The sequence below is a fragment of the Simochromis diagramma genome, unplaced genomic scaffold, assembly GCF_900408965.1.
Source record: "Simochromis diagramma unplaced genomic scaffold, fSimDia1.1 OVJJ01000768.1, whole genome shotgun sequence".
Classification (NCBI taxonomy): Eukaryota; Metazoa; Chordata; class Actinopteri; order Cichliformes; family Cichlidae; genus Simochromis; species Simochromis diagramma.
Window position 1 is genome coordinate 204,857 of NW_024387035.1, and position 72,089 is coordinate 276,945.

The 72,089-nt window shown below is 42.1% G+C and overlaps 2 protein-coding genes and 1 long non-coding RNA gene across 4 annotated transcripts; 2 read left to right on the forward strand and 1 right to left on the reverse strand.

The window, feature by feature from the left end:
- The first annotated feature begins 28,951 nt into the window (after nt 1-28,951).
- On the forward strand, nt 28,952-34,897 carry LOC120740786. The gene is made up of 6 exons (XM_040043269.1): nt 28,952-29,098; nt 30,721-30,762; nt 30,843-31,109; nt 32,871-33,110; nt 33,424-33,660; nt 34,396-34,897. The coding sequence occupies exons 1-6, from the start codon at nt 29,068-29,070 to the stop codon at nt 34,491-34,493; spliced, it is 915 nt and encodes a 304-aa protein (XP_039899203.1). The 5' UTR covers nt 28,952-29,067; the 3' UTR covers nt 34,494-34,897.
- Nucleotides 34,898-36,443: 1,546 nt separating this feature from the next.
- LOC120740758 lies at nt 36,444-57,691 on the reverse strand. 2 transcript variants are annotated; one of them, XM_040043232.1, is made up of 10 exons: nt 57,567-57,691; nt 49,291-49,647; nt 47,258-47,371; nt 46,491-46,835; nt 45,574-45,912; nt 38,216-38,557; nt 37,808-38,143; nt 37,195-37,279; nt 36,767-36,833; nt 36,444-36,649 (listed from the first exon to the last, which is right to left on the reverse strand). In XM_040043232.1, exons 1-9 carry the CDS (start codon nt 57,607-57,609, stop codon nt 36,791-36,793), a joined length of 2,004 nt encoding a protein of 667 aa, XP_039899166.1. In that variant the 5' UTR covers nt 57,610-57,691; the 3' UTR covers nt 36,444-36,649; nt 36,767-36,790. The 2 variants fall into 2 exon arrangements, with proteins under 2 accessions (XP_039899166.1, XP_039899167.1); XM_040043233.1 differs by lacking the exon at nt 49,291-49,647 and having other exon boundaries at nt 57,567-57,675.
- Nucleotides 57,692-69,978: 12,287 nt separating this feature from the next.
- LOC120740800 lies at nt 69,979-70,631 on the forward strand. Its single transcript, XR_005697497.1, has 3 exons — nt 69,979-70,224; nt 70,299-70,388; nt 70,468-70,631. It is a non-coding gene; the product is annotated as an uncharacterized LOC120740800 (long non-coding RNA).
- The last annotated feature ends 1,458 nt before the right edge of the window (nt 70,632-72,089 follow it).

Consider the following 72,089-nt stretch of genomic DNA (forward strand, 5'->3'; position numbering starts at 1 on the left):
CTGGCCAATCCACCACCTGTTCATGCGTTACAAAAAAAAAAGTCATCAGCGGTATGCCCGATGGCCAGTCCAGCTATGTTAACCTGCAACCAAATCTGCAGCTCCATACAGCAATGTTACGACTGGGATTATATCTTATAACTCATAACTCTTATGCTAGCTCCCCCCAGGTAACCTACTTTCTGAAATATTCGAGGGCTGCAATAATTCTTTAAGTGTTATTTTTCCTTGGTATTCTAATTTCCACCGAATTTTACTAAACTCAACAAACTTAATATTACTTACCGGGACATTTATTCTCTCCTCATTTTATTTCACCGAAGAATTGTTTTCTGTCTGTCTTTCTCCTTCCTTTGCTAACGTGATCCTCAGAAGCCGATCCTGCATTCAGTACACTCGAATATATGAGCTTCACTGAGAAAACATAATCGTACATTTGATAGTTGATTGAATTTTATTGTTTTAGCTTCGGTGGTGGCACCTGGGGTGGCCAGTCTGGCTGGGGGTGTGGCCACCCCGCTGGACACACCACTGAGTACACACAAAGTAAACTACACACTTTAGTTGTGAAGCGAAAGTGCTGAAATCGGGGTAATAAAAGTACGAGGGGAACGATAACGAAGACAAGATTCTTCCGATCGTTTACTCTGTCTGTCCTGTGAACAACATTGGCGTGTTGTTAATTGTTTTCTGTTTTTGCAATAGCCTCGTAAATGAGAATGTCACCAGGTAAACTCGCGACATTTTTAAACATTTTGTTGGTAAACAGCAACAAGACTGACAGAGTGTGTTTGACGTAACCTCACAAAGGTCACAGATGAAAGATTTGGTGTTTATTTGCTGGTTTGTCGGTAGCGGCTCCTTCAAAGCAAGTCTGCCACACATCTGTTCAACAATGCCACTTGATCTGCGATGCTAGTTAATCTGGAACATCGGTGTTTCAGATTAACTGGCACTGACCACATCCTCTCTTTCTCTTGTCAGTTTCATCTCATGCATCAGGAGTGGAGGTATTTGTGGGGGTGGATTCTGTCCTGCTGCCCTGTCAGGTACCAGCTAATGTTTCCAGAAGCTCCACAGCAGTGGTCTGGGACCGTGATGAGTTCAAGATCCCAACAGTCCACATGTGTCTGCAGACCGGAGATGATCTGAAAGATCAAAACCAGCGTTACTTCGGTCGAACGATTAATGAGTGACAAAGCCCTGCAGACTGGAGACCTCAGCCTCACTCTTAGGAATCCCACAGTCTCCGACAGTGGAAACTACAGCTGTATCGTCCGCAAATAATGGACAAGATGAGAAGCGCACTGAAGTAGAACTGATGGTCAAAGGTCAGTGCTATAGGTAGACTTCAGATTCAAGTGAATTTATAAAATTATGTTGCGTGACGTTCAGGCTTTGATGTTTGTGTTGATTTCATAACCTCCACCAAGAGATTTAAACCTAAAGGTTATCTTAGGTGTCCCGATAAGTTTGATTCTCCTTATTGCTGCTGTCTTTGGTTTCTGCAAGTTCCGCAGAAATCAGAGGAGAAGAGGGGTGAAGGTAAGTAGTGTGTAAAGGCAGCTGGTCTAGATGATGTACCTGTGGAAGTATGATGCATAAGAGAAGGCAGTAAAATTAAACACACCAACGATGCTAAGCATGTCTTTGAAGATACTTGTTTTTCTATGATTTTTTAGATAAAGGTTGAAGAAATGCAATAATTTTCTTTTTCTATCAGCTCTCCAGGTGGATATGGTGGAAGTGACAGAATGGGAGAACTCTGTCTGGCTGCCCTTTAAAACCACTGTTTGCTTGCCTGATGATGTCACAGTGGAGTGGAAACACAAAGACAGGAAGATATTCGTGTATCAGAACAGCCAAAACCAGCATCTCTTACAGGACCAGGTTTATAGAGGTCGCACTGAGATGAATGAAGAGCCTCTGAGAACTGGAGACTTGAGTCTGAAACTGAATAACCTCCAAGTTACTGATCACGGTGTCTACATCTGCACCGTCTGTAACAAGAGTAAAAAACTCCTGAGGCAGAAAGTAGTGACGCTTAGTGTTAGAGGTGAGCAGAAAAGCTGTTTTTTCTATGGTCACAAACCATCGAATCAGATCCAAATCAAGCTGCTGAGAAGTCAAAGAACCTGTGTGAAGTTGGATAGAAACAGAAGAATTTTCAAAACACAACATACTTTAGCTCTAGATAATTTTTATTTTATATATTAAATACGAATTTTACTATTCATTTTTACATTGTTTTATTAGGCAAGATGAGATGATTAAAAAATGGCCTGTAGCCTACACTCTTTACAAGAGTGTGTATGGAAAGTGTTTAATTTTGAAAGAAAGTCACAGTTAAAATGTGATATACTTCTCATTAATATTAATACTGTATAATTAATGCCTGTTCTTCATTTTAATGGAATATCTATTTAGATGTATATAAAACTATTTTTTTAGCAACATGCGTTTGAAGTAAAAATATATGTTTTCTTTCTAATACAAGGACTTTGTTAAGGACCTAATAACTTGAACTAAACATTATGTATGGTGGTGGCAAGGTGGCACAGGGATTAGCACTGTACCTCACAGCAAGAAGGTCCTGAGTTCAATTGTTTGCTTGGGTTCTTTCTGGGAATGCTGGCTTGCAGTATGTGGGGTTCGGTTTACTGGCAATTATAAATTGCCCATAGGTGAGTGTGAATGGTTTTCTGTTTTTATGTCTTAGCCCCCACATAGAAGCAGACATGGAAGAGAATGGAGGGATAACCACTATATACTCTATATACTACCACTAACTGCTTTAGTTAGTGATAAACCAGCTATCATTAGCATCCATTTTCTGCTGTGTATTTGGGCCCTTGTCGGTTTTACTGCAAATTCAATGACGATGAAGGATCAAACTCACTGACATCTGTTTGTCTGTACACTTTATGTTCTCAGATAGACAGGTGGAGATGGTGGAGGTAGCAGATTGGGAGAAGAACGTGAAGCTTTCCTTTACAGCCACAGATGACCTTCCTCAGGATGTCACAGTGGAGTGGAGACGCTCTGACTCCAAACAGATGATGGTCTACATGTATCCGAGCGACCAAAACCAGAGAGACGATCAAGACCAGTTTTACAGAGGTCGCACAGAGATGAACATGGAGCCACTGCGAACTAAAGACCTCAGTCTGACCCTGAAAGACCTCCAGCTTGCTGACAGGGGAGTCTACACCTGTACTGTCTACAACAAGGACAGAAAAATCTTGCTTCAGAAATCAGTTTCACTCAGTGTCAGGGGTGAGTGTAACAGTTGGTTCTGCACATTACAGTCCTCTAAGATAAGTTTTAAATTGTATCTTACAGCTCTTTTTTGCAACCAGCCTGTTACAAAAAAACATAGTTTGTTCCCATTTCTTTCCGTTGAATCTATGAAAAAGAAAACATTGTGATACTTAAAAAAAATACCAAAAGTTGATTCTGTTCATCTGGACGTAGCGTTTTCAGTGGGAGAAATGTTTCGTCACTCATCCAGGTGACTTCTTCAGTCTCAGCTGACTGCAGGTTTCCCCAAATCTTATAATGGGGGACAGTTAAAATTTGACTTGTACCATAAACCTATGCATACGGATCAGTATTTAAGGTTTGATTCCCCAACTCTCTGTGAATCAGGCACGTGCAGAGGGGGGGGGGGCTAGGGCTAGAGGGGCTTGAGCACCCGCCCCTTTCCTGATGGGTGCCCAAAGTGCCCTTTTGTTGAGGCAACTTTTAAATTTTTTTAATTAATTAATTAATTAATTAATTTTTTTATGTGTGGGGCGTGCGGAGTCCTGTCTGTGCCCCTCAACAATAATATTTAACTATTAATCGCAAGTTTTGCTAATAAAAGGATACTGGCTTGCATCAGTCACATGATCACATTTAACGAGCTCACAAAGAGCACGCGCATTTTTAGCGGTCCGGAGCTGGAGGAGAAACACAAGTTAACTCAGAGACACAGACTGATGCGACACAACCAGTAAGTAGGTGTACAGCGCACATTGTAAGTGTGTAGCACCCAGGAGTATTAGCTTATTACGTACACGTTGGTAAGCTGTCTTGTTGCAACTGACGAACTGAAACAAACGAGCGTGCTGTGTGTGCAAACAGCGCGACAAACATTACCTGTCCTTTTATTAACTGCACAGGTAGTGCTGGTCATAGCTGCTGGCTACCTGGCTGTCATGGGTCTGTAGCTCTGTCACCGTTTTAGGGAACATGTTTAGTTTTAAAGTATTTAGAACATATTAGTTTTAAAGCAAGTTCCGGGCTTTTCCTGCCTTTCTGGAGGGATTATATTTCACTAAAAAACGATGTCCACATAATTATGCATTATTATAATTATAATATATTAAAAACACACGCTGTATTTTAAAGAACATACATTAAGAAGCAGATTATATTAGATTTATATTTTAATAGGACAAAATTTGGATTTTACAGCAGTAAAATGATTGTATCTCTACAGTTTAAACATGTAATAAGCTTTGCCCTGCACAGAAGTGGATAGTGAAACAAATGGAATCATCATCATGACATTATTTCATATTTATTACTTCCCCCTCCTCATTGCTTTATTATTGTAGCTCTAGTAATAAATAATAATGTAAGGATTCTGGATCAGCTCCATGATGCCCATAGTATATACAGTATTCTGAAGAAGGTCTAAAGTGTCACTGTGTGTGTTTGTGCATGTGTGAGTTTTATTTAGCTGGATTTTTAAAAAAAATATTACTCATGATATAACATTGTGCAGACATGGCTGGTAAGGACATGAGGAGGAAACAGCAGGAGCTGTGTGAGGCTACTAAAGGCAGGGCTATAACATTTTTCTGTCATCATTTTATTATAGATTAAGTGCTGGAGTTGTTAGGTGTGGATAATTAGATTATAGTTTATTGCAATAACAAGTTGTGCCTTGTTCTCACATAGACAGCAAGTGGAGAGTGATATATGAAATGATGGGATGGAAGGAAGAAGAGAAGCAAAGAGTAATTCACAGGCAGAGCCTAAATTATTTCTGACAGTTTTTGTTGCCTTATGGTTCCAAGCGCTGTCACCTTGAAGACGTTTCACCTCCCATCCGAGAAGCTTCTTCAGTTCTAAGGTCAAATGGTGAGAGTCCCAGATATAAATTTGACCATTTGACCTTAGAACTGAAGAAGCTTCTCGGATGGGAGGTGAAACGTCTTCAAGCAACTTAAAGAAGTCCAGACGCTTTTCTTTGCAAGCTCCTTTGACTGTGTGTTGTTGTTATTCAGCCTGGTTCAATGTGCCCCTTTTTAACTTTGAGCACCCGCCCCTTTAAACCTCTCTGCACGGCCCTGCTGTGAATGGTACTCATGGTCATTGATCAGTGACCTTTGGTCAGTGGTTGTTGATCAATGGTCATTACAGTATGCATATTAATGATCAAGGAACTGACCTCCCAGCCCATTGTTCCTTCAGTGGGCTGGTTTCCATCACTATGCAAATGTACTGTTTATAAGGTTGGGAAACCTCAGCTGACATGATTTTGCATGATGTGCAGTGTGTCCATAAGAAGTCTGAGAAATTCAACAAGTGGAATATGAAAAGATAAGAGACAGATCTAAAAATTATCTACAGCAGATGAACAGTGACTTATCATAAGAAACAGGAAGCAGGTTGGAAATTACAAGAAAGCTTGCCATAGGCTATGTTCTCACTGCAGGCGAAAGCGCATCAAATCCGACTTTTTTGACCCTATGCGACTCATATCTGATCATGGTATGACAGTTTAAACAGCACAAATGTCATGGTCCTGCGGCCATGACTCAGTGACTTTGTGTTTGTGTTCTTTATTGTTATTTATTTCATTATTATTCGTGGCTGTTTTGGGATGGTTTGTGTTTTGGGAATTAGATACGGGGTTCTGGGTTGTGCTCCCTCTGTTGGTCCCTGGTGTTAGTGTTCCCCTGTCTCGTCAGGTTAATCAGGTCCAGCTGTGTCTCCCACCTGTGTGTGATTTCCCAGTGTCTCTCTGTGTATTTATAGTGTGTGTTTGCCTCTGTTCCTCGTCGCGTCGTCTGTGTTGATACTCTGTGAAATCCCCTGCGTGCTCTCCCTGCTGTTCTCCCTTCATGTTCAAGTTTGTTATTCCTTGGTGTAGTTTCTCCCAGTTTAGTTCATCCTTAGTTCTGTTTTGCCATCTCCACTTTATGTTTGGTATTGTTAATAAATCGCCCTCACGTCTAAATAAGTACTGAATTTGAGTCCTCCTTTCCACTCCTCACACGGCCACTGACCCGAACCGTGACAACAAATCCGATATTTTCAAATCCAATCTGGGTCACTTTCGTATGTGGTACTGAATCTGATACATATCTGATTTTTTAGAAAGCGACTGCTATTTGATGGCCATGTCGCATTAAATTCATCTTTTACATCACTGACACAAGACAGACGCCGATTATCAGCACCGGAGAACACAAACGAGAAAGCATGGCGGCGGAAACTGGAGACGGAGCGAATCAGTGCACAGAAACTGAAGTTTTGGACTTGATTAGCGTATGTGGAGACAGAACTCTGTTGGTTACGACTGTGCAGAAATTGATAGACTGCTGCAACAACAACTACTAGCTCTGTAGCCGCCATTTTTACTTCCGTAAACAGAGCGCGTTTGTGTGTGACGTCTTCTTTTGTGCATGCAGGCCGCTTTGAGGGCCTTGAACCGTTCACATTAGAGCGCGTTTGCTGTCACATTTTATTTCTAGTGTGAACAACCAGACAAAAAAAATCAGATTTGATCAAAAAATCGGGATTGAGCATTAAGACCTGTAGTGTGAACGTAGCCTAAGAGAATTCAGGCTGTGTGATTAAAGGTGGTCATATCAAGTATTTACTTTAACTTTATATATTATTTTTCCATGTATGCTTGCAATTTTCTGTCAATTACTCCTCTTGTTTCCCATTTTCTAGCAACATATGAAGAACTGACAGGGGTTAAAGAAATACTTGAGCGCTTGACTCTGGTCTCTCCCCCCCCCACCCTTCAGTTAGTCACAGCACAAGGCCACCCGTTCCTGGTCCTGCTTCTGTTGGAAGCTGTTTAAATTCTTTTTTTCTTTCCACTTTTTCAGATCATTGTCTAATTGTTAGGCTTTTCGCTCATTACCTTACAGCAGGGGTGTCAAACTCAAATACACAGTGGGCCAAAATTCAAAACTGGAACAAAGTCGTCGCGGGCTAACATTAATATTTATTGAAAAAAAAAATCTTCCTCCAGATATAAGAATGAATCTTTTCTTATGGACTCAAGGCAAGGCAAATTTATTTGTATAGCACAATTCAACAAGAAGGTGATTCAAAGTGCTTTACAGAGACATTAGAAACAAAAACAGATAAAAAGCATGATTTAAAATTGACTCAAACACGTTTTGCTGAAAAACTGAATATGGAACAAGCAAAGCTTAATACTAAACAATATATATATATTAGCTGTATAATACCAGTAGGCCAGCTCTAATAATAATTTGGTATGGCTTCTGCGGGCCAAATGTAATTAGGCTGCTGGCCAAATTTGGCCCGCGGGCCAGAGTTTGACACCTATGCCTTACAGCTGCATAATGCAACTGTTGTGACACTATATGTTTTCTTTCCAGTTGCTCAGCTGCAGGTGGTGGTGACTAACAGAGGGTGTAGAGTTTGTTCGGCTGCCCTTTAAAACTACCGATGATCTTCATGAGCACATCAAAGTTGAGTGGAGACATCAAAACATGAAGGTCCACGAATATCAGAGTGGCCAGAACCAGCCTTCCTTGCCAGTTCAGGATTACAAAGGTCGCACAGAGATGAGTGAGGAGGAAGTGAATAAAGGAGACTTCAGTCTGGTCCTGAAACAACCCAAACTAGAAGACTGTGGTGTCTACACTTGCACCGTCAAGAGCAGAGATGGAAAAATTCTGAGAGACAAAATAATTGCCCTTGGTGTCCGAGGTCAGTAAACACATCTGTGAATGTGTCTGCTTATGTGCTCTGGTCTGACTGGCATAACTTTTGTAAATAGCAGACAGATTTTTTTTTCTAAGCATACATCTGTGTCCCCTCAAAATAAAGTTGCTTCACTTCAATAAACCAAATATGCATGGAGACTATAAATATCCATCCATCCACCTTAAGCAGCTTAAGCAGAGAAGCCCAGACCTCCCTCTCCCCAGCCACCTCCTCCAGCTTATACGGGGGAACACCAAGGCGTTCCCAGGCCAGCTGAGAGATATAATCTCTCCAGCGTGTCCTGGGTCTGCTCCGGGACCTCCACCTGGTGGGATGTGCCCAGAACACCTCACCCAGGAGGAGCAGAGGGGGCATCCTTGTTAGATGCCCGAACCACCTCAACTGGCTCCTTTCGATGTGAAGGAGCAGCGGATCTACTTTGAGCCCCTCCCGAATGGCTGAACTTCTCACCCTATCTCTAAGAGAGAGGTTAGCCACCCTTTGGAGAAGGCTTATTTCCGCTGCTGGTATCCACAATCTCGTTCTTTCAGTCACTACCCACAGCTCATGACCATAGGTGAGGGTAGGGATGTAGATTGAGAGCTTTGCTTTTACACTCAGCTCTCTCTTCACCACAATGGACTGGTAGATTTGGAGGTGCTGAATTTCATTCCTACCGCTTCACACTCTGCTTAACCCCATATTCCTGAAGCATCTCCCAGAGAACACTCCAATTTGCCAGAATCTCTTCACAAAGGGCAACTCCCCAGAAGACTGGCTTCAGAGCCCAAAATGTGGGTTGAGGTGAGCTCGACTATATCTAGCTATCTATGTCTGCTCCGATTACCACTGGGTCCACTGTTACCTTCATGCTCTACGTCTTCTCAAGCTCTTCTCTGAGCCCTTGGTACTTCTCAAGCTTTTTGTGTTCCTTCTTCTTGATTTGGTATTGCTACAAGTATCACTACGGCTGTCTTCTTGTGCTTGTCTACCACCACTATGTCGGGTTGGTTAGCCATTAGCAGATTTTTTTTCTAAAAGTCTCATAACATCTTAGCGTGGTTACTCACAACCAACCTATTTTGACCTCGGGACTTCCAGGCCATACTCAGCACAGATGTTCCTGTATACTATGCCTGCCACTTGGTTATGGCCTTCCATGTATGCCCTGCCTGCTAGCATCTTACAGCTACTGTCATGCGCTGGATTGTCTCAGAGGTATCTTTACACAGCCTGCACCTGGGGTCTTGCCTGGTGTGATAGACCCCAGCCTCTTTGGATCTTGTTCTTAGAGCTTGTTCTTGTGCTGCCATGATTAGTGCCTCTGTGCTGTCTTTCAGTCCAGCTTTGTCCAGCCACTGGAAGGATTTCTGGATATGAGCCACCTCCGCTATCTGTTGGTGATACATACCATGCATGGCCCTGTCCTTTCATAATGGCTCCTCCTTTTCCTCCTCATTCTTGGGTTTCTGCTGCCTGTAGTATTCACTGAGCACGCGATCGGTTGGAGCCATCTTCCTGATGTACTCATGGATGTTCGTTGTCTAATCCTGGACTGTGACGCTGACACTCACTAGTCCCTGGCTTCCTTACTTCTGTTTAGCATACAGCCTCAGGGTGCTGGGCTTAGGGTGAAACCCTCCATGCATGGTCAGGAGCTTGATGTTGGTTGCTTCCATCTCCTCCTTTGGCCAGCTTATTATTTCAGCAGGGTACCTGATCACCGACAGGGCGTAGATGTTGATAGATGTTGATTTTTCTTCCCATTCTGCTGACTTCTCAGGACATGCCTTACTCACTGTAGGTAATTTGTAATTGCAGCTTTCCTAGCGGCCTCTTCGTGGTTCTCATTTGCCTGTGGGATCCCCAGGTACTTGTAACTGTCCTCTATGTCTGCAATGTTGCCTTCTAGTAGTTCAATCCCCTCAGTTCTGACTACCTTCCCTCTCTTTGTTGTCATCTGACTACACTTCTCCACTCTGAACGACATTCCAGTGTCGTTGCTGTTTATCCTGGTGGTGTGGATCAGTGAATCGATGTCTCATTCACTCTTGGCATACAGCTTCATGTCATCGACGTACAGGAGGTGGCTGATAACTGCTCCATTCCATAGTCGGTATCCGTAGCCAGTCTTTTCAATGATCTCACTGAGGGGGTCTGGCCTATGCAGAACAGCAGTGGGGAGAGAACGTCTCCCTGATAGATTGCAAATTTCATGGTGACTCGTGTAATATACTTGAAGTTGGCCTCTAGTGTTGGTCGCTACATACCCATTGAGTCCCTGATGAAGGCTCCAACTGTCCTTTTGATTCTAGGCATTCAAAGGGGCACAGGTAAGTCTGGGCTTACAATCTCGGGCAACTGCTCTGTCTGCCAGCACCTTGTGTTTTGCACCTCTGGTATTCTAACCTACCCCTAGGTTTTTTGGCCAGTGCTGTCCAACTCTTCATACTGAATGTTTGCCACTGTGATGGTGACTGGAGACCATGTTAAGGGAGGTTGCTGCCACTAGCCACTGAGCATGTTTATGGGTTAATTAAGTTATGGGTTAAATACTTCTCACATATGCTCTTCCAGTATTGTTCTGTCTCCAGCTTGGGTGGTGCTGTACTCATATTGTTCCCCTCCCATTAAGTGTGCATCTTGGATGGTTCAGTGGAAATTAGCTGGTTTATTTTCCTGCCATTTATTTATCTGGTGTACTTCAAGCCAGGCCAAGTCTTTGTTTGGCAGTTTCCAAGGCCTCAGGTATGGACAGCTTAAGAACCTCTCCATCGCACTCTTTCCGCAGCTCCAATACTTTGCTATCCTCCCTCCGTGTTACCTTGATCTTGGCCTCTAGTTTCCTTCTCCATGAAGGGTACTGCTCCCTGTTGCTTTTAATCTTGTAGCCAAGCATCTCACAGATCACTGGTACTGTGGTGTAGATCAACTGATTTGTGTCTCGTTGATGGTCGCAATAGGAATTGTCCATAGTGGTGGATTTACTTAATCTAGTAGACCTTCAGAGTATACTTCACATAATCTTGGTAACCGGCTACGGTGGGTCCAGGTTCCAAGCTTCACCATGGTCCTGTCTTTCGGGTGTGTTCCTCTCGCACTGAACACTCCACTTTCTATCATGCTTGGGGCTTATTACCCAATTTCGGGTGGGGGTGGTGATGATGTTATGTCCGCCCTTTTAGGTAGACTTAATTTATTCATCCATGTGATGTCACTGAAACCCTGCTAGAAAGGGGGGAAAAAAGAGTTTTCCCATGAGGTGTTTGGAATGAATATCTGAATTCTGTCCGTGAACAACAGTGTTCCTTTTGAATCTTTCAACAAAAAAAGTCATGAAATCACTATACTGGTTCTTTTTTAAAAATCTCGATGTTAAAAACAGTGTATGTTACTCTTGTTAAAATGGCTCTTAAAATCCCATGTTGATCTGCGTTGAGTTTGACAACCAGTCAGAGGATATTACAGACATATGATTATCAGAAGCTGACCATAGTGTGTAGCTGATTTCAAGGTTCCCTGAAAAGTTTTCACATGAAATTTTAAGAAAATCTTTGACAATTTTGTGTATGATCTCTGATCTATAATATAAATTACATGTGGGGGAAAAAGACATTTCCAAAGTCACAGGATGTGTTTATGTGCCTGATGTAGAAATGACATCAAGAGAAGTGAGACTTGCTTTTACTTTTCTCCTCTGCAGGAAGCTTAAAGAGAGGCAACACAGATTTGGACTACTTCATGAGACATATAGTATCATCAAGTCATCCACAAGTTTCTTCTACTGAGTAATGTCTTTTTCACCACTCTTCATCTACCTCCGAATTTGTTTTCACATTCCTCCAACTCTTCTGTTCACTTTCACTCAATCTATTTTCCTCTCATCTCCACTTATCTGTTGTTAAAGTTCTATGACCAAAGGCTTGAGAACAATTTGAAGAAATAAAACTCTTGTTGAACAGGAAGAAAACCTGGCTCCGGATTGGGGCTATTAACATTGACTGACACATGACTAGAGGGGTCTGAAAACTGAAGGCTCTCCCTCCCATTCTACGTTTAAATACTCTAGTAACAACAAATAGGCCTGCAGTGTGATAGTGAAGTGCTCTAATAGGGTGATATGGTACTACAAGGTCATTAAAATAAGATGGGGCCTGATTATTTAAGACCTTGTATGTGAGGAGCAGGATTTTGAATTGAATTCTGGATTTAACAGGAAGCCAATGAAGGGAAGCCAAAACAGGAGAAATCTGCTCTCTCTTTCTAGTCCATGTCAGGACTCTTGCTGCAGCATTTTGGATTAGCTGAAGGCTTTTCAGTGAGTTTTTAGGACTTCCTGATAATAATGAATTACAGTAATTTCTGTCCTGAATCAGTCTTATTAGGTAATATTCACATAATGTTATCATCCCAGTGTTTCCAGTGTGGGAGAAAGTACTCAGGGCCTTCAAGTTACACACTATGAAAGGCAGCAACAAGTTTAATGTTCAGAAACCTAAAGTATGTATCAGCAGCAGAATGTTTCAGGTTTCAGTTCTATGAAGCTTTGAGTATTTTGGATCAGTAGCTGCTGTGTTTGTTGCATCATATTGCTTTAACTGTTTATATGCTTTATATATTCTGAGGTAAGTTGATCTATAGTGTAACATCATATTCTATAAGGATGTTATGTGTTTGTAGACTTTCTGCCCAGTTTGACCCATTTAGCAGAAGTCAGCCTGTTTAAGGCTCTGATATCTATTCTGTATGACTTAAAGCAGTTATGACATGGTCTGATTTTCTCACCCAATAAAGGAATATTTAATATATCAGTCTACTCTTCATTCTATCAGACACAGTTATCACAGCTCGTACATTTGCTTTTTACACATATATGTAAGCAGTGAGCCAAATTTAGTAATGCCAACATACTGAAGGAACAACATTTGTCTCTTATATATGATACACCTATATATGCACTGTCACAGATACTTGTCTTTGAGTGAAGATTTAAGGTGATAAGACATAAATAACTGCAACTTGAATCTGTACTGAGGCTCAGTATTTGACACAGAGTTCATGTTCACTGCTGTAATAGCTAATAATGATTAATATAATAACTATAATATTGGCCATATTATATTTACATTACCACAGTGATATGGCTTTAGTCTCATGAACAACATTAGCTAATTGTTATTTACTAGCTAATCTTAAATGACTGTTCAATACAGAATTGAATCCCAACAATCATGTTGTAGAAACAAACAAACAAATGAACAAAATATGTTCTCCTTCATTTCTGTCAAACAAAGTTGTATGACACGTTTCCAGCAGTTAGTATCATGGTTGCTGGGCAACCTGGGAAGCGCGACGGAGACTAGACCGTCCCATACAGACAAACTTGCCGTTTATTTTGCAAATCGAGCTCAACACTGCCCCTAGCGTCCTGGAGCACTTCCGTTGTGTTTTGGAGTTTGCAAGTGTTTTGGAGTTTGTACGTGCTTTGTCTCTAGGGGCCACCGTAAATGGCAAAACAGAACTGAAACTAACCTATACTGAAACAAACTAAACTACAGAACGGCAAACCTGGACATGAAGGAAAGTGGGTGAGCAGCGGTATGTGTAGGTGGACAGCAGGGTGAACACAAGGTGGATACACAGTAGATTCACAGACAGACCAGCAACTAGTACACAAGTAGACACGACTTAAATACACACAGAAGAACACAGGAAGATTACACACAGGTGGGGGGACACAGCTGGAAGTAATTGACAAGATGACAGGGGAAGCAAAACTGAATACACTCACATGAGACACGGACCTTCACAATAAAACAGGAAACAAGAAACAATTCACAAGAACGCAGACTTGATGCTGACCTAAACCTGCACTAAACACAAGACACAAAACCTAAGAACTAAAACCCTTAACCAGAATGAACTGAAACAAAAAATGATATTAAAAGAAGATAACAAAGGAAACAGAACCTTAATTATAATATAGAAGTATACCAAAATATAAGTAACTGAAAATGCTGGGTCAAAATGACCCAGAAACATGACAATTTCAGTTCGATCATCTGACATTTGACATTTTGTTGATGCACTGGTTGGTTCTTTATGACTGTCTAGGTATTAGAATTGCATTCATTTGTTAGCATGTACACAACAGATGAATTGGCATTGTCCACGGTATCATGCTGGTGAACATGGGTAGAGCTATATGCTTGGCAACATGCTCCCATCCCCCTCTATCTTTCGGTTGGGGAACAGGATTTCTCTTCTCATGCTTCTAAAGTTAAAGTATGTAGATGAGACTTTTCTTTTTTCTGAAAAGTAGGCAGTCAGGTTGGGGTAGACCCAAAATCAAAAGTAGTCAAATTGGCCAATGATACCCTGGACCCCAGAGGGTTACACTTTTTTTTAAAGTACCACAATAGTTACTTTTCCTTGTAATTAGTTAGTTTTGTAACATTGTAACACTATTACTTTTTTGAACGAGTAACTAGTAATGATAACTAATTACTAAAAATTAAGTAACTTGCCCAATGCTGAGAAGCACAGAGGAAGCTGCTGATGGTCAGATTGAACAGAGATCATCACAGGAAGCAGACAGACAATCAGCACTTTACACTGCATCAAAGTCAGCAGGGTCACCATCAGCTGATGTGATAAAGATGTGGATCTCAGACTGCACCAGTGTTCCTCTCCCACTCATCAGGATCCACCCTGAAGGCTGCAGCATGACTGGAACAGGTTATTCTGATCATTCCTCCTCTGCTGCAAGACCAAAGATGATCATCATGTAGCTGTGAAGACAGTAGTGGAAATTTTACAAATGACTGAAATCACCTTCCTGTAAAGACCGCTGACCTTCAGCAGCAGAACAAACACTGGTCTGACATCCTGCCAGCTGACACAGCTGGATTTATACCTGTGAAGTAGTCAGACTCAAACATTAAGGAAGGTGGTAGGGAAGCAGACTTTGCAGACATTTCAGGTTTCCAGAGGTGAGCAATTTATTTACAGTGAACTTAATTTAATGTGTAACTTAACAAACCTCAAAAGTGCATGGATCTGGTAACACAGCTCACCTCTCCTCGTTGTCGTCTTCTTCTTCTTCTTCCTCCAGTTTAACAGCAGCTTGCATCCATCGAAGTTGCATTACTGCCACCCTCTGGTGTTACTTAGACTGCACTTAGTTCTTTAAATCCTCTTAAACAACCCCGTTCTTCTCAGAAACCGAAGAACCACTCCTTTCCGTTCATGATATCCTGGCCAGTCAACCACCTTTTCAAACCTGAGTTCCCCCCTAATTCCCAATTCTACCCCCATCATTCCCCTGTGGTTATCATACCTTCTGCAGTTAAGAAATGCATGCTCAATTGTTTCCATAACACCACACCAATACACAGCCCCACTAAATGTTTCCCCATCCTAAAAAGAGTGCCAACTGGGTAACAATGCCCAGTTCTTATTCTACACATGACAATCTCCTCCCGCCTATTCATTTCTTTATTTCTTTTAACTTCTACTGTATCTGTATTTTGTACCCTATACAATTGTCTCCCTTTAGTTTCCTTATCCGATGCCATTTCCCACAACTTCTTACTTTCACTCCAAACAATACACATTCCCTCAGATTTAGATAATGGTATCTGTACCTCAATATCTACTCTTTTAACAACTTCCGTAGCCATTCTATCTGCTCTTTCATTCCCCATAATGCCTATATGAGCTGGTGTCCACATTATTACTACACTTTTGCCCTGCTCACACACTCTATGGTGAGCAAACATAACTTCATACAGAATGGTCTGATTACTACTTGTATTTCCATTTTCTGTACTTAACACAGCTGACAATGAATCAGTGCATATTATTACTTTTGGAACTCTGCTGTCTTCCACCCATTCTAAGGCCATCAATATGGCATACAACTCTACTGCATACACACTCAAAAAGTTTGATGTTCTCTTCCCAAACTTGATATTTAATTCCGGAATTACCACTGCCAAACCAGTTGCTTCACTATCCGGATCTCTCGATTCATCTGTGTACACCTGCACATAACCACTGTACTTGCCTTCCAATCTACAGGGTGGGCCATTTATATGAGATACACCGTAACAACATGGGAATGGTTGGTGATATTAAAGTCCTGTTTGTGGCACATTAGTATATGTGAGGGGGCAAACTCCTCAAGATGGGCGGTGACCATGGTGGCCATCTAAAGTCGGCCATCTTGGATACAACTTTTGTTTTTTCAATAGGAAGAGGGCCATGTGACACATCAAACTTATTGGTAATGTCACAAGAACAACAACGGTGTGCTTGGTTTCAACATAACTTTATTCTTCCATGAGTTATTTACAAGTTGCTCTTTGTTCACAGCCATTGACATGTCGAAGAGGTTAACACGTGAGGAGCGGATCAAAATTGTGTTGATATCTGGTGAACGCAGTAACCGGGTCATTGCAGCAGATTTCATTGCACCTGACCCTCATGAAGACTGAAAAGAGAACAAACTAAGTATGAACAAATGACGTCTGTACAAATGATGTGGGACATCTGTAACATAATAAAATATAAAGAAACATGTAACTGAGTATTTGCCTTAATTTGCAACAGAACGTTTACACAAACAAACCCGGGAAAGTAATTGCAGCAATGTTACTTGAGAAACAGCAAATCAAATCAAATAAAGAGAAATAGAATAATGTGTATAATGTGCAAAAAAAAGTCAACACATATGGGACAAATGGAGAGCACTGCAACTGCTCATCCACTTTGTCACAATACCCCTGACGAATTTCATGTTCACAGAAATGACAGAAACGCAATAATAACACTGAGATTGTGATTTAATTGTGATGTCATCTGCAACACAGAATCATTAAGCAAGCCTGATGTGACCTTTGATAAAACTGAACCTGAACCATGCTGTGTACACATAAAGCCATCCAAGAACAGTGTGGTGTTGAGTACTGATTCAAGGGTTTGCTTTATCAGGTTGTAACCTCTTTACCACGTTCTGTAGTCCTCCAACCTTTATACAGTATATAATAACTTTATTTGTGTAGTTTTTATATGTAAACATTTTCAAAATTTCTTTTAGTAAAAAGGAATAAAGTGATGTCTGTACTCTATAAAGTCAAGGTCCATGTATTGTTTTCTAAAAAGCAGAATTGCATAACATTTGAGACTATGGTTGGCTGGAAACCTGCATGATGGCAAGAAATGGTAGGATGTGGTCTGGCCTTGTGGTTCGTCTAAAAAGCATAGCTGCTGTTTCTCTAAGCAAGCTGCAGAGTTTTGATGGTCTCTGAAGAGAATTCTGTCAAAAGACAAGTTTAGTAAAGAAGTCCCCACCCCCCTCAAAATCTGAGTGAATACAGTTTTTTTTGTTTGTTTTGTTTTTACTGAAGTAATGCATTGGCTTCATTGAAGTAAATTATCTTTACCATAACACCACTTTAAATGAAAACATAATCTTTGTCTCTGAATATCAGAATTACTCTGCTGAAGCTGTGCTACTCTCATTTTCGTAAAGTAGTATTTTATTAGCTTTATAGATTATTTTCCTGTTTCTGAACAATTTCACATGTGCTACTCCATGTTTTACGCTGATGACAGTGTTTTATGTGACACATTTGTCTAACCAGTCTGCTTTGTCACAGTTCTTTATTCAGATATGCTACTGAGTGTTATTACCACTTCAAGCTGGGTTCTAGACTCACTTTTAAAACACAAGTTGATGCCTAAAAGTCAAAATGACTGACTTTTTTGACCATCTTTTGTTAGCCTCACTATTTAGAAGGCAGCCCAAAGTTATCTGATTTCTGGTGTCTGTTATCAGTTTTTGGTGATGCTGTGTGTATGCAGCCTTTTATTCTGAAAAAAACATCGTGATCTTTAGAAATGCCTTATCTTTGGCCTAACCCTGTCACGATCCTGGGTCTTATGACCCAGTGTTTTGAGTTTTAGTTCTTTTGATGTTTATAGTGTATGTTTAAGCTTATTAGGTTTCCTATGTTTGTTTGCTCATTAGCTCCCCCTTGTGTTTTCAACCCCTGTGAAGTCTCCCTTGCCCTTCGTGTGTTTCATGTCTGTTGTCTTATGTTGTCATGTCTGCCTCTCATGTTTCCCGTTTTATTTTGAAGAGATCTCGTGTTTTTATATTATGGATTATGTTTTGAGTCCTTTGTTGTACTGTTTCCTGTTTCCCTAGATTTCAGTTATGGTTATCATAGGTTTAGTTCTTTGGCTTTGTAATATGGCTTCCCTGTGTTCAATGTTGTGTCTACTGTGACCTCTTTATACCATGTTTCTGGTCCCTATGTTCTGTCTTCTCAGTTGCTGTTAAGTTTGCATGGTTAGAGTTCAGTCAGTGTGTTTCCTGTTTTACTTTGAAGGTTCATGTCTCATGTGAGTGTTTCTAGTTTTGCTTCCTTTGTCTCGTCCAGCCTGATTACTCCCAGCTGTGCTCTCCTTCTGTGTCTCATTCCTTCGTTATCCCTCTGTGTATTTAAGCCCTGTGTTTCTCTTTGTCGGTGTCGTAGTCTCCCTCATGCTGTGTGTGATGCTCCCCGTGTCTCCTGGTATACTTTATGATTAGCTTTCCCAGTTTAGTTTTGTATTGCCTGTGTTCTATTTCTCCAGCAATTAAAGCTGTGCTTTTGAGTTTACGTTTTGTCTCCGTGAGTTTGCGTTTGGGTCCTCTCCTGCCTGCCACACAGCCGAACCATGACAGAAGACTACGACCATTACATAGTGATGGGCAGATGAAGCTTCATGAAGCACTGAAGCTTTTCATCCAATTGGTTCACCCCAGCGCAAAGCTTCTTGAAGCTTCATTTGCTCTAGCAGGACACCTACTGGACGTAAAACTATTAGTTGGCATGAATTTGAAGAGTGTGGCCTTTTGCACACAGCCTGTAAATGTCAACAACAAAAGGAGTGTGTAAAACATCTATATTGTAGTGATGGCAGTATACTGTGTATATTTATACTGGCAGTATGGAAAATGATCATTTGGAAATGCTTAAAATGGAAATGATCATTTCCTGTGAGGTGAGGGGTGGTTGGGGTGTGGACAGTGGTTGTGCTTTTGTAACGTTGAGGTATGGACAGCTACACACTGAGGCCTTAGTCCTGCCTGTTCACATTTTATTCTGTAAAAACTAAATTTTCACTGCTTTTATGACCTTTTTAGTGGGGAGAACATAGCTAGGATTTAATGATTTAACAAATCTTTTGAATCCTTTGTCCTCCACAATGCTAAATGGCTGGGAGTCCTCAATCACCATGGTAACCAGGTCTTCATCTATTTGAGATTGTTCTCCTGAGGAAAGACAATAAAGATAAAGCACAAATATAAATATCACACACGTAACTTATAACAGCTGTATAATATTGTTATATCATTTAGTAACATTACTGCATGCTATATTATCATGGCATTTGATGGCTCACCTGGTCTTGCTCCACAATCGGTGTCCCCCTTATTCTCATGCAAAGCTCTGTAGTGCCTAAGCATGGATGAGGTGTTGTTGTTATATCCCAGCTCCCTGGCACATAGCAAACACTTCACCTTGTACAAAAGTACAGACAGCTTAACATAAATTGTATTGCACCATCAGTATTATGAAAATACATCTTCTGTAGAAATTTACATACCTTGTTGGGAGGAATAAGATCAAAATGTTCACAGGGGAGGACATCCTCCTCTTCTTAGCTGGCTCCATTCTCTGCTGACTTTCTCTCCTCACTCTCATAAACCTCCAAACTGTCTCCAAACTCTCACTAACAACTCTCCATCAAACAACAACATTTTGAATGAAGTCTGAGGGGTTTATATCGCTGTCATAGCTCGCGGCAAAGTTCGAACCACTTCATGAACCAGTCACGTGGTACAGCCGGGCAGCGAGGCTTCGGACGTCATCATTTTCAGCTCCTCCCATAAATGAAGCAAGCCTCGATACGCGCATCGCGGAAACGCCCCCTCCATTACTCGACACAAGCTTCGAAGCCTCGATACAGAACGTCACATCACTACCATTACATGGACCCAGCAGACTTCTCTCAGCTGTATGAGCGCCAGGAGGCAGCCCTCGCCCAGCTGGAGGAGGAGCTCCACTGGAAGCCGTGGCGTGCTCCGGATTTTGAGCACATATTCCGCGGAACTCGGCTGGCTTGTGGAGGTCCCCGAAGTTGCCAAAAGCCTCCGCCTGTTTCCCCACTCGCACCCAAGCCTCGGCCGCTTCAGGTGGGAGTGCTCCGTTTTTCTGCGGATGCTCACGCTCCAGCCTCTGCCTTGCCGTCCCGCACGTCAGAGGCTCAGCTGTATGCCCCGTCAGCTTCCTCTCCTCAGAGGAAGCGACGCTCACACCGCCATCACTTTTCACTTGCTGAGCAACTCCCGGGGGTGAGTTATAATGACTGCCTTTCACACATCCCACCCGAAGCCATAACTAAAAAGAACAATAAACTCACCCCAGACAATGTTGGAATCTCTCTTTTGGTCGATGACATAGACTGGGAAAAGTTTTTTCATTTTGCTCCCTCTGAACAGGGAGAAATCAAAGATAATAAGCACTCGCCAAAGGCTGTAAATGCTGTTAAAGGAAAAACTGTGAGCAATCTCACCAGGTCTACAACACTCAGTTCAGGTTCTGTCAGTTCAGGTTTTGTCAGGTCTGGTTCAGGCATCCTCAAGTCAGCTCACGCTAAGACCGTTAACCCAAGGACTTCAAAGACTGCTAAAACAAAGACTGTAAAACATGGTGGGAAAGATGCTAAATTCATTTTTGCTAGGTCTTTTTTTTGTCGACCCAGTACATGTTGACCCTGAGCCTGCCAATTCTAAGACTGGTTTTTCTGAGCCTGCTCCTATGCCTGTTCGTGTTTCTGCTGCCAGGGCAGCTCGGGCCCAGCGTACCCCTGCACCCGTACCAGTTCCTTGGGTGAGGGAGGCTGAGGTCCAGTTGGTCCCTGCTCTGGTTTCCAGGCCGGCTGAGGCTCTGTCAGTTTCTGCACCCGTGCCAGCTCCTCGGATGAGAAGTGCAGTTGCCCGGCCGTTGCCGGTGCCTGTCCCGGCTTCCAGGGTGAGGGGGGCTGTGAACCAGTCCACCCCCGCACCCATGCCCGTCCCCAGGGTGAGGTCAGCCAGGATACAGCCCGTCTCCGCACCCGTACCTACTCCTCGGGTGGGAGTGGCTAGTGTCCAGCATGTGCCTGCACCCGTTCTTGTTTCTGCTGAAGGCTCAGGCAACCCCGCCCAGCAGTCCTCCCTGTGTTCCAGAGGCTCAGGAGAGTTCAGTCCACAACCATCGCCACCATCACTACTGCATGCTTTTCAGTCTATAGCTCAGTCATTAGCTCTGTTAGCAGCCCAGTCCATAGTTCATTTTCCTGTGTTTCCGTTAGCTCAGCCCTTAGCCCACTGTGCAGCTCAGCCAGCTCCCCAGTGTTTAGCTCAGTCATTTGTTCCATCACCCACTCAGCCTTCTGTTCAGCCAGTAGTCTCGGCGCCTACTGGTCCTGCCATTGCTTCAGCTGGAGGGCCCGAGGGGCCCGTTCAGCCTCCCGTCTCCGCTGGAGGGTCCGAGGGGCCCGTTCAGCCACCAGCTGCTCCACCAGCAGCCTCATCCACATTTGCAGCAGCCGTGTCTTCATCCACGCCAGCTGCGGCCTCCGTGTCTCCGCCCACGCCGTCGCCTGGTCCAGCTTCATCCGAGTCTTCATCCTCGTCTGCTTCAGCGTCGCCTGGTCCAGCGTCGCCTGGTCCAGCCTCTGCTTCAGCGTCGCCTGGTCCTACGGCTGTTATGCCGCCGCCCAAGCCTTGTTCTGCACCTCGGAATCATCGACCACTCTCCGGGCCACCAGCTGGACATCATCGCCGTCGAGGTCGGCTGCCGGAACTGTTTCTACGCCGCTGCCGTCCGCACGGTCGGCCCCTGGAACTGTTTGACCATGAACTCCTGTGCCGTCGGCCTCCGGGCCGGCCCCCTGATCAAATGAACTATGAATTTCTGGACCGTCACCCTCCGGGTCGGCCCCCTAAGGAGTTATGAACTGTTCCCTGTGCTCCTGTGCTTTTGATGGACATTTTGTTTTTGTGGCTTTGTAATATGGCTTCCCTGTGTTCAATGTTGTGTCTACTGTGACCTCTGTATATACCATGTTTCTGGTCCCTATGTTCTGTCTTCTCAGTTGCTGTTAAGTTTGCATGGTTAGAGTTCAGTCAGTGTGTTTCCTGTTTTACTTTGAAGGTCCATGTCTCATGTGAGTGTTTCTAGTTTTGCTTCCTTTGTCTCGTCCAGCCTGATCACTCCCAGCTGTGCTCTCCTTCTGTGTCTCATTCCTTCGTTATCCCTCTGTGTATTTAAGCCCTGTGTTTCTCTTTGTCGGTGTCGTAGTCTCCCTCATGCTGTGTGTGATGCTCCCCGTGTCTCCTGGTATACTTTATGATTAGCTTTCCCAGTTTAGTTTTGTATTGCCTGTGTTCTATTTCTCCAGCAATTAAAGATGTGCTTTTGAGTTCAAGTTCTGTCCCCATGAGTTTGCGTTTGGGTCCTCTCCTGCCTGCCACACAGCCGAAACATGACAAACCCGGCATAAAAGAGTGAGGTGGTCAAGAGGAGTGCAGCAGGTATAAATATTAAGATAGCATAAGAAGATAAGATAACCCTTTATTAGTGTCCCACACCTGGGAAATCTGTTATTACAGCAGAAAGTGGACAGTGCAAAGTTACAATATACAATAGATTTTTTTTATTCTATGTTGTCAGAAAAAAAAACAAAAATAAACAGCAAACTTTCTGATTTTTTTTTTTTTTTTGCTGAAATAGTTCAGTAATCAATATAACATTTAATTGGACATTTTGGTTTGCAAAATAAAATACATCATTAATGTCTTTGAATATTTATTTTAGTAAACTGAAACCAGTTTTCCTTATAAAACGCAGTTTTTACCATTTCATGAAGGAAGGAAGAAAACCAAACATTGCAAATATTTTTATCATCACTCTGGTTTTACGTGGCCGATCAACACAATTTAAAAACTGGTATAAAGTCCACACTTTTTCCATCAATTGTTCTGTCTGTCCTGCTCACATCTCCAATGGTTGTACACATTGTCAATAACGTGGCTTCACTCCACATCAGCCACGCCGCTTTGCTCGCTAAAACACCGGCGTCGGCACATAAGGACGTTGTCATAGCCTGTCAACCACGTTCATTAGCTGCGTATATACGAATGTGAATCGCATCATTGGCTGGACTATGAGATAAGGTGGTACCCCCGTGTCTGCGTGGGTTCTCTCCGGGTACTCCGGCTTCCTCCCACCGTCCAAAGACATGCAGCTTGTGGGGATAGGTTAATTGGATAATCCAAATTGCCACTAGGTGTGAATGTGCGAATGAATGTGAGTGTGAATGGCTGTCTGTCCCTGTATGTTGGCCCTGCGACAGACTGGCGACCTGTCCAGGGTGTACCCTGCCTCTCGCCCTATGACAGCTGGGATAGGCTCCAGCCCCCCCCCGCAACCCTGAAAAGGAGATGCGGAAGCGAATGGATGGATGCATTTAAATCTATTTACAGAACAATCAGGTGTGCTGCATCAAATAAGAAGGCACATAAATTATTTGTGCCAGTCCAAAAAAGTTCAGTATAAGACAGAGGAGAACAGCACAGGCCTAAACCCTGCAGGTCTGACAGCAGGAGGTGCATCAGTCCTGTTTTCCATGTGGAGACAGCGTTTACACTGCAATCTGCCTATGATGGCTTTTTTTGGAGCAAATGTGACATTCAGCAGTTTAACTGACACACAACACAAAACAATAACTACACAACACACTAACTACAGCCTCCAAACACGCTAAACGTCACTAATGTCTCACTGTTTGAACTGATCCAACTTTATTAACACAGACAAAGATTTGTGGATCAGCTGCTGTTTGCTGCTATAGATATAATCCAGCTGATGTGGAGAACTACATGTGACACTGTGATGCAGCCATGAATCTGACTGATTTCTTTCCATTTTCAAAGGTTGATGCATCAGTTAAAGTCCTTAAAAAGCTCAGAAATAAAGAGAAAGGTTGGTTACAGCAAAGAGAGGCACTGGCAGCATTTAAGACACTAAACAAGAGAAACAGATCAGAGAACATCAGACTGAATAAGTGGAATTTTGTAAGTTTTTGTTACTCTGATTACTACTGAGCTGCTATTGTTACATTTGGTGTGCATGTAGTAAATTATTATCATCATTTTCATTCTGTGCTCAGGATAAAAACATATCTTCATAAGTTAACCCTCTGGGGTCCAGGGTATAATTGGCCATTTTTGACTATGTTTGATTTTACCTCTATATTTCACCTTTTAAACGGTTTATCTTGCCTTGTTTGGTATCAATATTTTCAGCACAACCTCAAATATCTGAAATTTGAGTTATTTTTTCATTTTGGCATACTATATGAGCATAGTTGATCTAAATTCAGACAAAGAATTCAAAATCCGAGTAGAAAAAAGTTATATTTTTTACTGTAAGACCAACAAACTTGTTTAATGAATTATTTTCATAACTTGAAATACAAATAGAAATTGTACATTTCTAAAAATTATGCACAAGTTTTGCAAACACCAAAGTTGTTTGGTACTATTGACCTACAAATGCAGCCAAGGCCTCGGGCGTTTTTTTATATAACCATTTAAATCTATTTCCAGAACAATCAGCTGGGCTGCATCAAATAAGAAGGCACATAAATTATTTGTGCCAGTCCAAAAAAATAGTTTGTGTTCAGTATAAGACAGAGGAGAACAGCACAGGCCTAAACCCTGCAGGTCTGACAGCAGGAGGCGCATCAGTCCTGTTTTCCATGTGGAGACAGCGTTTACACTGCAATCTGCCTATGATGGCTTTTTTTGGAGCAAATGTGACATTCAGCAGTATAACTGACACACAACACAAAACAATAACAACACAACACGCTAACAATAGCCTCCAAACATGCTAAATGTCAGGTTTATATTGTTGATTGTCATTTATGCTTAGAAATATTTACTCATATATGCTTAAGGTTTATAATCGATGTCATATTGATAGGGGTCTGATCCTTAGTCGTCTGTAAAGACTTTGTGTGCATTCCAGAGTGTTCTGGCATTCACACTCAGATCCTAGGGTCATGAGAGAGGTTATCTTCCCTTACTGATATATGGTATAGCAAACACATCTATATCTGTTTTAGTCTAAGTGCCTTTTCTTTAGGTGGACTGCTGGATTTCCAGACCAGCAGGTTTAGGGAAGTCGTTAATGGGGTCACATCTTGACACCCCCCCCCACACACACACACACACACACACAGCTACACACACACACACAGTACTCTTTTTTTCTAATAAAAGAGCAGTGTTACGAGGGAGCGGACAAGAGCGCCTGGAACCATATATGGTTCTCTCCCTCATATATGAGTAACACAAAGAACTTTGCCTACTCGTGTCTTGCTTTGCTGTGTAGCTGAAATGTCTCGTTCCAGCGGCGGGTTTGTGCTAGAAAGACCCATCACTAAACGTCACTAATGTCTTACATATGAAAACTCGCTCTCTCTCTTTCTTTCGCTCGCCCACTTTCCGTCGCGGGTGTTGCTCCTAAAACTTCCCCTTCTACCTAAACAACCAAATGCCACATGTTGCCATATTATCTTTTTGATTGGCTGACATGGTAAACTTCAACGCCAATAGGGAAGGGGTGTTTTTTCTTTTTCTTTTTTCACTCACAAGTGGAGAGTGTTTGCTAGTGATGTCCATAGAAAACGTCGTTTTTACCGTCCTTCCTGCTGTAAACGTCGCTGTTTTGTTCAGAAAAAAACATCGTGTTTATTTTTTATCATAACTCTGGTTTTACGTGGCCCATCGACACAATTCAAAAACTGGTATATACAGGGTGGGCCATTTATATGGATACACTGTAACAACATGGGAATGGTTGGTGATATTAAAGTCCTGTTTGTGGCACATTAGTATATGTGAGGGGGCAAACTCCTTAAGATGGGCGGTGACCATGGTGGCCACTTAGAAGTCGGCCATCTTGGATACAACTTTTGTTTTTTCAATAGGAAGAGGGCCATGTGACACATCAAACTTATTGGTAATGTCACAAGAAAAACAATGGTGTGCCGTCCCGCGGACGGCAATCATTTTCTACCTGGAGCTAAGGGGGAAAAACAATCACATGAGTGCTGCTGTTTGACTGAGGAAGAATAAAGTGGTGGTAAGCCAATCACATGACCACTTAAAGACAAAGCAACAAGGTGCCATATACCAGTTTCTAAATTGTGTTGATAGGCCACGTAAAACCAGAGTCATGATAAACAATTTATACGCGGCGTTTTTCCTCAATAGTTTCATCACGTTTACTGTCTAAGGACAGCGCTAACAAGCACTCTCTGCTTATGAGCAAAAAAAACCCAAACCTGCCCTTTCGTGTTGGTGGGAAAATGCACCATGTCGACCAATCAAAAAATGATATGGCAACATGACATCTGGTTGTTTAGGAAGAGAGGAACGTTTTAGGAGTGATGTGTTGTCTTGTGTAGTTAGTGTGTAGTGCTGTGGATAGTTTTGTGTTGTGTGTCAGAACAATGAAGTGTCTCCAGGTAGAGAACAAGAGTGATACACCTGCTGCTGTCAGACCTGCAGGTATCAGGCTGTGATGTTGTTTGTAAAACCTGTGCATATGATTTTAAACATTTTCAATTTATATTTGCATTTAAAGTTACGAAATATGATCATTAAACATGTTTGTGGTTGTTACAGTAAAAAGTATCACTTTTTCAACTCGGATTTTATGTTTTTTGTCTAATTTTAGATCAATTGAGTTAATACAGTATGTCAAAATGGAAACATAACTGTAAATTCAGACACGTGGGGTTGTGCTGAAAAGAATGATAACAAACAAGGCAACGTAAATAGTTTTTAAAGGTGAAATGTAGAGGAAACGTCAAAAGTAGTTACAAATGGCCGATTATACCCTGGACCCCAGAGGGTAAAACATTTTTTTTTAAGTAATGCAATAGCTAATTAATTACTTTTAGAATATTATAACTCAGTTACTAACTCAGTTACTTTTTTGAAGAAGTAACTAGTAACTATATTTTAATTACGTTTTCAAAGTAACTTGCCCAACACTGATAATAATATAATAATAACGATAAAGTTGTGGATCTCAGACTCCACCAGTGTTCCTCTCACTCATCAGCATCCACCCTCAAAGCTGCAGTGTGACTGGGGCAGGTTATTCTGATCATTCCTCCTCTGCTGCAAGACCAAAGATGATCATCATGTAGCTGTTAAGACAGTAATGGAAACTTTACACCTGACTAGAATCAGCTTCCTGTGAAGACTGCTGACCTTCTGAAGCAGAGCAAACTCTGACATCCTGTCAGCTGACACAGCTGGATTTATACCCCTGAAGTATTTCATGTTCACAGAAATTACAAAAACATAGTAATGACACTGAGAACTGTACGACAATCATCCAACACAGAGCTTCACATCATTTACAGGTACTCATTTTTTCCTACACTAGTTTATTTATCATAGTTTGTGTGAGTGTTTCAAGCTGACAATCAGCAGGCTTACAGCCAAACTCTGTTCTCACGATTCCCTTTCAGTATGCTTAAACCATACAGTTGTCAACAATGCTTCACATGAATTGATAATTACACTTAAATTTAGCACGGTGGCACGGTGGTTAGCACTGTTGCCGCACAGCAAGAAGGTCCTGAGTTCAATTCCACCATCAGGCCGGGGTCTTTCTGTGTGGAGTTTGCATGTTCTCCCCGTGTTTGCGTGGGTTCCCTCCGGGTACTCCGGCTTCCTCCCACCATCCAGCTTGTTGGGATAGGTTGATTGGATAATTCAAATTGCCACTAGGTGTGAATGTGCGAGTGAATGTGAGTGTGAATGGGTGTCTGTCTCTGTGTGTTGGCCCTGCGACAAACTGGCGACCTGTCCAGGGTGTACCCTGCCTCTCGCCCTATGACAGCTGGGATAGGCTCCAGCGACCCTGAAAAGGATAAGAGGAAGTGAATGGATGGACACTTAAATTTAATCAGTATGTCATCTGTGACACAAAATCCTAAAACAAGCCTGATGTGACATTTGAGGAAACTGAACCTGAACCTTTCCATATACATGTAAAAGCATCAAGAACAGTGTTTGCTTTACCAGCTTGTAAACAAGAACAAAGCAGTGTCTGTTCTGTATAAGGTCCAGCTTCATGTATTGTTTTTGTGAACAACCAGTACTTGCATAACATCCGAGGCTGTGGTTGGCTGGAAACCTGCATGATGGCAAGAAATGGTAGGATGTGGTCTGGCCTTGTGGTTCGTCTAAAAAGCATAGCTACTGTTTCTCTAAGCAAGCTGCAGAGTTTGGATAGTCTCTGAAGAGAATTCTGTCAAAAGAGAAGTTTAGCAAAGAATGCTTAGATAGTTGGAATAGTTAGTAGAGTTGCCAACTGTCCTCTAAAAAACGGAATCGCCCAGTATTCAGAGAAAATGCTACACCTTTCATATTGAGCTGAGAAGGAGCACAATTTGTCCCGTACTTCAGCTAGAATGAAACAAAAACACAAAGCTAAAAAGGGAAACCAGCGGATGAACAACAGCAGCATGTTTAAGCTTGATCAGATGTTGTTAGAGTTTATTTGATATTACTTTCTAATTGTCAAATTGTCATGATGTCGGTTTGGATATGTGGTGAGAGGGAAACATGAAGATGAAACCAGGAGATGTCCTTACTGAATCATCAGAGCTGTGATGGAGAAACAGGTTTACCTTTTAGGTGACATGAATGAGTTGAAGTTATGAACTGTTTCTGAGAGACAAATAACACCAGGATCCTTTTTTAGGTAGCTGACAGCTGGTAACTGTGCAGGGGCGGGTCCAGCAAAGTTTTGCCAGGGGGGGCAGGTAGGGCATTAACAGGGAAGGGAGGGTAAGCAAAGAGCTTTCACTCTGAGGCTTCTGTCTTTAATGTGGTAACATGCTGCCGTTAAGGGCTGAAGTGAGATTCTGTTGCTCACTTTCTTCTTCAGTCATCATCAAGACACCATGAAGACTGCAGCCGTCACACTGCTCTTTGGTGAGTCACACAGAGCTCCTACACTTAATAATTTCAGCTCCCACAGAGATCAGAGTGTGTCCAGCTTAAGGACAGATACTCTGTGAATGCTGAGTTTTCTTGGTGCTACAGGAGGTAAAAACAGGAAGTCAGCTGGTTTCTGTACACAGGTGCGAAGTAGAGAAAGCTGCACCAGAAAATGAGAAAAATAAATTAAATTAAGAAACTAGAAAGGGACACATGCTTCACCCTTTTTCTTGTTTTGTACAATTAATATGCATGTTAAAAGTGGATTAAACTTTATGTCTCCTGTTTTTATCAGTTCAGTTTCGACCATACCGATGATTCATGTTAAATATGTCATGCTGTTTTTAACATCAAACACTAAACACATAGTTCTCTGAGTCAGTAACAAGTAGTAGCAACGTTTAGAAAGAATGGAAAAAATAATAATTTAAATACACAAAATAGAGGGAGGAAACTCCTCTCTGGCAGGAGCATTAAAACTAAATTATCTTCAGAATATCTGTGACTACAGAATGAAACACAAGATGACTTGGAAGCTGAAGTCCCAAACTCAAAAACACTTAAACTTAAACTGACCCGGGACCATATATTTTTTTCTTCTGGGTTTCAGGAAGATGGATAATCATCTTAAAACAGCGACGGCATTTGACAGTTTAAAGGAAAGGATATGAATGAGCTAAACAGGCTAATTTTTAAAAACCCAGAACCAGCTCTCTGTTTTGGGCAGCCAGTTGGCTGCTATTCTTTTAAGGACTCAGGCTGCCAAGCAAACCTCCAAAACTGCTCAAAATGAATTGCTCAATTATAGGGGAAATATTGCAGACAGCATCTTTTTAGCTGTGAAAGCTAATTAGACAGCAGAATTAGCACCTGTAAGCCACTGTGTGATTGTGCTCAGGTACGTGACTGAAGAAATCTTCAATGTGGAAAGGTTTGTATCTCCCAATCACTGATGAGAAGTGCTGAGGGATTAAAATCAGTAAAGGAAGAGCTCTGGCCCTGTAAGCTGGAAACAAACTCATTATTCTTTGTGAAGTCAATCAAACTTGAGATTTAGGATTTAGCTTGTCATTATTTAAAAGCTGTTCAGGTGCCTTTAGTGAGGAATGACTTCCTCTGATGACATTATCCCAAAAGGCCTGATACATGAAGTGCTGCACAGATGGTTGAGCTTTGGTAACCCACCCCAGATTTTTGTAAAGTGCTGCTAACAGTTTACAGGCTGATGACTTGGTTGGGCTAACTTTATCCAGGCATGCCCAGATTAGGTCATGCTTTTAAATATAGCCATCTAAGACATCAAGCGTGGATATCACAGCAGATGGCCACCCCTACCTGAGCCTGGCTCTGCCAGAGGTTTCTTCCTGTTACAGGGGAGTTTTTTCTTCCCACAGTCACCAAAGTGCTGCTCATAGCGGGTCATATGATTGTTGAAACCCAACAATCTCTGTATGTATTATTGTAGGGTCTACCATACAATATAAAGCGCCTTGGGGCGACAGTTGCTATGAGTTGAATATCTCCTAGAAAAAGAGCAACAGCAGTTTTTTTTTCTCTGAGGACAATAAGAAGGAGTTTAAAGACTTTTAACTTTGTGGACTTTTCACCTGTTGCAGGTGTGTGTGTGCTGCTGCTGTCTGCACCGACTGTTTCTGCAGGTGAGTTGATGGAAGTGAAAACAATCAGTGAGACTCCAACAAGAACACAAATAAATTTGCTCTGTCTGTCTGTCCTCCAGTCTCTCTGCATGCTAAACCAGACTCAAAGCAGTTCTTCAGTAATTGTGGTCAAGTGTCTCTGCGTTGTGTTGACGATAAACAGACAGCTGATGGGTGGACAGTGAAGAGGACCAGAGGAGGACTCACTGAGGACTGTGGAGCAGCTGCAGGCTTTGATCTTGATGATTCTCAATGTAATCTCAATTTGTGCAGCCCCTCTGATGGAGCTTACTTCTGTGAAAGCTCATCTGGACAGCGTAGCGATGAAGTTAACATCACTGTTTCAGGTACAGATTAGTGATGGGATTTCTGGCTCTTTTTAGAGAACCGGCTCACTAAAAAGAGCCGGCTCCTTCGGCTCCAAACCGGCTCTTCAGGTTATTTTGTTGCTTTAATTAATTTAGTATTAACAACAAAATAAAATTATGCACAAAAATAATTACTAATGTAAAAAAAAGTGGTATTATTTATATATAAATATATGTGGTGGCCCCTAGAGACGAAGCACGTAAAAACTCCAAAACACATTTCTAGCATGAACTGAACTTCCAAAACAGAACTACTAGATCACTTGAATTACACAATTGAAAGCATGTGTGTATTGTTTGTGTATTTATACACAAGCACTCATATATATTCAAATAATTTAAAAAAAATGTTCATTTACCTGTTACTACCACACACCAAATCCAGTCGTTGGTACTTGCTGGCTTGTGTAGCCACCAGGTAACAAAAGCTCAACACTGCCCCCTAGCATCCTGGAGCACTTCTGTTGTGTTTTGTACGTGTTTTGGAGTTTTTATGTGCTTTGTCTGTAGGGGCCACCGTAAATATACTTTTATTTGTTCACTCCACATAAAATGTAATAAATAAATCATATAATACAAAAATCAACTATTCACATTTCAACTTTTAACTATTTAAATTTTCAGCTTTTTCCTTTTACAAATTTAAAGTGAAACAACACAAAACACTGCAAACCACAACACAATTAAATATAAATTATAATATGAAAACAAAAAGAAGATGCACATTCTCTGTCATATGGGCCGGCATGAATAAACTTTCTGAATCCTTTATCATCTGCAACTGAAAATAGTTGTGGATGATTACTATACCTTTCTAATGTATAGTAATGTATAGTAATGTATAGAATCAGATCTGATTCTGAAGGAAGTGATCTTTTTCCTTATTCAACCTCTTTTCCTTGAGTATATTAGAAATGTCATAGAGATCAATGAAAGGTTGTAGTTTATATCTTACTTTAACAATACATGTTCTTCCCCTGTTAATGTATTCAAGTCACATAAACTAGAAGAGCCAGTGAAATCTATCCCATTGTTACAAATGTTGGAATATTAAAGAAGGAACAAAGAGGTCCATAGTGGCACAAAACCTCTATTTGACATTTAACACTGCTGGATTTACTAAAGAGACTCAGTGTCCAAAACTAAATAGATTTTGCATTTCAAAAATTTCAAACTCAACCACTCTGTGCTCCTCCGCCACTGCCTTGTTTGAGTTTTGGACAAAATGGATTCTGGGATATTGAATTCCGTCATTTCAAGCTGATTGGAAAACAAAACAGCCAATCAGATTTTTTTTGCATCCAAGTCTGTGATTGGCTGGTTTTGTAGCACAAATACAACAGTGTACAGAAAGAGTTGAGCGCGCATGGGCAGAAATATTGAGAGTGCGAGTAACACAATGTGAGCAAGAGCAAATGCAAAAACTGAGCGACAGGGGCTGCTGTTGTGTGTGTGTGTATGGACAATAGCAAACACTGAAATACAGTTTTTGCACGCAGCAATGGCTTTTATTCACTCAAATTTATCTTTTCTTTGCTCAAAATAAATTTCTCCTCAAAATGCAACACTTGCACCTGCATTTTTCTTTTTACATGCACTCAGAATAGTAGCACAAAAATAACGCCAAAAGCCAAAGTGGCTGTACTGTCTGACTGATGACCCCCGCTGAAGCTTTAGCTTCTGACTGCTCTGTTAGTGTAACTCTGTCTCTCTTTATGAATCGTTTTGTCTCTTATGCAGAAAAAGGAGTGATCCTGGAGATCCCTGCACTTCCTGTGATAACAGGAAGTGATGTCACTTTGCGTTGCAGACAAAGCAATGGTGACATGGTGGCAGCTTACTTCTTCTTCAGTGGACGTCTTCTTGGATCTGGATATAAAGAGCACACCATCTCCAACGTGCAGCAGTCTAATGAGGGTCTGTACTGGTGTGCTACTGATCTGGCTGGACCATCTCCTAAAAGCTTCCTGAAGATCAGAGGTCAGTACACTGACATCATTTCATGTCATTGTGGTTACATAGTACAAAAGTCACCAGTTTAACATCTTCCTAAACACTTTCCTTGACCTTGATGGAAAGCATCATGAGGTGGAGGAAAGGTGTTGTCACGAAGAACTGAGGAAGAGTAGAATCATATATTGAAGACAATTCCCTATCAACAACCATTAGTGAGGAATGAAATCATTAGCAGTGTTTCTGAGCGTGCGGTGCCAAGTTTGGACCAAGTCATTTTACTTCGAGTGACAATACGATTTAATGAACTGAAATCACTCCCTCACCTCTCCTCCTACAGATCCTGTAACTGCTTTCAGATCTTCTGTGGCTCCTCATCTTGAAACCATGCGCTCCAGCTCCTCTCTTCCCTCTTCTTCTCATCCAACCAGCTCTTCCTCACCTGCTCCTCAACCTCCTCCTTCCTCTCTGTCTGTGTTCAGACTTCTCTTCCACCTGCTGGTCTTCTGTCCATATTTCATCACAACCGGTCTGCTGCTGTCTATTTACCTGGACCGGATCTCCGCCACACGCTCAGGTAGATATCTGTACACAGGTGCATCACTGTGAGCTAGGTGATGTGTTTCATTGTTTTTAGTTTTGCTTCATTGAGTTTAGATATCTGTGTTCATGGTGTTTTGAGTTTACATCATCATAATTATTATTACTGGTGTAGGAGTAGATTGTTCCTGGATTATTTTCTCAGTTTAGTCTTCATGTTTCTTACGTTTGGAACCTTTTAGAAGTAAAATTATCGTGGTTAGAGTTGTAGTTCATTTTCACTTTCTTGTTTTTCAGCTTTTACTTCATGTTTGGTGTGTCTATGTCACTGTACTTTTGTTGTTGCTTTTTTTAATCTTTTCGGTTCTTGATTTAGTTTTGCTTCCCTTATCTCAGTGTCCCTGATTAGTTTCAGCTGTTGTTGTTTTCTGGTGTTTCCTGATTCATCCTCATTGTGACTGTGTGTGTGTACAGCAAGTTTTCACTTGTCTTCTGTTTGAGTCTCTGTTAAGATACTCTCCTGTTTACCCGTCATTCATGTGTCTAATAAAAGCTGTTTTTTAATTAGTGTGTCTGCATCTGGGTCCACTGATGATCAATCAGTAGGCAAAGGAAGTAAAACGTCTTCACACTTTCTTCATACTTATATCTAGATAAATAAACATCTTTGTGTGGGTGCTAAATGAAGCGAATCCAGGAAACCTAAAGACACACTAGTTATGTTAGACGTGTTTCATTGTACTGGTCACTGATGTTTTTACTCTGTCCACAGGAAACAGAGTTGTTGTTTCCATGGAGATGACCCACCAGGGTGGGCAGAATGAGGAGGTTGCTGTTGATGTCACCACTGAGCATGACTTCTCTGAGTGATCCAAATTAATGTTTCAGTGCAGCAGGGACCTGAAACATGTCAATCTTCTTAAATTCTGATGAAACTTTATGATACATGATCAAAGAGAGCGACCATCTCATCGGAAGCTTCAGCTTCTCGTTTATTAGAAGGAAAACGTAATTCTGGTTTTCTCTTGTTCACTTCCTGTGAAGCCCCTGAAGCTGTTTCATCAGAGCCTCACTGAGGCTGTTAATAACTTGTTATATATACTTTATGTCTGTCATTAAAAACTATAAATAAAGATATATTTCCTACATTCACAATATTAATAAAATAAATATGTATGAAACAATAGAAAAATAGAGTGGGCCTTTCTGCTTTATACAGCATTCTTTTAGGAGTATAACATAAAAACATGAGCAACACCGCCCATGTCTTCTTTCAAAAAGCAACGACAGAGAAACTTTACAGAGACATGAAATTATAGTTTTATATGACTGATAAATTCAATCAAATAAAAACACATTTTTAAAAATCCTGATAAGCAGAATTAAATAATCAAAACAACCCACAACAGTGTGGACAGATTTAATGGAACTTTACTGAGCTACACATTCATCGGTCATGTTTATATGAATATAAAACCATTTATGGCTGAAACATAAATCATGCATGTATATCAAAAATAAAAATATTCTGAACATTTGTCATTAATATGAAATGATGAACTGATAAACTGTTTGAGTCAACGTCCTGTCTATAAGACAGTTTGCTGGTGATTATTTGGTAATTGTGTTTTATGACATGGATCTGTTAGCAACCCACCAGCTAGTTCTTAGAAAACCATTAACAGCAAAACCTCATGTATAAATGTACAAAGTAGTTTGTGAAAAGACAGTAGATGTGATGCAGACGAAAAGTCGCCTGACAGTAGAAATCACCACTTGGCAGAGGTTTGGCTGGTTCACGAGTCATTATGGCACAGTACTGGTTTGGTTTCCAGTGTCTAGAAACCCAACTCAGGGGTCACAGATAAACCACATGTAAGTTTTCTTATTTCATATTTCATTCGTACACTATATTTTCAACTTAAAACATACATTTAAACTATTATACACAGAATACTATTTATAAAGTGCTTTGCAAACAAATGTCACCTGATCTTTGGTGTTTATTTTTAACAGTTGATTTGTGTTTTTATGTGTCTCGTCTGAGCAGAATCCTAAACTGAGATCAGTAAATAAAGTTTGTTTCCTCTTATCCACTTCTCTGGTCAGTGTCTCAGTTTCACTATCAGTCAATGTTACTTCTTCTTTGCTTCAGCATTAATGGTCATGTCTGATAACCTGCAGTACAAAAGCTTGCTTTTTCATAAAATAAATTCATGAAAGTAAATGAAAAGATTAAATATTGACAGAGCTCCTCTGATATATACAACAAAGTCAACAGTTACTTTAAACTGCTTCACAAACCGGTTTGTATGATTACAATCACACACAGTACCACAGATATAAAAATAATAAAAACATGGCTCCTTCATGTCATAGTGTAAAGAAACAGGAGACACCTTTCCTCCAGGTGCAGACTTGATCAATGAACTCACCTTACACTGGAACATGTTGCAGTCTGTGAGCAACACACTGACGGTCGACATATGTTCATTTGTTTTTACAAGCTGGAAAACTAGCCTTACATCTATTTAGCTCCAAAGGGACATGAAGGGTACCTCAAGTGGTCTCAAGTGGGTCATTGGAACCGCTTGAGACAAAAACAATATCCATGATGTCGCAGGAGGAAATTATGTTTTCTAAAAGTGGAACCATCCATCCATCCATTCGCTTCCGCTTATCCTTTTCAGGGTCACGGGGGGCGCTGGAGCCTATCCCAATCTGTCGCAGGGCTAACACATAGGGACAGACAACCATTCACACTCACATTTTTTCGCACATTCACACCTAGTGGCAATTTGAATTATCCAATTAACCTATCCCCACAAGCTGCATGTCTTTGGACGGTGGGAGGAAGCCGGAGTACCCGGAGAGAACCCACGCAAACACAGGGAGAACATGCAAACTCCACACAAAAGTGGAACCAAAGATGAATATTCAGGGAAAACTAAGTTGCCCTGATGTAGATCTTGTGGTACTCCGGAAGACAGAAGATGAACAGATGAGATGATCAGATGAGGATCATCCTGTTCCAAATGTGAGAGAGAACAGTCAGTCAGACATACAACAACGAACCAAACCCAGATATGCATGTAATGTGAATCAAACATTTCTGAGAGGAACGGCTGTGGACGATGACTTACCTGCCAGCTCTCCTCAATTTAACATCAAGTTGTTTCATTAGCCGTGAGAGGAATAGATTCATAAATCCTGGTCCAGGGAATACAAAACAGACGGTCAGGGCAACCAAATGATCGACATTTGTAACATTGCTATTTCCAGTTTCCAGTTTAACATGACAATCAAATGATGATTCACTTGATTCAATTTCGATATATAATAGAAATAAGACAAACTTGATCAATAAAAGGGGATTGAAAGATAGATGAGCAATGCTTTCAGTATTCAGGTTCTGATGTAAGTTGAGGCTTTACCAAATATTGGATTTAAACCTGCAGGATGTGCGCTGATGCGTTAAGAATACATTTTAAATGATACAGCTTTAGTCTGTACATTTCACGTCAACTTTGCAACACATGACAAAGAGAAAGAGGGAGGAAGATAACTTTACACAGAGGAAGAAGGTCCATCAATTATGGATTTTCTCTTCTTTCGGAAACCTTGAAACAGCTCTGTAAAGCTTGCACCATGTTTTCCTGCAGAGGAAACAGACAACTGTGATTCAAAGTCTCAGTTAATAATAATAATACATTTTATTTGAAAGCACAGAACACTCAAGGACACTGTACACATCAGAATAATAAAAAGCAAGATAAAAAAAATTAGTTTACACAATCATAAAAGCATGAGACATAAAACAAATTTAAAATAGCAGAGTGGTTACACACATCACGTGGCTCTTAATGTGTCTTTAACCTCAGGTGTGATTCATCAAGAATATTTGAATCACTGGAATCAAGATTGCAACCAGAGAAATCGAAGAAATCTATGAGAACCTTTCCTCATTTAAACACAAAGCAGAACCAAAAATAACACTAATAGATAATGTTTGAATATTGTTATATATATATATATAGTTTCAGAATAAGTCTATTATGTGAATCTCTTTCTGACCCATCTAACACTCAACAGAAATGGATGCTTACTGTTTTCACAGCAGTTCCTCCACTAAAGTAGCAGAAGCTGGAGGAAGCTGCATTTACTGACCTCTGTGATCCATTTACCTCTGAAAGTAAGCGTCACTCCTTTCTGTCTCAGGATGTCTTCACCCTGGGAGACTGTGCACATGTAGAAACCACTGTGGTTTTTTTGGAGATCTTTCAGGGTCAGACTGAGGTCTCCAGTCCTCAGTGGCTCTTCATTCATCTCTGTGCGACCTCTATAATCCTGCCCCTGTTCTTCTAGCAGGTTTTGGCCGTGCTGATAGGTGTGGACTGTGTCTCTGGAATCACCACGTCTCCACTCGATTGTGACATCATCGGGTAAATCAAGAGTGGTTTTAAAGGGCAGCAGCACAGACTTCTTCCCCTTTGTTACTTCGACTATTTCCACCTTGTAGCCTGATAAAATACAACATGAGCTGTAAATACAGACAAATTATAAATTTACTGGCCTCAGATGAGTTTACTGACCTCTGATAGTGAGTATCACTACTTTCTGTTTCAGGATGGCTCCATCTTTTCTGTAGACGGTGCAGGTGTAGACTCCACTGTCAGTAAGTCGAGGGTAGTAAAGGGTCAGACTGAGGTCTCCGGTTCTCAGTAGCTCTTCATTCATCTCAGGGCGGCCTTGATAGTCCTGGTGTTGCTCTTCATGCTTTTTTTGGCTGTTCTCATAAACAAGGACCTTCACATCTTCAAGGTCTGAACGTCTCCACTCCACTCTGACGTCCTCAGGCAGGTCAGCTGTGGTTTTGAAGGGAAGCAGAACACGCTTCACCCCCCGTGTCACCTCCACTGTCTGAAGCTCGTAGACTGAAGAAAGGAGAAACAAGTTGTACAGACACACATAAGCTATGTCCTGCATTTCATTTGTACAGTGTCAGATCCTAACAAAAGTTTATCTGAGGAAAATAACTCTACAAAACCAAAGAGAGAACCACACTGATCAAAAAATCTCCTCTGAGCAACACATGTGAGGTCAGTTCCTTGATCATTTATGTGCAAATTGTCTGACCTCAAACCCATTGATCCTTTAGTGGGCTGGTTTCAGTCATTATGCAAATGTACTGTTTATAAGATTGGGGAAATCTGCAGTCAGCTGAGACTGAAGAAGTCACTTGGATGAGTGACAAAACATTTCTCCCACATAACGCTACATCCAGCTAAACAGAATCAACTTTTTCGGCACTCTTTGTTTTGTTGACTGTGGCCTCCCCTCAATGAGTTTCATGATGTAGTCACCTGAAATAATTTTAACGTCACAGGTGTGCCTGTCAGGGTTGAATTTCTTGCCTTCTTAATTGGGTTGGCACCATCAGGTGTGTGTGCAGAAGTCAGGCTGGTACACAGCTGACGGCCCTATTTGACAACAGTTAGAATTCTTTACAGCTAAGTAAAGAGCAATGAAAGTCCATGATTACTTTAAGAACTGAAGGTCAGTCAGTTAGGAAAAATGCTAAAACTTTGAATGTGTCTCCAAGTGCAGTCACAAAAACCACCAAGTGCTACGATGAAACTGGCTCACATGAGGATCGCCCCAGTAAGGGAAGACCAAGAGTCACGTCTGCTGCTGAGGATAAATTCATCTGAGTCACCAGCCTCAGAAATCACAATTTAGCATCACCTCAGATTAGAGCTCAGATAAATGCCACACAGATTTCCAGTAGCAGACACATCTCTTCATCAGCTGTTCAGAGGAGACTGTGTGAATCAGGCCAAATAGCTGCTAAGAAACAATGACTAGACAATAAGGAAAAACAACAAACAGAAGAGATTTGTTTGGGTCAAGAAACACAAGGAATGGACATTAGACCAGTGGAAATCTGTGCTTTGGTCTGATGAGTCCAAATTTGAGATCTTTGGATTTTTGGATTCTCCTGCTGTTTTACGTTGGTGACATTGTGGGGGATGTATTCAAAACTGAAGGCACACTGAACCAGCATGGCTACCACAACATCCTACCACATGCCATCTTATCCGGTTTGCATTTAGTTGGACCACCATTTATTTTTCGACAAGTCAATGACCCCAAACACACCTCCAGGCTGTGTAAGGGCTATTTGACCAAGAAGGATGGCCTGGCCTCCACAGTCACCTGACCTAAACACAATGGAGATGGTTTGGGACAAGAGTGGAGGCCGCAGAGTGAAGACAAAAGGGCCAACAAGTGCTCAACATCTCTGGGAACTCCTTCAAGGGTGTTGGAAAACCATTTCAGGAAGACATTTATGACCTCATGAAGCTCATCGAAAAAATGTTGAGAGTGTGCAAAGCAATAATCAAAGCAATGGGTGGCTGTTGCAAAAAATCAAAAATTTAAAACATGTTTTGAGTTATTTCACAGTTTTTGTTTACTAAATAATTCCATGAGTGTTCATTCATAGTTTTGATGCTTTCAGTAAGAATCTGCAATGTAAATAGGTTGTATCCTCAGAGTCTGTGCTAACCAGCTAGCTCCTGTGTTCACTGAGATATTCAACATCTCTTTATCTCAGTCGGTGATCCCCACATGCTTCAAAGAGTCCATCATTGTTCCTGTCCCGAAGAAACCCCACCCTGCTTCTCTCAATGACTATCGCCCTGTAGCCCTCACCTCAGTAGTGATGAAGTGCTTTGAACGCCTGGTCAGAGACTTCATCATTTCTTCACTACCAGACACACTGGACCCACTACAGTTCGCTTACCGTCCAAATCGTTCCACAGACGATGCCATCTCTCATCTCCTCCACACATCACTCACTCACTTGGACACTAGAAGGGGGAATTATGTTAAAATGCTCTTCATAGACTACAGCTCTGCATTTAACACCATAATTCCCTCCACACTCACCACCAAGCTGGAGCATCTGGGACTCAGCTCATCTATGTGTCAGTGGATCACCAACTTCCTAACTGGCAGACCACAGGCAGTAAGGATGGGCGGACATGTCTCAGCCTCCACCACTCTCAGCACTGGAGCCCCCCAGGGGTGTGTTCTGAGCCCCCTGCTGTACTCTTTGTACACATATGACTGTGTGGCCACTACCAGCTCCACCACCATCATCAAGTTTGCTGACGACACCGTCGTGGTGGGCCTGATCTCTGATAACAACGAGACGGCCTACCTGAAGGAGATTAGGAATCTGGAGAACTGGTGCCAGAGGAACAACCTCCTTCTAAACGTCAGTAAGACAAAGGAGCTGATAGTGGACTTCAGCACTAAGCAGGAGAGGAACTACCAGACCCCCGTCATCAACGAGTGCCCAGTGGAGAGAGTGGACAGCTTCAAATACCTCGGAGTTCACATCACGCAGGACCTGTCATGGTCCTGTCACATCAACACCGTGGTGAAAAAGGCCCGTCAGTGTCTCTACCACCTCAGACGCTTGAGAGACTTCCAACTGCCCTCCAAGGTGCTCAGGAACTTTTACTCCTGCACCATAGAGAGCATCCTGACGGGAAACATCTCAACCTGGTTCGGGAACAGCACCATGCAGGACAGACGAGCTCTACAGAGGGTTTTGCGGTCAGCTGAGCGCACCATCTGCTCCGAGCTCCCTGACCTGCACTCAATCTACAGCAGGCGGTGCTGGACCAAGGCCAGGAAGATCGTGAAGGACCTCAGCCATCCCAACAACAGACTGTTCTCTCTGTTGAGGTCAGGAAAGCGATTCCGCTCCCTGAAGACCAACACAGAGAGACTGAGGAGGAGCTTCTTCCCGCAGGCGATACGGTCTCTCAATCACACCACCACATAGTACTGACCCACACATATGGTTTTTACACACACAAGGGACATTCTGGACATTTGTTTACACTAGTGGCCGCTGCACAACTACACTGCGTGGACATCTAATCAAATCACTCGCTTAGTCACTTAAAGTCACTTAAATAAATCACTTTTAAGCATATTTGCACTGCACAAGGCACTTAAATATGTGGATTGCACAACCCTGGACATTACATTTCTTTCATTACCATTTATTACTTGTACAGCTGCTCTCATTGTTCTATATTTCTTCATATATTCTTATATATTTTCTATATTGTGTATTTTGTGTATTGTGTATTTTGTTGTACAGTTATTTTATTTTTAACTTTAATTTTTATATTTTATTTTATTCTTTCCTAGTTAAATTTAACCTTCGTTTTAATTTTCATATTTATCTCCTATCCTATTCATAGTCTTTTATTTTAGGTCACGAGCAGTTGTCAGAGCATTTCACTGCATATTGTACTGTGTATGACTGTGTATGTGACAAATAAAATTTGAATTTGAATTTGTCCATAGTATCTTTAACTCCCACATCCAGCTGAGCTTTGACAGTTTTCTGAGGGAGGCATCAGGCTGAAGAAGGAGTCTTATCAGGCTTTGTTTCCCTGTGATACTTAGGAGACAGCTGATGAGTACAAACAGGCTAAGCACAACATGGCCTGGGCGGTAGCTGAAGCAAAATCAGGTTGTGGTAGGAGTCTGGAAAAAGACTTTCAGTCTATCTAGAGGGATTCTGGCAAACTGTCGAGCGACTCAGGAGGGGAAAGCAGTGTGCTACTCTCACAGTCTATAGTCCGGGTGAGTGCTGCTGACTTCTAATGACGATATTGTCGGGCAATGGAAGGAATACTTTGAGGACCTTATCCTGTCCGCCAGAAACTGTTTTTTATGTAGAGGAAGCAGAGTCTGACTGGGGTGGAGTTTCCATTCTTAAAGGGGGATCACACTCCATAGCCTCCTCTGCAAAGTTTATGATAGGGTGAACCTCAGATACTGGAAGAACAATGTAGTTTCCTTCTAGGTCACTGACCAACACTGGACCAGCTCTTCATCCTCTCAAGGATACTTGAGGTTTAATGGTTTAAAAACCTAAAGAGAATTATGGATTTGATCAACTGGTCTCTGAATGCTATTGACACCCTTTTCTCAACAAGAAGTCTGGGCTTGGGAGAGCCCGAGTGCCCTGGAGGGACTTTCCCTGCCGGATACACGATGGACAGGTGGCAGAAATGGAGGGTCGTGTGCCTGGCGGGACTGTCGATCGAGGACGCTGAAGATATCTACCTATTCGGAACCATGATAACAGGGTTCTTGCTGATTGGAGCTGGCTTGGCCATGGCTTATCGGAGAATTAAGACAGCGGATCCGGCTGTTCAAACCCCCACAAGGCTGCCCGCTGGGATTGAAACGATGGGACGAGCGGCGACTTCTCAGAACGGGCTCAAAAGCAGAATGGTTAAGACCTTGGAGGCACTTACAGCTGCCGTAAATACTCAGAATAACACCTCTGAACATATATTGGGATACATCAAGGAGAGGCCTGCTCAAAATAACACCCTTGAGCAAAAGATGGATTGCATCGCAGAACGGCTCACTGCAGTTGTGAGTTCTCAGAATCACCTGTTTGGGCAAAAGAATGAAAACACCAGCAAGTTTGATACCATCATCGGGAGGCTCGCGGTTCTCCAACGGGAGATTGAGAGACCAGTGTCGGAGTGTTAAAGAACATCTTTGAAATTCTCATGACTTGTCGCAAAGAAAGAAAAATTACCATCATAATCTGGCGACCCCTTCGGCGCTAGCTGTGGGCTCAAGGCCGGAGCTCAAGGCTGGAGCTGAACAAAAACTCCCTGATAACGACTGTGTTGAGTCTGTTCCTTCCCATTCCATGCAAGGCCACCTGGGTTGGCTGGAAGACTGTTTACTTAACCTGGCAGGGCGAAGGACACTGTCTCAGCTGAACTATGGACACGCACACACAGACATATACTGATACTGATAAGCACTCACTGACACATCACCCTCCCTACCCCGGATCCAACGCCACCTCCAACGCTTACCTCCCCTCTGATGTGGACATTGGGTCAGTTGGAGGCGCAGTCAAAAGATTGCAGCGGTCCCAGATCAGATGTACACACTGGAACACTTTCCCATGTTACTGTCTGTGTTTATTGTGCTATGGTGTGTTGATACCTGTGCATTCCTGTATTATCCTTCTGTGTTACACATTTCGACGTTTTCTTTCCTCGCTACCTGGCCTGACCTGTCTCCCCAATGTGATGTTTGTGTATTGTATGTACGGTCGGCAAGGTCTGTCATCTCGGTTATGGGCAAAAGACCTGCAACTGACAAATAAAGGCTATCTCATCATCTCTCATTAAATTAACCAGTCTAGATGTGTTTTGTGGAGTTAAAGAAAGCACTCAGCATGAATGGATGGATGTACAGTGGTCCCTTGCTATAACGTGGTTCACCTTTCGCGGCCTTGCTGTTTCACAGATTTTTTTTGAGTGCAATTTTGCATGCATTTTTTTAACAGCGCATTGTGTACTGTGTCTTGATTGGCTCTAGACCATTGTCAAACAATCTCCTGTCCATCTCCTGTACAGTACAGAATGTGTTCAGCTTGTCAAACTTATAGAAATCTTCGATCGCTAGCAGTGTGACTCTGAAGTGCTGTACTGTATGCTTGTAAGTTTTCTCGCCAACAAAAACAATAATGTTGACGAAACATTTTGCACTGTCAAAGGCACCTTCGGTAGCACCCAGAAGGCAGAGGCTGATGCTAAACATCGCACAAGAAGTTGGGCTTCTGGACATGCTAAAGGAAGGTAGAAGTTACCGTATTTTTCAGATTATAAGGTGCAATAAGTGAAACAAAACAGTCAGATAAGTCAAATTTTACTCAACTTTTTACTCTTGCTTTCTCCAATTCTGCACCATTGATTCATTAATGTTGAATTCTCTGGCAGCTGCTCTATTTCCATGTTCTGGACCTGAAAACAGGGTTTGATCTTTGGTTTGCTTCTGTAATAATGGACTTATTTTTCTATGAAGGTTTGAATTTTGAGAGTTTTTAAGAGAGAAACATGAAACTGTTCATGCCTGTCTGAGAAAAGTGTATAAAGTGTGTAGTGAGGGGTATTTACAGCATTAAAACATCTATAATAATTTTTAAAACAATAGCGTTGACTACTACGCAGATTACAGCTATCGCGGGTAATTTTTAGGATATAACTCCCACGATAAACGTTGGACCACTGTATAGAAAAATACCTGTAAACAGCTGACAGAGAAACTCAGAGAAATTTCAGCCATTGCTTTTCGAACCTGTTGATCAAAGGAAACCATCCATTCTTTACTCAGTACTGAAACTGATGATCTCTGTCTGTGAAGGTTCTCAGTCATGTAGGTCATTGAGGTCTAAGGAGCTTGGAAAGAAAATCTCCTTAGACTTTGTTAAATTGCATGAAGATGTTTCATCTGAAAAGCTTCTTCAGTTCTAAGAGCAAATGTTGGACCTTCTCGTATAAGAGGTGAAATGTCTTCAAGCAACTTAAAGAAGTCCAGATGGTTTTCTTTCCAAGCTCCTTAGACTCTTATCTCTTCCCACCTTTGTTCCTTTATTCCCATTGATTTTTCATACCAGGCCCAAAAGGAGGTTAAAATTATTTTAAGCTTTTTCTTTGTAATTAATGACATATGATAAAACATGAAAAACAGTTCAAAATGTTGCCTTCTTTTAAAAAAAAATGCCATTTACAGAGAGCTGGGGAATGCCTGCAATCACAGCACTGTAAGATGGTGAAAGATCAATGTTTCTGGCTTCAATCCTCAACCCATTGGTAGGCAGCTCTAAAGACCATATATTTTTAATACTGGCTGAGATTCAATATGAAAAAGACCTGCCAAAGATGGATCTTTTTCATATTGCATCTCAGCCAACTCTAGATAGGACACCTCTAGATTTCTTGTAAAGACCACAGATTCATGTTTTTCATACAGTCAATGGAGTCTAGAGAGTTGACAAAAGGAATTGACAACATACGACAGCCTCTCTGATGTGCTTACTGACCTCTGACACTGAGCACCACCACTTTCTGTTTCAGGACTTTTCCATGCGTGCAGACAGTACAGGTGTAGACTCCGCTGTCAGTTAGTCGGAGGTCTTTCAGGGTCAGACTGAGGTCTCCGATTCTCAGCGCCTCTTTGTTCATGTCTGTGCGACCTCTGTAAATCTCCTCCTGTTCACCTGAAAGGTGCTGGCTGCTCTGAAACATGTGAACTTTCCTGTGTTTGGAGTCTGAGCGTCTCCACTCCACTGTGGCATCCTGAGAAAGGTCATCTTTGGTTTTAAAGGGCAGCAGGACAGACTTGTTCCATTCTGTCACCTCCACCGTCTCCATCTGGCTCTCTGAGAGGAGAACACAGCAGAACATGAGACAGACAGACATCAGTGAGGTGGATCCTCCATCATGTCCTCTGCTGTGTAACCAGCAGCTCCTGTTTTCAGTGTTTCTCTGACTTTGAGCTCGACTGCTTGTGTGTTGATGTGTGAGGCTGCACAAAGTGCTGCTTTCTGCTGCTTTCTTTAGTTTTCTGGATTTATTCTGTGACACCTGCAGACACATACAGCGTCTACCCTTCAGCATGAAACTGAGAGCGTTTTTGTTTTATCAGAGCAGAGAGGCAGCAGGAATCACAGTCTCTGCTGCACTGCATGGATCAAACCTTTGTTTGGGTTCAGTGTCATTTTTGTGTTTTTGTATTGACGGTGGTAAATTTGTTGTCATATAGGTAGAATAGGTTGCCATGGAGACCTGACATAGTATGGCCATATGTTAAGCTCCGTAGAACAAAACAGCAGTGTGGAAGTCTAATTCCTGAGTTAACGAGACGATACATTAAACTCAATCAATCGAAAATGTGTCACCAGCAGTTTGATCTTGTACAGATATGGATCCAGAAGACAATCAAAGCTGTTCCACTCACCTCTGACAGTGAGAGACACCACTTTCTGAAGTAGGAGGCTTCCATCCTTGCTGCTGACGGTGCAGGTGTAGACTCCGGTGTCAGTAACGTGGGGCTCTTTTAGTTTCAGACTGAGGTCTTTATCTCTCAGTGGCTCTTCCTTCATCTCTGTGCGGCCTTGGTACACCTCGTCCTGTTTGTCCGGCTGATTTTTTCCACTGTCATACACGTGAACCTGCATGTGTTTGGGGTCAGTGAGTCTCCACTCCACTGTTGCGTCCTGGGGAAGATCCTCTGTGGTTTTAAAGGGCAGCAGGACAGACTTTTTCTCTCCCTCCAACATCTCCACCATCAATACCTGGCTGTCTGTGAGGACAACAGAGCAGATCATGAGTTGTGCACACAAACCAACAACCAACACATCAGTCTACCAGGACCTCAAAGAGCAGGTGATTGTTCAGATTGAAGTGGACCTACTAACAATGTATCATTTAGTCACGTTCACATTAGCTAGCTTCTTCTGATCTGGTTCCAGCTTCCTCTGCAGGGAAATGAGTGCCCACAAAGCCCCGATGAGGAAATAATCATTCTTTTATTACTGCCTGTCCAGTGCTGCTTTATCGTACAATGTATATAATGTGTATGATGCACAACCCCGATCAAAATGATAATCATGATTATTTTCATAAGTATTGGGAATTCTTCATTAGATCCCTGCAAAAGTGAGTTTTTTTTGTTTGTTTTTTATTGCTGCTTTAAAAAACCAACAACAAACCAAACTACCATACCTGCTGGGGGTTTGATCCATTTATATCTATAACACATGAAGATCCCACTGACAGCCAGGAGAGCCAAGATAGCCAGGACAACAAAGAGAGCCCAGAGCCAAGTCGGAGGCCGCTCTGTGGTGAACAGAAGAAACCTGGACATGAAACATGATGAATTCACAGCAGATGACAAAAGTGTGGGCTGGCGGACTGTACAATCTACAGCTCAGAGATGTGCCATTCCTGATAAACTAGCAAGATGTCAGCAACCTATAAGTGAAAAGATGATAGGTTTTTACTAACCAGATACTTTATTAGCATCCACTAAACTGCTGCCATGTGATTGGTTGATTAGATATTTTTGTTAAAGAACAGCTGAACAGGTGTGCCTAATAAAGTGGCACTGAGTGTATATGTGTTGAAGTCAGATTGCTCCCCCTGCTGGAGTCACTCGGACATCTGTTTTTCTTTCACACCATTACAGAGCCACTGTCACAGAGCCTTACTGGACACTTTATTAGGTACACCTTGCTGGTATCCTGTTCCTTTGCTTATTAATGGCTCAGATGTGACATCATCACAGACATGCTGCACATTTATCATGTGACTCTTTTGTTCCAGCACATAGCAAAGATGTTAGGATGCCTGGGTCGTTGACCCAGGGTTTTTGAGTTTATTATATTATTTATCATTTCTAGTCTTTGGTTTCAGAGTCATGTCTTATGGTTTATGTCTCTGTGTAATCCTTAGTTGCTATATCCTCGTGTCCAGTCAGTGTCTGTCTGCCCTGGTCCCATGTGTCTTTAGTTCAGTCTGTGTTATGTTTCCTGTTTTATTTTGAAGGTCCTTGTCTGATGTTAATGTATCTGGTTTTGCTTCCCCTTGTCTCGTTAGGCCTGATTCGCCCCAGCTGTGTTTTCCTCCTGTTACCTATTCCCTGATTGCTCCCTCTGTGTATTTAAGCCCTGTGTTCTCTGTGTCTGTGCTGCGATCTACCCTCATTTATGCTGTGTGCGTGCGTGCGTGCGTGCGTGCGTGCGTGCGTGCGTGCGTGCGTGCGTGCGTGCGTGCGTGCGTGCGTGCGTGCGTGCGTGCGTGCGTGCGTGCGTCCCGGCTGCCTGCTTATCCAAGTTTATTTGGATTTTTGTTACGTTTTGCCATCCAGCAATAAAAGCTAAGTTTTGAAGTACACTTTTGCCTGCCGTGAGTCTGCACTTTGGGTCCTATTCCTGCCTGCACATAGCCTTCACATGACAAAAGATGCTCTGTTGGACTGAGATCTGAAACTCTGTAAGCCCTCTGAGTGCAGCAAACTCATTGTTACTCATTTGTTATCCTGCAGGAAGCATCAGAGGACGGTGCACTGAGGTCATTCTGGGATGGACACAGTCAGCAACAGTACTCATGGCTGTGGGGTTTAAACAATGCTCTGTTGGTATTTAAGAGGCCAAAGGCGTCTCAGGAAAATCTCCACTACACCATTATACCACCAGCAAGCTAAGCCTTTGGTACAAGTCAGTATGGATCCATGCTTTCATGATGTTTTCACCAAACTGTGACTCTACCATCTGAATGTTGCAGCAGAAACCAGTAAACATGTGTCAACCTTCTGTTGTCCAGTGAGTCTGTGCTCTGGTCTAACCTGATTGGTGTGGATAAGTGTGGTGTGCTGTGTTTCTGTGTTTCAAACCTCTGTAAACTGACTGGAGGGAAAATCCCTGCAAATCACCAGTTTGTGAAATACACAAACCAGCAATCATTGCCACATTTAAAGTCACTGAAATCATAGTTTCTTCTCCATTATGTTGGTTAGTTTGAACTTCTGCAGGTTGTTTTAAGTGCAGTAAGTTGGTGTCATGACATTGGCTGATTAGATATTTAGATCAATGAGCAGCTTACAGGTGTACCTAATGAAGTGCCCAGGAACCTTTAGTCAGTGTTTTGGAATGTGTATTATTAGTCAGTCATGATTTGTGAGCTCAGAGCAACAACATCTCAGACAGACAACATTTTAAAGGCATCATACTGAGTACTGACTGATTTCACACACTGACCTTTGACCTTCAGTTGCACATGGGTCTTGCTCTGATCTTGTCCATATTTGCGGACGATGCAGGTGTAGGTCCCACCATCAGAGACTGTAGGGTTCCTCAGGGTGAGGCTGAGGTCTCCAGTCTGCAGGGCGTCGGCTTTCATCGATGTTCGGTTGGTGTAACGATGGTTCTGATCATTCAGAATATCATCTCTGCTCTGCACACGCATGTGGACTGTTGGGATCTTGAACTCATCACGGTCCCAGACCACTGCTGTGGAGCTACTGGAAACATTAACAGGTACCTGACAGGGCAGCAGGACAGACTCCTCCCCCTCATACACCTGATACACCTCCACCCCTGAGGCATGATGGGAAACTGAGGAGAGAAACAGTGTCCCATCATTCAGTCTGTCCACAGTGTGGGTCACATGTAGGGATGAGTTCTAACAACAGGTTTTAAATTAGTACCAGTAATGACGACAGTGTGCAATATTTGCAAAGCTATAAGTGGAAGGAAACCATGACCTAGGACAACCCGATGGCATAAGATATAAGTACAACTCCTCGGGTTTCATATGCAAAAACTTTTATTGTGCTAGCTTACGTGGTTGCAGTGCTACAGGGGTTTAAAAATAGTTAGGCAAAACGGAGCGTGCCCGCTCTGACTGGTTTTAACTTCAGATGGCACGATACCACTTTTTTATGTCCGATACCGATATCATAAACTTAGATATCTGCTGATATCGATATGAATCCATTATAGTGTATTTAATAATCAATAAAACTTTTTTTTTATATCTTGCTTCATTTTGTATAAGTTCATACTCAAGTTTAAAAACAAAACACTAAAGCTATTCTGTTATACCTGTATGTAAAAAAAATAAATAAATAAATAAAAAAATAAAATAAAAAATACACTGCACCCAAAATATTTCATAGTTCAGCGATACTGATCAATCTAATGAACTTAAACCTGCTCCATCCTCCCTATTCTGGTATTTTAAAGAGTGCTTAGCAGAAATATTAAGCAACCTAACTAATAGGGTTCCAACTCCCAATAAAAAAAAAATAGGGAACCACCCTCCACCCTCTGCCTCGTGATGCTTAATCAACACAATCAACATTAATTTAATGCACGTGTGTTTAAAAAATAAAAATAAAAAAAGCACAGAAATCAATTATTTTTCTACAATATTTAAAAAGATTCAACATCTTTCTTCAACAGGACTGCAGACTGCACAGATGGTACCTTCCCAAAGGAAAAAGTACTACAGCTTGCTGGGATATATATTAAATGGTAAATGGCCTGCATTTTTATAGCGCTTTTTACTCAGACAGAGGCGAGGCTGCCGGTCACTGGCACCACCGGGCTCTCTGACCATCACTAGTAGGCAAACATGGATATTTGGCATGCAGCCAGGAGGCAGCCTGGGATCGAACCACCGACCTTCTGATTAGTGGCTGACCTGCTGTGCCACCTGAGCTACAGCCAATTAGATTTAATTATATACAGCAAAGGACTTCTATACATTTTACATCAGATTAAAACTTTGGGTGTAAGATTCAGATAATTATTTATTAAAAGCTCGACATTTTAAATGAGAATAAGAAAGAAAAGTATGTCTTTGTGCCCCCTTTTCCCTGTTGATGCCCTACCTGGGCCCCCTGGCTAAACTTTGCTAGATCCGCCCCTGCACAGTTACCAGCTGTCAGCTACGTAGAAAAAGATCCTGGTGTAGAAAGTAATATTAAATAAAATAAATTCTAACAACAGCTTCTCAAGCTTGAACGTGCTGCTGTTGTTCAGTAGCTGGTTTCCTCTTTCTGGTGCAAAAACAAACAATAGAGACAGGAGTCCGACAGAAAAGCAGATCAGCTGATCATTGATCAGTTTCATGATTGAAGTATCAGCAGGAGAGAGAGAGAGGCAGTCGCTCCATATATCTGTTGTTAATCTTAACGTGGGAATGCTTTACAAACATTCAGAGATGAACTTACACACTTGCTTTACTTCTCTCTGGGATCACTTCCTCGGAAATGAAATGCCAGTTTATAGCGAGGCTCCTAATACTAAACCAGACCGCCAAGAGGTCTCGCACAGCCGCTCTATCACATGAGCACACTGCTCCGAGGTGCTAAGGTTATGAGCTGAGTTACGCTAGTGATGGGTCCAGCAACACTGACGCGCCAACGCATGTATCAAGCTCATTGAGCGAAACCTATATCAATGCGTGCGTCGCTTTAAGAAAAAGTCAGGTGATCGATACAGCTGCTGTATCGCTCATTGGCAACGCGCCAAACTATGTTTAAAAGGTACCGCATCCGCATCTGCCAACGGAATGAGTTGCCACCAAAGAAAAAACACAAAATTACTCTCGCAAAGATATATAAAAAAAATACATATCTCTCTACAACAAAATGACAATACACATCTCTCCATAACAAAATGGAGCCCGAAAGAAAAAGAAATGTTTCTGCTGTGTGGGATCATCTATCTTTTATCTGCAAATAAGGGAATAGTTTGACCAGACTGTTTGTCTGTCTCTGTTTCAGTGTAATCTATCAGAATAGGAAAAACAACAATGTGACTTGCAGTGTAAATTATTTATTTCATTTTATGCAAGCTGAATGTCGCATCTGTTCTGTGGAGCTTTTTACACAAACACAAGCACCTCCTCAGTGTTTAGGTAGCCAAACAGAGCCAAACATGAAAATGAGGAGACAAACACACTGAGAATGAACACAGGTCGGCCTATATTGACACTGAACAGCTTTATCATCATTTTTTTTAATGATATTGGTTTCAACCCCTGGACTGCCAACCCCTTAGTATTGTGTCGAAGAGAAACATTCCAAGATCAGAGGATCCTTTAACGTACTGGGGAATGAGGAATACATCTTATCAGAACCTTTTCCACCTGGCTTTACAGTTTGTGTACCCCAGCTTCATCTGTGCCTGTGAGTTTTCCAAAGGTGGGGAAATGGTGTAAAGTAAATAAAATAAATAAATTAAAAAGATGCAGATGTGTTTTCATGGAAGGCCTTAATGTTTTTCCCTATTGCCAGTCTTGGCAGCCGGGGGTCAGTCTGCCAGGGCCTCCGCTCCTGGCCGCCACCCGGCACACAATGCACCCGACCCCTATGGCTCCTCCTGCGGGTGGTGGGCCTGCGGGAGGATGGGCCCATGTCTCCTCTTCGGGCTGTGCCCAGCCGGGCCCCATGGACTAAGGCCCGGCCACCAGACGCTCGCCCTCGGGCACCCTCCCCGGGCCTGGCTCCAGGGCGGGGCCCCGGTAACCCTATCCCAGGCAGGGTAAACTGTTCCCTCGATATTCTTTTCATAAGGGTCTTCTGAATCGCTCTTTGTCTGGTCCCTCACCCAGGACCAATTTGCCATGGGAGACCCTACCAGGGGGCAAAAGCCCCCAGACAACATAGCCCCTGGGATCCCTGGGACACACAAACCCCTCCACCATGATAAGGTAGCGATTCAAGGAGGAGGGAGACTGGGGACATTGAGTCTGAATGGACCATGTTCAGCGTCTCCATTGCCGAAGCTGCTGCATTGAGCTGCGGCCGCAAGGTGGTTGTTGCCTGCCGTGGTGGTAATCCCCAAACCAAATGGTGGACACCAGAGGTGAAGGGAGCCACCAGGCTGAAGAAGGAGTCCTATCGGGCATGGTTAGCCGGTGGGACTCCGGAGGCAGCCGACAGGTATCGACAGGCCAAGCGGAATGCGGCTCGGGCAGTGGCTGAAGCAAAAACTCGGGTGTGGGAGGAGTTTGGAGAGGCCATGGAAAAAGACTTTCAGACTGCCTCGAAGAGATTCTGGCAAACCGTCAGGCGTCTCAGGAGGGGAAAGCAGTGCTCTACCTGCACTGTGTATAGTGCTGGCAGAGCGCTGCTGACGTCGACTGAGAAAATTAAGAAGGGGGACCGGAGGGTGTGTTCCAACTACAGGGGGGATCACATTCCTCAGCCTCCCTGGGAAAGTCTATGCCAGGGTGCTGGAAAGGAGAGTTCATCCGCTAGTCAAACCTCAGATACAGGAGGAACAATGCGGTTTTCGTCCTGGTCGCGGAACACTGGACCAGCTCTTTATCCTCTCGAGGATACTTGAGGGTGCATGGGAGTTTTCCCAACCAGTCTACATGTGTTTTGTGGACTTGGAGAAGGCATTCGACCGTGTCCCTCGGGGTGTCCTGTGGGAGGTGTTGCGGGAGTATGGGGTGTCTGGCCCATTGCTACGGTCCATTCGATCCCTATACAACCGTTGCAAGAGCTTGGTTCGCATTGCCGGCAATAAGTCGGACTCGTTCCCGGTGGGTGATGGGCTCCGCCAGGGCTGCCCTTTGTCTCCGGTTCTGTTCATAATTTTTATGGACAGGATTTCTAGGCGCAGCCAAGTGGCGGAGGGCTTTCGCTTTGGTGGCCTCACAATCTCATCTCTGCTTTTTGCGGATGATCTGGTTCTGTTGGCTTCATCGGGTGAGGGCCTCCAGCTCGCACTGGAACGGTTCGCAGCCGAGTGTGAAGCAGCGGGAATGAGGATCAGCACCTCCAAATCTGAGGCCATGGTTCTCAGCCGGAAAAGGGTGGAGTGCCCACTCTAGGTCTGGGATGAGTTCCTGCCCCAAGTGGAGGAGTTCAAGTATCTCGGGGTCTTGTTCGCGAGTGATGGGAGAAGGGAGCCGGAGATCGACAGACGGATTGGGGCTGCAGCTGCAGTAATGCAGACGCTGCACCGGTCCGTCGTGGTGAAGAGGGAGCTGAGTTTAAAAGCGAAGCTCTCAATTTACCGGTCGATCTACGTCCCTACCCTCACCTATGGCCACGAGCTGTGGGTAGTGACTGAAAGAACGAGATCGCGGATACAAGCGGCAGAAATGAGCTTCCTCCGAAGGGTGGCTGGCCTCTCCCTTAGAGATAGGGTGAGAAGTTCGGCCATCCGGGAGGGGATCAGAGTAGAGCAGCTGCTGCTCCACATCGAAAGGAGCCAGCTGAGGTGGTTCGGGCATCTGACAAGGATACCCCCTGGGCGCCTTCTGGGTGAGGTGTTCCAGGCATGTCCCACCGGGAGGAGGCCCCGGGGCAGACCCAGGACACGCTGGAGAGATTATATCTCTCGGCTGGCCTGGGAACGCCTTGGTGTTCCCCTGGATAAGCTGGAGGAGGTGGCTGGGGAGAGGGAGGTCTGGGCCTCTTTGCTTAGGCTGCTGCCCCCGCGACCCGGCCTCGGATAAAGCGGATGAAGATGGATGGATGGATGGATGGCCTTAATGTTTGAGCAGAAGGATGCTAATCTGCAGATTGCATCTACTCCTGCCTGCAGTTCAGACCTGTCACCAGCGACAACATCTGGAGCATCATGAGCTCAACGACAGGACGAAGCAGAGCCAGGACTGCTGGAACAGCTGGAAACCTCCATCAGACCAGAACCGCTGCTGTCCTGAGGTCACAGACTGATGTTAGAGATGACCAGTTAGAGAGGACCAGTGTTGGGCAAGGTACTTTGAAAAAGTAATTAATTATAGTTACTAGTTACTACTTCTTTTAAAAATTCTTTAATTCTTTAATTATTTATATAGCACATTTAATTACAACAGGAGCGTTGACCAAAGTGCTGTACAAGAATACAACATACATAATAAAATAACACAAAAAAGTAACTGAGTTACAATATTCTAAAAGTAAGTTAATTACTAGTTAAATTAAAAAGTTAATTACTTGAAAAGTAACTATCGCGTTACTTAAAAAAAAAAAAAAACATTTAACCCTCTGGGGTCCAGGGTATAATTGGCCATTTTTAACTACTTTTGATCTTTACCTTTAAAGACTATTTACTTTGCCTTGTTTGGTATCATTCTTTTCAGCACAACCTAACGTGTCTGAATTTACAGTTTTTTTTCATTTTGACATACTGTATTAACACAATTGATCTAAAATCAGACAAAAAACACAAAATCAGAGTAGAAAAAGTGATATTTTTTTACTGTAACAACCACAAACATGTTTAATGAATCATATTTCATAACTTTGAATGCAAATATAAATTGTCAGTTTTAAAATCCTATGCACAAGTTTTGTAAACAACAAAGTTATTTGCATCCATTTATCTTTTACCCTTTTTTTAAATAACCATTTCAAACTATTTACAGAACAATCAGCTGTTCTTTAATAAGATGCCACAATTTATTTGTGCCACTCCAAAAACATAATTTCTGTCCACTATAAAGGAGAACATCACAGCCTGATACCTGCAGGTCTGACAGCAGCAGGTGTATCACTCCTGTTTCTACCTGGAGACAGCAGTCGCCTCATTGTTCTGACACACAACACAAAACTATCCACAACACTACACACTAACTACACAAGCCAACGCATTAACTACACAGTCCAAACACGCTAAACGTCACAAATCTCTCACATTTCAAAACCTGCTCTCTCTCTTTTTCTGCTCTCTCTCTCTCTCTCTCAGTCACTCCTAAAACTTATTTTTTTGGTTTGTTTGTTTGTTTTTGCTCATAAGCAGAGAGTTCTTGCTGCGCTAACATTAGACAGTAAACGTGATGGAATTACTGAGGAAAAAAACACGTGTATTGTTTATCATGACTCTGGTTTTTCAACACAATTTAAAACTGGTATATATCACCTTGTTGTTTTGCCTTTAAGTGGTCATGTAATTAGCTTACCACGATTACTTTATTCTTCCTCAGTCAAACAGCAGCAGTCATGTGATTGTTTTGCCCCCTTAGCTCCAGGTGTTGTGCTAGAAAGTGATCGTGAAAACCGTCCGCAGGAGCGCGCAGCTGCTTAAAGCTGTAGCGCCCAGATTACTTACGTAGTCAGCTACTTCCTGCAGCTAATATAAGGTGCAGTAAGCTGAACACAGCTTCAACCGTCTGTTTGTTGAAAAATAGCAACGGACCGCATTTTCTTGTTAGTAACTGTAACTTGCGTTACTGAAAAAAGTAAAGTAATAACGCCATTACTTGTAACGCCGTTATTCGCATCACTGGAGAGGACACATAGACCTATAATACTTCAGAGACAGCTGAAAAATGTTTTGTTTTCTACTGTAAACAACTGTAACTTGTTGTTTCATGACATTTACAAATCATTGCACTCTCTTTTTATTCAGATTTTACAGTCAGGACTTTTGTGGAACTGAGTTTATATAAAATGAAATGAGTAAACTTCCCATTTTCAAACACCAGCGCTTCTCTGAGTTTCAGATGTTTCATTTTCGGTTTTCTGTACTTTGAGCATTTCTGGGGAAGCTCATATTTTTACCCTCTATGTTTTTAAAACTCCACTTTTTCCTTTCCAGCAAGCTTGTTGTTTCACGTCAATGCAAACCTCCCCTTATTAATCTGACCTGAAACTCAGTGTAAAGTCCTCTCACATGACATGAGTCATGCTTATTTCCTTTTTTTTTAGTAGCTGTTCCGTAAAAGTAGCTCCTTCAGCACATGCGCTTCTCTGTCTGCTGTTAGACAAATCCTCACACACACATTTGCTGTTATTTAGCAAAAAATGTATTGCCTGCATCCAAACTGCTGGAAATAACTTGTTGGCCTATAATCTGTCATGAATGATATGGAGACATTTTGAGCCTGAACATTCCTGCCGCGGGGTAAAAAATTCCTTTTTATCCAGCTAAAAAAAAACACGCACGGAAATTTCTTCCTGGCACACAAGCAGCAGTGAAATGCAAACGTTTGATCACGGCAGAGGGTGTGGGAGCATTCAAGATTAGAGTTCAAGCATTATGACGTATTTATGAGGTAATGCAGAGACGAAGGAAAAGAAGGGTTGTCTGTCCCTGTGCTAGTGCTGAAACAAAGTGAGTGAAGTTGCCCCCCTCCCTTCTTCAAATCAGACCAAACTGATGTCAAATGTTTGTGCTGCTTCTGTTTTAAAAATATTAATAAAAGTTTCTACTGGTCACCCAAGGTCAGCCAACTCCTTGCTTTATTGTGAAAAGGTTGTGAAACATCCTGATCACACGTTTTAAACTAACTACATATAAGAGTTAAAACAAATTGTGTGTTCAGTTGGAGAAAAAACTTTATTTGTAAAATATAAAACTACTTCGCATGTAGGCCAGGAGCCACCTGCGTCTTTGGATGAAGACTGGATGGATTGAAAGCAGATAACCCTGGAGAGTAACAGATTGAGAGTGGCTCACCCAGCACTCTGTTATTCACTGACTGCAGCAGGGAACGGTAAATAATGAAAACATCCCCCTGTGGCTGACGGCAGCCCAACTATACACGGGTTCAAAGTTCTTACCGTGCACGAGCAGCAGGAAGGGCATGAGGCATGGGACATCCATCCCCCTGTGACAAAGACTATAACCTGGTCCCACCTCTGCTCCACCCAACACCCAAATACTCACACGGCTCTAACTTTCCAGCTGTAATGAGAAAGTTTTACTTTCAGTTTCAACCTTCAAAGTAAAAGCTCATAGAGACGTATTCAGAGACTTCATTCTCCCATTTGAGAGAAAAGTGCTGCAGTGGCAACAGAAACTCTGTTAAAGCTCTATTTTTATTCTCTCTATCATTCTTTTTTTATGCACACCCCAATTTTAAGTTATTTATTTGTAAAAAATGTTTGGAATCATGTATGATTTTCGTTCCCCTTCTCACGTGTGCACCACTTTGTGTTGGTCTTTCACGTGGAATTCCAATAAAATTGATTCATGTTTGTGGCTGTAATGTGATAAAATTTGGAAAAGTTCAAGGGGGCCGAATACTTTTGAAAGCCACTGTATCTCCACGAAAGAAACTTTCTAGATGGCGCCACGGATGGCAGCCTCGGTACTGCGCTCTCTCGCACTTTTCTTGTTTTTGTTTATTTTCTACGCTTTTGGTCACTCAGAACCAGTGTTGGGACTAACACGTTGTTAAGTAACGCGTTACAGTAACTACGTTATTATTGTGGTAACGAGCACGGTAACTAGTTATTATGCCAAAACCAGGAACGCGTTAGTCGTTACTGGGATTTAGATAGGCTCGTTACTCGTTACTTCGTGTGGTGGCATCGCGGAGTTTCCACAGATTCAGTAACATTAGCAAGTGGTGGAGGCAGCAGGTGGATGAAGGAAAAGGGACGCAGAAGGAAAAGAGACCCGAGGCGGCCGCCGGTCCAAGTGTGAACTGAACTTCAGGTAAGAAGTTATGACCTGCAGTCTCTCTGGGTCAGATATAAACCAAGTTTAGTTGGAGTTTATTTTCGTTATTCTGACTTTTTCCGTACTGCGTGCTAGCTAGCATGACGGAGTTTCTATACAGCTGGGTGGTGCTATGAAGTTACTGATGTTGAACTTTATTTTGTTCATAAGTTATTAGAGTTGCCAACCGTCCCGTCTGGTATTCAGAGAAAATATTACGCGTTTCTTATTGAGGTGAAAAGGAACAGTTTGTCCCGTAATTTAGCTACAATGAAAAAGACACAAAGCTGGAGTTATTCTGTGTTTACGCTGCACAGCTGCCTCTTCTCTCATTCTCTCCCCCTCCCTCTTCTGTTTCCACTTCAATCATGAAACTGATCAATGATCAGCTGATCGGCTCTCTTGTTTGTTTATCGCTCACTTTGCGCCGAAAGAGGAAACCAGCGGATGTCGCGCTAAACAACAGCAGCACGTTTAAGCTTGATCAGCTGTTGTTAGAATTTATTTAATATTAATTTCTAGTATCAGCTGATGTTTGCTGGAGCCACAGCTGTAAAGCTGCTGGTCATGATATCGTTTGGTTATCTGGTGAGAGGGAAACATGAAGATGAAACCAGGAGATGTCCTTACTGAATCATCAGAGCTGAACAGGTGATGGAGAAACAGGTTTACCTTTTAGGTCACATGAATGAGTTGAAGGGAAGTTATGAACTGTTTCTGAGAGACAAATAACCCCAGGATCCTTTTTTATGTAGCTGACAGCTGGTAACTGTGCAGGGGCGGGTCTAGCAAAGTGTTGCCAGGGGGGCCAGGTAGGGCATTAACAGGGAGAGGGGGGCACAAAGAAATACTTTTCTTTCTTATTCTCATTTAAAATGTCTAGCTTTTAAAAAAATAATTATCTGAATCTTACAACAAACGATTGATAGATTGATGCATATATACCATCAGAACAGTGAACATCACTGTCACAACAGTGTTTGTTTTCATTCAAAGGCTTTATGATTTTTCCTATAATGGTGGGCCAGTTTCTAGTCAAAATGCCAGCGACGATTTTTTTGTCCCAGTCCAGCCCTGTATGCAGCTCATCTGCAGTCTGGTGTTACCTACATCTTCCTGTTCAGAAGGCAGAATTTCAGAGTTCTGAGTACAATCGAAAGCACCACGACTGCAGTTTTTGTGTTGGATGTAAAAGGTGCACATGACGCTGTGACGTAGGCTAGAATCATGGCAGCAGTCAACGACGGTCCAGGCGTGGGATTTCTCTCGTGGAAATATGCACATTATCTTTTCCTTTCTATTGGTAGGTGGCACAGTGCACTGTGGCAAGTAAGCAAGCTAGAAGACTGGCAAAGTGATGGAAGAAACACATTAACAAGAGAATTCTGAGTAAAACCAAAGTTACTTTCCCTAGTAACTAGTTACTTTGAAAGTAACGAGTAACTTGAAGTAACTGAGTTACTTTTGAGAGAAGTAACTAGTAATGTAACTAAGTTACTATTTTAAAGTAACTTACCCAACACTGCTCAGAACACATCACTTTCTCCAGAGATCAACTGCTAAACATCAGGCAGTCGTGTCACAATAGTTCTTATCCATTTTTCACAAACCCAGAAAGTTTTTGGGAGATTTTAGTTGAATGCAAAGCAGCTCTCTGTGGCTCCTGGAGGAGACGTAGACGGGGGAGTCGCGCTGGTGCGCTAATGAAACTATGTCGGCGTCTCCGCTCTCTTCCAAACAAAGTCGACGAATTACTGCTCTTAAACCGGACTAACAAGGACTTTGCAGGCTCTGCTGAACTCTGCTTCACTGAAACCTGGCTCAGTGAGTGAGTCCCAGACGCTGTCTTAAATCTGCCGGGCTTCCAACTTCACCGGGTGGACTGCGAAACGAAGCTCTCAGGGAAAACAAAGGGTGGTGGAGTCTGTCTCTACATTAATGGAGGTTGGTGGACTGATGTTACAGTGTTACAGAAATACTGCAGCCCAAACTTGGAAACTTTTTTCATCAATTGTAAACCGTTTTAGGCACGGTGGTTAGCACTGTTGCTGCACAGCAAGAAGGTCCTGAGTTCAATTCCACCATCAGGCCGGGGTCTTTCTGTGTGGAGTTTGCATGTTCTCCCCGTGTTTGCGTGGGTTCCCTCTGGGTACTCTGGCTTCCTCCCACCGTCCAAAGACATGCAGCTTGTGGGGATAGGTTAATTGGATAATCCAAATTGTCACTAGGTGTGAATGTGCGAGTGAATGTGAGTGCGAATGGTTGTCTGTCCCTGTGTGTTGGCCCTGCGACAGACTGGCGACCTGTCCAGGGTGTACCCTATGACAGCTGGGATAGGCTCCAGCGCCCCCCGCAACCCTGAAAAGGATAAGCGGAAGCGAATGGATGGATGTAAACCGTTTTATGCACCGCGGGAGTTTTCTTCCTTCATGCTGGTCGGAGTTTACATCCCTCCTCAGGCCAAACAACTCACTGTGCGAGCTGGCTGACCAGATCACCACCCTGGAAAGGAAATTCCTGGATTCTATTTCAGAAACAGAAGCCCAGGAAAGCCCCCTGGACCAGATGGTGTTTCGCTATTTAATTTGTGAGTTTTATTGACTTGAGTCTGAGTGTTTAACCCATTAACATGTGTTGTATTCTTCGATTTGCAAATTTGCAATTGCTGTAAAATGTTTAGCATTGAAAAAAAATCCCTTTGATCCAGAGAGTTAGCTATATCATGTATTAACTCAGTAACTAAAACTGCAGTATTTTAAATGTAAGCTTACCTTGTTCAGAAATCAGATTTAACACGCTGTTCTAGGAATCCTTCAGACACAGTAATGCCAATAAATACTAATTTCTACCAAAAAATGTGCATTTGATGCAAAAGACTGCTAGCTTGTTCGTTTCTCAAAAAGTGTTCATGGGAGTGTAAAATGTTCAAATGTAGTTTTCAATAGTTTTTTTAATCCACTCTAAAAAAAATCCTCAAGATTTGCATCGTAGTTTTATGAACGAAAAGTGATTGAAGTAAAGAAATTGAAGTAAAAAAAAAATTACACTCATTACAAATTTAGCTGATTAAATAGAATAACACAAGTTTTTTTTAACAAAACTTTATTGAACAAGTGAACACACAAAGCGCAAAGTCATTTTAAAAAGACATTTTTCAGCAGTAATACCATAACAGAATATCTCAGAAACCGTAGCAGCACAAACGCTAATATTTATTGATCCCCGTGGGGAAACTACTTGTTTTTCTCTGCATTTGACTCATTCACTCAGTGAACCTCTCGGGGAGCAGTGAGTAGGGATGGCGCCTCAGGGTAGCCATTTAGTGGATTCGAGCCCCCGACCTTCCGATCATGGGGCGACCACGCTACCTACTGAGCTATCCCTGCCCTGCTAACTGTCCCTGCCCTACTAATTTTACCTGCACAAATCTGCACAAACGTAGCACTAAAAAAGGAGACCACTTTGCTCTGTTTTGGAGCAGTCTGGGGGGATGGTGACATTTGAATGACCTATAAAATAAAGTAGCACTAACCGCTCCGCCTATTTGCCTTTCACGTTTCAAGTGGGTGGGGGGTCATCTTCACTCTGCTGTCACATCCGCACTTCTCGTACTTCCTAGTACGCACTGTACCTAGTACGCGAACTGCGCGTACTCCGGAGCGTGCGGTCGCTGGATTGGGACACAGCTTATGAAACCAACTGTGACCTCTCTCTCTGAGTATAAAGACCAGAGCTCAGAGTCTCTGGAGCGGCTCTCTGGACGACTTCATTCCGCATTCAATGTGTCAGCTGCTGACCATCAGGTAACTCTGCTGCTGTTTCACAGAAGAACTAATGCTGAATAAAGCTGATGTAAGTCAGGAAAACTTTAGACACTGCCTCACTTACTTTCACATGGAGACGATCAGCGTCAGGAAAGACACAAAGATCAGGAGAGAAAAAGTTTGGGAAAGAAGGAAAAACCCAGAGTCGTTTGTGGGTGGGCCTGAGGGGCCACTAGTGATGTGTCGGTCACGAACGAAACGAGCCGGCTCCTTATTGGGAGACGTGGGGTTTTTTTTCTTTCTCTCACCCTCTCTCTCGCACGTTTTTTCCGCTTCACTCCGCACGTGAGCATTGTGCTTTACGCTGGGAAGGGGAGGAGGGGCGGTAGTTACACTCGCAGTAGCACAGGAACAGAGACAGAGAGAGAGAGCCAGGGACAACAACGTCACATTAGAAAGGTATAGTATAGTATAGTAATATATAAAGGTACAGTAATCATCCACAACTATTTTCAGTTGCAGATGATAAAGGATTCAGAAAGTTTATTCATGCAGGCCCATTTGACAGAGAATGTGCATGTTTCTTTTTGTTTTCATATTTTAATTTATATTTAATTGTGTTGTGGTTTGCAGTGTTTTGTGTTGTTTCACTTTAAATTTGTTTAAAAGGAAAAAGCTGAAAATTTAAATGGTTAAAAGTTGAAATGTGAAGAGTTGGGTTTTGTATTATATGATTTATTTATTACATTTTATGTGGAGTAAATAAATATAAGTATATTTACGATGGCCCCTAGGACAAAACACGTACAAAACACAACAGAAGTGCTCCAGGATGCTAGGGGGCAGTGTTGAGCTTTTGTTACCTGGTGGCTACACAAGCCAGGAAGTACCAACGACTGGATTTGGTGTGTGGTAGTAAGAGGTAAATGAACATTTTTAAAATCATTTGAATATATATGAGTGCCTGTGTATAAATACACAAACAATACACACATGCTTTCAATTGTGTAATTTAAGTGATCTAGTAGCTCTGCTTTGAAGTTCAGTTAACGCTAGAAATGTGTTTTGGAGTTTGTACGTGTTTTGTCTCTGGGGGCCACCGCATATATTTATATATAAACATATATAAATAAAACAATAGTTTTTTTTTACATTAGTAATTCATTCTGTGCATAATTTTATATTGTTGTTAATAATAAATTAATTAAAGCAACCAAAACCTGAAGAGCCGGTTCTTTTTAGTGAGCCGAGCCGAAAGAGCCGGTTCTCTAAAAAGAGCCAGAAATCCCATCACTAGGGGCTAGAGCCCGCCTCCCTCACCAGGGACTGAATTTTCTTCTTTTTTTTTTAAGGAACAATCACAGCCCCCCAAAATTCACTTTGTTTGTTGCGTTTCTATTTTTTTCTGTTATTTTTCCCATAGCAGTTAAGTACAGTCAGTTGGTGGCTGTGCTGAGTGTCAGTAACAGTCAGAGAGGAGGGACTCATTGAACGCAGCACATAAGATTTTCTATTAAAAGTAGAAAAACACAGAGAAGTTTACGTTTAGTCTGCATTAAATCTGTTGATTTAAGAATTAATGGATCTTTGTATCAAACTGGCAAGACCCCAGATACTATAATACCCAGCTTGATGAAAGCTTCATTATAATGAGTTGTGTCTTCAGTAACCTTTGATTTGACATGAATTCTCCTGTCAGTGAGCAGCATCTCTAACAGGGCTTCTTCTTTTAAAGCTCACACACAGCTTCATTCATTCGATTCAGCTCAGGCTGAAAACCCTGCAGCTGTTTCAAACACAGCAGAGTTTAGTGGGTCTTTACTGGCTCACAGTCACCTTCACAGCTCATCTCATAGACTGGACTTCAGGTGTTCAGTCAGAGTCAGGAAGTCTTTGTTCATGTGCTTGATTCAGTTTCTCAGACTCTTCATGTTGATGCTTTGATTCTCTGTGTTTACTCTCACTGAAAGCTTTACATGGATTCATGTCACCTTTAAATTAAAGCAGGCGAACTTAGAAGCAGGACAGCCTCAGTTAATGAGCACAGACTGCATTTATACTCAGATACATGTCAGGAGGAACAAACTGCAGGACCAGGTTTGATTCCCTGCAGTGACACTCCTGGAAGGAAACATTTGACCGCAGAAATCAAAGAATGATATGTTGTGTTTGTGGAGCAGAGCTGTGCATATTAGGAGTCAATATTACTACAAACAGAATAAATCCTAAACTTCAAACTCTGACAAAAATTAAAAAGTTAGTTTAGTGAATATTTAAAATATCTTCCCAGAACCTGATAAAGGTAATATTTTTTGCTATGAGACAAACTCCTGAACATCTGAAAACCGTCAGTGATGGTGAAGGATCACATTTGTGTAACAGTCACAGTCCACTCTTTAATCTGGGCGGAGTCACAGAAAGAAAAGTCAACAACTCCATACATGGAATAATAACTGCTGCTTAGCAACACATTCCTTTGACTGTGACCACAGCTGTTCTGCTGGAACTCCTTTCTGTACTGCAGGCTGATTCACGGAAGCAGATTTCCTCTCTGTGAACAGTGAAACAACAGCTTGTTCATGTGCTCGTAATAAACACTCCTACACAGTGCTGTGCAGACATGTTAAAGCTAAAAACAGGCGCATAGAACCAGGCTGAATAACAACAACCCACACTCATAAAGAATCTAATATGAATCCCACTATATCTATCATGGTCCCCCATTTTGATGCAGTGTTTTGAATTTTCATGCAATTTTGATAATTCTCTATTATTTTTGAGTTCACTTGTATTCTATGGTTCCTAGGTTATTCTGTCCGGTATGGTTTATTATATTTTCCCTTGTGTCTTTGCCCTCTGTATTTATTTAGTTGTGTGAGTCCTTGTGCCTGGTTTACCAAAGTGAGATGATGTTGGTCTCATGGACAAAATAAGCTAATTGTTATTTACTAACTACTCTGAAAATGACTGTTCAGTACAGAAATGAAGCCCAATAATCAAGTTTTACAGTCCTGTGAAAATACATATAATTGCAATGTTGACTTTGTGACAGTTTTATTTGTCATATGCTAACTTGCATAAAACTGAAACTGATTGTAGTGGAAACACTTTAAAGTATTTGCATAGATGATAGCTGAGTTTGCATTTGCTTCATTTCATGTAAAGCATGTATATAGACTTGGTGCTTTGAAGTTCTAAAAATGATTTATTAAATACATTTGTTGTTTTTAAAAGTCAAACTTTTCTACTGTCAGCTGGGATGATTTCAGTGAGCCTCCAAACATGACTGCTGCTTCGTTTTCCACCTGTGTTTACGTCCAAAGCTTGACACATCTGTACACATCTGTATGTTTCAGCTTTGTCCTTCAGGCACAACATGGTTCATCTTAACTTCCTGCTTCTATCACGGTTAAAGCTCATGAATCCTCTGGACATCAAACACTGATGTTGTTATTGGAGCTGAGTGAAGTTTGATGGCTTTATTATCCATACTGTGACACATGGCAGCTGTCAGAGCAGAACACAGGAAGTCAGCGGCTGTGTTTGAATTCAGCCTCTGCTTCCTCTGAAGGTTGATGACACAACAGCGAGGCCACAAAGGCCGTCCAGAATCCCAGGCTCCCACAAACGCATCCTCCTTCTCCCTGGATTTGAAGGACAGGTGGGCCCACCCTATTCCAAGATTCATTGCAGCATGATGGTGGAACATATATTTGGGTCCAGGGATGGAGCAGCGTTCTCTGTCTCAATGTTTTATGCTGTTTTCTTCAGTCTAATTTAGCAGCTGTGACATCAGAGATTGTAGGGGAGGAACAGCCACAACCACAGCTGAGTTTCCCACCCAGAAACAGAGCGTGGACATCACCTCTGTCTGCGCTGTGTTGGTCACAAACTTTGTTCTGGGCTTTTAAGTGGAGGGTGGAGCTTGTGAGTGATGGAAACTGAGGTTATTGTACTCGGCCCTGAAAATCTTAGAAATATGGTATCTAAGCAGATTCTTACTCTGGATGGCATTACCTTGGCCTCCAGTAACACTGTGAGGAACCTTGGAGTCATTTTTGACCAGGACGTGTCCTTCAATGCACATATTAAACAAATATGTCAGACTGCTTTCTTCCATTTGTGCAACATCTCTAAAATTAGAAATATCCTGTCTCAGAGTGACGCTGAAAAACTAGTTCATGCATTTATTACTTCCAGGCTGGACGACTGTAATTCATTATTATCAGGAAGTCCTAAAAACTCCCTGAAAAGCCTTCAGCTGATCCAAAATGCTGCAGCAAGAGTCCTGACAGGGACTAGAAAGAGAGAGCAGATTTCTCCTGTTTTGGCTTCCCTTCATTGGCTTCCTGTTAAATCCAGAATTGAATTCAAAATCCTGCTCCTCACATACAAGGTCTTAAATAATCAGGCCCCATCTTATCTTAATGACCTTGTAGTACCATATCACCCTATTAGAGCACTTCGCTCTCGCTCTGCAGGCCTACTTGTTGTTCCTAGAGTATTTAAAAGTAGAATGGGAGGCAGAGCCTTCAGTTTTCAGGCCCCTCTTCTATGGAACCAGCTTCCAGTTTGGATTCAGGAGACAGACACTATCTCTACTTTCAAGATTAGGCTTCAAACTTTCCTTTTTGCTAAAGCATATAGTTAGGGCTGGACCAGGTGACCCTGAATCCTCCCTTTAGTTATGCTGCAATAGACGTAGGCTGCCGGGGGATTCCCATGATGCATTGAGTTTTTCCTTTCCAGTCACCTTTCTCACTCACTATGTGTTAACAGACCTCTCTGCATTGAATCATATCTGTTATTAACCTCTGTCTCTCTTCCACAGCATGTCTTTATCCTTTCTTCCTTCTCTCACCCCAACCGGTCGCAGCAGATGGCCCCGCCGCTCCCTGAGCCTGGTTCTGCTGGAGGTTTCTTCCTGTTAAAAGGGAGTTTTTCCTCCCCACTGTCGCCAAAGTGCTTGCTCATAGGGGGTCATATGATTGTTGGGTTTTTCTCTGTATCTATGAAGCGCCTTGAGGCGACTTTTGTTGTGATTTGGCGCTATATAAATAAAATTGAATTGAATTGAATTGAATGGAAGCTGAGAGCTGTGTTTGCACATGCTCAGTTTGACAGGATGTTGGCTGCTGTGAAAGCTGAATGCTGTCTGGTTAGAAGTGATGTCACACATTAGGATAACTGTGCTGGCTCTCTGTCAGAGTACCAGGGCCTCACTTTGACCACATGACTCTCAGTACACAGCATTATGTGCGCTGTAAACAGGAAGCAGAGGAGCAGGACTGAGGTAAACCTCCGAGGGATCAAACTGAGACTGAGGTCCAGATGTTTCCACATGTTTCTGCTCTGCGTGTGTTTGGTGATTATTTCAGGTATAGATTGTGGAATATGAGCAGTCTGATGTCGGCCTGCTTCTATGACATCACCTCTCTGTGCTGCCCCCTGCTGGCTTTGATCACTGAGTCATTGCTGCCACTTTATTAGGTACAGCTTGCTAACACAGGCTCAGACCTGCTTTGCCTTCAAAGCTGAGCCTTAAATCTTCATGGCTCAGACTCAGCGACGTACTGGAAACATCCCTCAGAGTCATGTGATCAGTGACGTCTGCTTCAGCACTGACAGATAGAAAAGTGCATCCACATAAACAGGATATGTAATAATAATAATCAAATGCTGATTTTCAGCTTTTCAGACCTTTGCCTTGGTGCTAATCCAGCTGTGTGTGATTGTGATGACAGTGAATAAATGTCAGACGTAGTGTTAAAGTGTTAAGATGACATCAGCACTTTGACATGGATGGTAGTGAAAGCAGGAAGTGACAAATGTAGCACAGCAGCAGCGTTTAACACGTCTGAGCTGGAAACAGGAACTCTGATATGAACATCATAGAACAGCTTCCACCTTCTTTTGCTCTGCTACAGTCTGGATGGGTTTGCATTTAAAGATGCAAAGAGACTAAAATGGTTATGGTTAGTAACCTCCACAGTGACGGGAAGCGTTTTTAAATGACTGAAACACTAAAATGATGCTAACGGCTGTTGTCAGGCTCACTGACAGCAGTGCTGATGTGTTCATGTCAAACACTGGCTCAGGTCAGACTCCTTCATCCTTCTCCAGCATGAGGCCGCCCTCAGACCCACAGGAGCTCTGACCTTTGACCTCTGACATCATGCACTTTGTGTTTTGACCTCGAGAGGGCGACAAATCAGCACAGACAGACATACTTAAATAGAAGACATGGGACGTTGAAGCAGTTTAAACACGTCCATCCGTCCATGAACATGTAAGAAATCAAATACATTTTTGCTTCATGTCTAAAATATGTAGGAAATATTCTCGGTATAAAAGTTTCTGTCAAAGTGCAGCTGATCCACACAGATCCATTTCTGTTTCTGCTCAATTCTAATTTCCCTATAAATGCCTCTTCAGTGTTTGGTTCCTCATTAAAATTTCAATTCTCTTTCCTGACCTGAAATTATTGTGTTTGTCTGAAGCTCCATGTCAAGGTAATGTTTTCCTGGCTAACATCAGCTGTATGCAGCTTAGTTCCAGCACAAAAAGCACAAATTTGCCATTCCATAGTTCACGGCGACGGACTCACAGCTGGACCAACGAGGCTCCTGTCTTCCGTCTTTTAGCACATGTGAGTATAAATCTGGAATAAGAACAGCAGCAGGGCTCTTTTTGAATTAATCTTTACACTCAGACATTAGAGGCACTTCGTTCTTTAAAGGTTTGAGATCCTTGAATTTTCTTCTCTGTTCTCTTTAAGTTTGTCTGCTCCATTTGAACATTTCCCCATTTTCTGCTCTGCACTTTAATAGCTGAACTTGTTATAAAATTAAAATACAACTTCTATACTTATGTCCTGAACATGCTGTTAAATCAGACACTGTCCCTAATGTTTACATTTTAATGAAAACACTTCTGAATCTGACAGAAGCAATTTTATTTTAGAATCTTCCACCACAGCTGACTTTTAGGGATTTTTTTAAATTGCTTCCACTTTTCTTTACTTGTAATAATTGTAATAAATCGTAATCTCGTCCCCACCACTCATGAAACTAAAGGATTTAATCCATACTGTTCCTTTAAGGCAGCTGACTTGGTACAAAATTATAACAACAATGGTGACCAAGCATTTCAGCATGTTTAGCAACTGCAACTGTTACTTTTCTCACCAAAGAAACAGCTCCAAGTCTCCAGATCTAGCAAGCTAACCGAACGGGCATCATGTTTGTCTAACAAGATCGCAAAATAACGCTTGGTAAACAAAACTGAATAATTAACCAAAACAAGTTATGTCAAAGCATTCAACAAGTCAATAACTTAATTTTAGTGTCATGGCTACTGGATGGACTCACGTGCAGACAGAGTTCTTTGCAATCAAAAGAAGACAGTTTATTTACAACAGGGAACAACTCAGTGCTACATATATGTGCAGTGAGTTGGAAGGGGCTCCAGAGAGAGGGCGTAATCCACACACACGCTTCCTCTTCAGCACAGTCACCACCATATCAACCTATTAGAGCACTTCGCTTTTACACTGCAGGCCTACTTGTTGTTCCTAGAGTATTTAAAAGTAGAATGGGAGGCAGAGCCTTCAGTTTTCAGGCCCCATCTTATCTTAATGACCTTGTAGTACCATATCACCCTATTAGAGCACTTCGCTCTCGCTCTGCAGGCCTACTTGTTGTTCCTAGAGTATTTAAAAGTAGAATGGGAGGCAGAGCCTTCAGTTTTCAGGCCCCTCTTCTGTGGAACCAGCTTCCAGTATGAATTCAGGAGACAGACACTATCTCTATGTGACAGGTGAGACCTGGAGACTCGGGACCGCCCCTGGTGGGCGGAGCTGGTCTTTGCTCCTTTTATAAGCGCAGGTGTGGGCAATTGGGTATCTCTCTGCAAACCTGAACTGCGAGTGCTTGGTCAGAGTTGGGCAAGTTGGTGTTTTATTAACTACGAAAGTCTGATACGGGTCTTCCCCTAACCTTCTGGTAGAACGGTAGGTTACATAACAATGTACCACTTGAGCTCTGGCTGTTGGCAGGAGGTTTACAGTTATTTGCACCCTTGTAGGTGGGAAACATTGCTCCCGTGGGAACGGTATAGTGGACTTCATCGCCACTGACCCACATTTATTAGGGTGTGACACGAACTTGTGGACAGGTAACAAAAACCAATTCAGCAGAGGAATATTCCTGTGTTTTACTGTCCAGCTAAGTGATCTCCTGCCTTTTATTTACAGAATACCGAGCTGCTGCTTTGCCAGGTGGATTTCTGGTTGCGGGCAAAGGACCCGACACCTCAGTGTGTTTTAATTTGTTTTAAACCAGTGTAAATCGGCAGACTGACTGTTGCGGCTGTCGAGGGTTTTTGTTGTTTGTTTTAATTTTTTTCTGTATCAGTAGGCACCATAGGTATTGATTTTCTTTTAGTATTTTAACCTTTTTTTTTCTCATATATATATATATATATATATATATATATATATATATATATATATATATATATATATATATATATATATATATATATATATATATATATATATATATATATATATATATATATATATATATATATATATATATATATATATATATATATATATATATATATATATATATAGCCGCAGGCGGTGAAGGCGCTGCAGGGGAAAACAAATCCTTCTTGTCTCACCGCTTTTTGCATGCACAGCGGTGGGCCTGAGTGAGGACGGCACCAAAGATTTGACTTCTTTTCTATAGTGTTTTACCCATTTGGGTTTGGAGTTGCCGTCTATGTTTACCCTGTGTGTTATGTTGATTTGTTTTTGAACGGTCCCCCGCAGCGCTTGTCCTGCCTCACGGGCAATCGCATAGTTTTATCATCTCCAAAAGGTAACGTTTCTAATTGTTTTTAGGTGCCGCTGTTACATTGTTTCTTTTGTTTTGTATTAAAAATTAAACTCCTTTAAATTGACTGTGCGCCTACGGCTCTGTCCTATTTTTAGGTACCTACCACGGGTCACATCTACTTTCAAGATTAGGCTTCAAACTTTCCTCTTTGCTAAGGCATATAGTTAGGGCTGGACCAGGTGACCCTGAATCCTCCCTTTAGTTATGCTGCAATAGGTGTAGGCTGCAGACTGTTTCTTTTTCACTTACTAAATCTATTAAGTCTTTATTTTATCTAATGTTACGATAACCAAAAAATCTGTTTTCATATGTAAAGTTATGATGGGTCTGTTCCATCTGGCCTAACCAGAAGTCACCAGATTCAAATGGTAAATGCACTAGTTCTTATATAGCGCTTTTCTGAGCACTCAAAGCGCGTTATATAACTTGTGCCCATTGACACAAGCACATTTTTCTTAGTGCTTTCTGACTAACATTCACACTCGAATGGATGCATCGGAAAGCAATTTGGGGTTAGTATCTTGCCCAAGGATCTCATGTTGATAGGGTTTTTCAGTGTTTTGTGAAATCATTGACAAGACCTGAAATGTAACAGATTTTCTTTTATATGCAAAAGTACTGTAACCGCAGTTTGTGGAACAAGCACTCCCCTATTCACTGTAGTCCTAAACAACCACACATACATAACCTTCTCAAAAAAGTAAGAAATATTACATATTTCTTTGTAAATGTACATTAGTAAAAGATTACATTGTCTTCAGTGTTGGGGAGTAATGGAATACATGTACCGCCGTTACGTATTTAAAATACAAAATATGAGTAACTGTATTCCGTTACAGTTACTCATTTAAAAAGGTGGTATTTAGAATACAGTTACTTTGTTGAAATAAATGGATTACACTGCGGTACTTTCCTGTTTCATATTGTCGCGGGTCAGGACTGTTTGGGTTTTGTTTGACAGCTACGTTCT

What these genes read in the sequence shown, in the direction of transcription:
- LOC120740758 (XM_040043232.1), bottom strand. Translation starts at nt 57,609, where the DNA reads ATGGATGTCCCATGCCTCATGCCCTTCCTGCTGCTCGTGCACG. An exon ending in CTTCCTGCTGCTCGTGCACG is followed by an intron (nt 49,648 to 57,566) that starts GTAAGAACTTTG and finishes TTCTCTCCTCAG; the next exon opens with TTTCCCATCATGCCTCAGGG. An exon ending in TGTGCAACTGAAGGTCAAAG is followed by an intron (nt 47,372 to 49,290) that starts GTCAGTGTGTGA and finishes TGTTCACCACAG; the next exon opens with AGCGGCCTCCGACTTGGCTC.
- LOC120740786 (XM_040043269.1), top strand. Translation starts at nt 29,068, where the DNA reads ATGAAGACTGCAGCCGTCACACTGCTCTTTG. An exon ending in AGCCGTCACACTGCTCTTTG is followed by an intron (nt 29,099 to 30,720) that starts GTGAGTCACACA and finishes CACCTGTTGCAG; the next exon opens with GTGTGTGTGTGCTGCTGCTG. An exon ending in AAGCTTCCTGAAGATCAGAG is followed by an intron (nt 33,111 to 33,423) that starts GTCAGTACACTG and finishes CTCCTCCTACAG; the next exon opens with ATCCTGTAACTGCTTTCAGA.